Raw genomic sequence first — 71,543 nt, 5'->3', positions numbered from 1 at the left:
GCAGCACATCAAAGCGGAAATTCCTGTTTTCTTAGGCACCAGCCCCCAAGAAGCAACCTCAGTTACCCTCAGTCTCTCTAGTAGGTTCCTGATCCCATGCTGATAGCTCTCCCTTTGTTACAGAAGCCCTAGAGATAAACTCACTGCCAGCAGGGATCATTTAATCCTTTATTATTTTATCCTATTATAATTATAGCTAGAATCTATATAACACTTTATATAATCTCATTTTATCCTCCCAACAGCCTTGGGAGGCAAGTGCCATTATTATCCCCATTTTAGAGATGAGAAAACTGAGGCAGAGAGATTAAGCATGTTGCCCAGGGTTACTCAGCTAGTAAGTGTCTGAGGCTGGACAAACTCGGGCCTTCGTGACTCACAAGTTGAGCATTCTATCCACTAAGCTACCTATCTAACACTAACATTGATATTAATGCTATGTGCCTGGCACTTAATAGCCTCTTAACGAATACTTGCTGACTAATTGTCAGGATTACTCACGTCAAATAGTTGCAAAGAGCAAATGAAATGATGTATGGGAAGCACTTTGTGATTCTAACTTATGCTGGTCATTTCTAACATAGTTAGTGCTTGACACATGGTAGGTACTTTCTACATGTTTGTTGAGTAAAACCTCCAGAAAAAGGCAGAAGAATGAGGGCTGGTTCCAGAAGCAAACCCAGGCCTGTACAGGAGACAGCCAAAGGAGGTCACAAAGGAAGAGGGTCCCTTCTCTTTGAGTTCTGTTGGCTTCACACTTAGTTATGGGCTCCTTTTTTGCTTGTGGCCCAGGATTTAAACTTGAGACGCTCTGTACGGTTCATGGCCAAGGAACAGAATGTTGACGCGTGAAAATCTGACTGGCCTTGGGGAGCAAAGCCATGACCTTGGCCCCATTAGCTGGGTGTGCTAACCATTCAAAGGAACGGATTGGCCCAGATGGTCTCAGCCCGGGGATGGTGGCAGGAGAACAAATACTTGTGTGTTTGTGGGGAGTGGGGGGCTGAGGTGGGAGGAGCAATATGGCTTTGTACTCAAAGATCTGGATTTAGCCAGATCTCGATTATTTGATATCCAGTAATCCAGTGTTGGCTCATACAGACCCATTGCTTCTATCTCATAGGGGCATACATCTAGAGGTAGAAGACACCTCAGAGGCCATCTAGTTCTATCCTCTCATTTTTACAGATGAGGAGACTGAGGCCCAGGAATGTTATGTGATTTTCTCAGTTCACAGAAGTAATAAGCATCAGAGGCAAGATTTGAACCCTGGACCTCTGATTCCAGACCCAGAAGTCTTGTCACTCACTGTACCTTGCCCAACCAAGATTTTAAAAATATACCGTAGTCCATCAAACTATGAAGCCTCCCCATGAAGTGATGATAATATTACCTGTCTTCCCACCCTCCCAGAATTGTTATAGCTGATACATGGATATAATTCAGGGAAAGGTACTTTGAAAGTCTAAATTGGAGAAAAAGAAGGCTTTCGATAGCCATCCAGGGGCTTTTGCTCATTTTTTTGCTCTTTCTCTGGATGTACTTGAGGAAAGAAGAGACCGTGGGAGGACAGAAGTCTTCCTGCTTCACCATCAGGAAAGTTGAACAAGCATTGGGACTGAAGAGCAGGACCTGAACTCGACCCCAGGTGTTCTTTGCTCTGGGGTGCTTGACGGCCCCCCTTTCAAGAGCCCAGAATGGAAGGATGAGAAGGAAGCTCTAGAGATCTTGCAGTCTAGCCTTCCCATCTTGTCAATGAAGAAGCAGCTCCAGAGAAAGTGATGGGACCTGATCAATGGGACACAGCAAATTACAAAGAGCATACGTTGCTCCAATAGCCAGGTAGAGAAAGACTTGGGCTGAAAATAGTCTAGAACCTTATGGCTGGAGAGAGGTCTTAAAAAATAAAGGGCTCTTTAATTAAAGCTGCGTATTCACCCAACCAAGTTGGTCTATGTATATGGGGTGTAATGGGAAAGAACCCTTGCCTTGGAGTCAGATGACCTAGGTTTAGATCCTATCTCTGCTATTTGTGAATTTTATGACCTTGAGCTAATCAATCTATCAGCAGGCCTTCTCATATCAGCAATATCTCCACTCCTGCTGTCTCCTCCTCCAAGCCAACCATACTTGTTTCTTTTTTTTTCTTAATTTTTAAAAATTAAATAATTACTTTATTCATCCATGATGGTACCTCCAGAAGCACATAATAGTAATATGAACAAAAAGAAGAGTAGTAACAATAAAACAGCAGCAACATTTATATAGGACCCACCACCTTCCAAGCACTGTGCTAGTCACTTTGCAAATGTTATCTCATTTGATCCAAACAACAACCCTGGGAGGCAGGTCCCGATATTGTCCCGGTTTTACATTTGAGGAAACTGAGGTTGGAGAGGTTAAGTGATTTGCCCAAGGTCACACATATAGTAAATATCTTCATCTAGACTTGAACTCAAATCTTCCTGATTCCAATTGCAGCGTCCTGTCCGCTGGGCCACCCAGCTGCCTCATACAAGTGTGCCTTAGTTGGATGTGGATCCAAGCCTTGGGTCTTCTCCTTATGGCAGTGTGTGAACATGGAAAAACGATTTCCTTCCTCTGACTTCCGTGATATCTTTTCTCCTTTAAGGAAGCCGTTGTTGTTACAGATGTTTATTCATATCTAAAGTGAAAAAGTTGGGTTAGATGATCTCTGAAGTTCTTCCTATCCTTAAATCAATGATTCTTTGATCCACAGGGAGTCCCAGTTAAACGCTTGTCCAGAGAAAAGAGAGAACATGCTCACTTCTAACCAGGCTTAGCCCCCCAACTCCCTGGATTACTTTTCCGCATATTTAGATTTAATGAATTAAAAAAAAAAGAATACATATAGAAGAGAGAAGCAAAGACAGTCAATAGATGATGAACACAAAAGCGTGGCACGGTACTATATGCATAGCGTCAGGATGAGATAAAACTATTAATAAACGCTAAAGACGGGGGCAGCTAGGTGGTGCAGTGGATAGAGCACCGGCGCTGAAGTCAGGAGTACCTGAGTTCAAATCCGGCCTCAGACACATAACACTCACGAGCTGTGTGACTCTGGGCAAGTCACTTAACCCCAATTGCCTCACTTAAAAAAAATGCTAAAGACAAGGAAAGAGAGAAGGAACAAAGCAGCTATGTGCCAGGCCTTGTGCTAAATGCTTTACAAATTATTATCTCATTTGATTCTCACAACAACCCTGAACCTAAAGTAGGTGCAATCTATTGGCTTTGTCTTCCCTTTGTCTTCCATGACCAAACCATGCTCTTCTTCCATGCTGTGCTCTCCAACCCCTTGCCCTCTCAATTTTATTCCAATCCGTGTTCCCTGCACTAGCTACACTCTCCACCTTTTCCCAACTCATCCCCTTGGACCAGCTCAACACTATACTACTCTTTCCTCTTGAGTCCCTGGTCCCTTTTATCATTCTGCCAAGTGAGCCCTGCCAAGCCTCAGCCTTGAATCACTCCCACCATTTGCCATTGTTGCTCTTACTCATGTGCTGTTGGAGGGAGGTAGAGAAAATCGTGAATGACTGGCTCCATCATATGTTATATAACCTCAACTGGGCCCTCACCGCTGCTAAGCAATCCTTCTGCCCCTCCCTAAATGACTCACTACCCCACTCGTCACAGTGACTCTTCCAAGCCTTTTCATGACTCTTTCAAACCTTCCAGGGCTTTCTCTCCCCAACTCCCTCGGTAGAGACCCTTGCCTTGTATTTTACGGAAAACGCTGAGACCATTAGCTGAGAGCCCTCTCTTTTCCCTCATTCTCATCTCGTCACTCAGATGCCTTCAGCCACTACTTCCTCATTCGCCCTTGCCTCAGGATGAAGAAGTGGCTCTTCTCCTTGCCAAGGCAAACCTCTCTAAGGGCACAGGTGAACCCATTCCAGCCTCTCTCCCCAAAGTGAGTGTTCCCTTGCCCTCTTTCCCCCACAGGCCCTTTGGTCTAGTGATGCCGGCCCCCTTGATGTCCCTCAAATAAGAACCTCCGCCTCCTGACCACAGGCGTTTTCACTGGCTCTAACGTCCTGCAGGCCTGGCGCGTTCTCCCTCCTTGTCTCTGCCTCCTGGCTCCCCGGGCTTGCCTCAGGCTCCAGCTAAAATCCTACCTCCTTCAGAAAGCCTTTCCCAACGCTTACTAGAGCCAGTGCCTTCTCTCTGCTGATTACCTCCCATTTATCCTGTATGTACCTTATTTGTACATAGTAGTTTGCATGTTGTCTCTCCCATTAGGCTGTGAGCTCCTCGAGGGCAGGGACTGTCTCTTGCCTTTCTTTGTATCCTCAGAGCTTAGCACAGTGCCTGGCACATAGTAGGTGCTTAAGAAATGCTTATTGGCTGACTGAGTACAGATCTGACCCAGAGAGGGTTCCTTGTCCATATGCTAGTACTGCACTTCCGGAAAGAAGTTAAAGCTCCCCATGAAGGAATATATTGCCCTGTTCTGGCAGCCGTGAATTCAGTTCCATTTTAAGGGGAATTCATGATTGACGGGCCCCTTTGAGCGCTTTGGGTGTTTATTTTTGAATTTATGTGAATACCTTGCATATTTTGCATTTTCTGTGTGGTGAAATAAAGGCTGCCCCTTACCTCATATGAATTTGCTAACTTGCATGCTTTTATAGAAGCTGGGGGCCTTAGTTACCTACATTTATGGATATATAGGCAAATTTGGTGATTTCCCAGGGTAAACTCTGGACAGAACATAATGAACCAAAAAGAGAGAGAGATACTTTAAGGTTTACCCATAAAACTAGATGAAGTCACCAAGCACAGAACTTGGAGAGTACTGAATAATGGACTATATACATGCTTTTCACTCCTAATCCCAGGACAGAAGAGCCACATGGCCAAGTTGTGGGAGCTCTTGAACACTTGCCTTCTGGAGCAGAAGACCACACATGTGGCCTTCTAATTGCAGCAAGGAACCAGGCCATGACACAGAGGATCCCAATGCCTGGACTCATTGAGCTGACCAGCTCACCAAAATAAACCTTCTAGAGATATTCTTGCTGCAATGCCTGATTTTCATTAATGCTGAAGATGTTGCTTAGCCAAAAATAAATAAATAAAATAAAGAAGATGTGTGCCTGCTGGTAATGATATTATGGCAGGTATAATTCAGCGCCATTTGAATACTCCAATGGTCCATTGGATCGTTCTATCACTAATGAAGGTATTCTCTCCAACAAAGCAGACCATATCCTCTCTGTGTCTGCCATCCTAGGGGACCCTTGTCCATATCCTTCCATTAGTTTAACTTGGGAGTGGGCAGGGTATGAGAGAGTATGCTACTCGCTACGCTAGAGACCTCCTCGAATTCTCTTTATGTCACATGGATACCGATGGAGCATGCAAGCTGTCCACCTGCTGGCTTCTACCCACACTCCTTGACCGACCTGTGTTTTCTTGTTTTTCTTGCTGGCACATTTCTCTGACAATATACCTTATACCAATTCTCCCGAATCATTCCTCATTTAAAATGAGTTGCACTCTGCTCTCTTACTCACCATGCATTGCCCTTTGGGGGGAATCCTCAATCTCAATTTTATAATTTCAAGTTTATAAATTTATTTCAATTTTATAAATTCAATTTCATAAATACATTTATGTTTATAAGTATATTTATAGATTTTATAAATATGTTTCTACAGACTATATAGTCTATAACGTTTCATGCAACATCACAGAAAGAGTATTGGTACCAAAAGATGAGCCATTTTTTTTTTCAGGGAAGAGCCACAATGGAGAATTCTTCCACCTGGGCTGCTACATGGTAGCAGTGAGATTCTGGGCAAAGCACTTAGCCTCTGCCTCAGTTTCTTTAACTGTAAAAGGAGGATAACAATAGCACCTACCTCATCGGGTCACTGTGAGGACCCAATGAGATATTTGGAAAGCACTTAGCACAGGGCCTGGCACATAGCTGGTTTTCGTTCTCTGTGCTTAAAGGGGACCAAAATGACAACACTGTGTCGGGATCAAGGTACATTGTACGTGACTGTGGCTGATCGAACCAATATGACCTCCAAAGGCTCTAGCACGAGTTGGGCACAAATAGTCCATAGGAACATTTGGAATGGAGAAGCCTCTAAATGTTTTCATCTCACATAGTAGCATGGAGTAGGTGCTTAATAGCACACAGTTGTGCTTAATAAATGCGTGTTCCTTCTCCTTCTACCTGGGGAAATCAGTTGAGTAGGAGACAAACAGTGAGTTGAGTAGGGGAGCAATCGTAAAGATGCTCTTAGTTAGACCATGGCTACAGGCCAATTGGGAAATGATGTAGCCTATCCCTGAGAGAATCTGGCCCTTATCCCTAAGGGGTGGAAGGAGGAATTGGATTTTCAGAGGGGGTGCTATGGCAACAGGACCTTGATGAAAGTAGACTGGAGATGGTTTTGCTGTGTCCCAGGATAGGCTGGCAGAGGATTGGACATTGGTTGCCATGGGGAGACAGTGAACCTCTGGAATGTCAGAACCCAGGTTGAAAGCCATGTTCACCCCATCCTGGTTCTCTCTCTCTCTCTCTCTCTCTCTCTCTCTCTCTGTCTCTCTTTCTCTCTCTCAGAGTAACTGAAAGAGCTGTGTCATTTTTCAAAGACAATCCAGCCCCTGTTCCCCACATGAATACTGCACAATAAAGCCTTAGAATTTATGGGGTTACAGAAACAGGACCATTGACCCGATTGTGTTCTTCATGCTCAGAACACAGTGCTAAGTGTTATGAGAGCGAGCTCAGCCAGAACGTCACACACACTATGAGTAAATCCTCTCTCATTAGCTGAAGTCATCCAGGCTTTTTTCTCCTACCACCCTCTTCTCTGAACTAGAAGCTCAGGGGAATGAACTAGATGGAGCCTTGCAGACAAGAGAGGAGAAGTGACTGTGGCCCAGGCCTAGTGGGCTTTGTCCTCCCTAGCTAGCAGCACCAGGAGAAAGGGAACAGCTGGCTTCCTTCTCCCCACCAGATCTCTTCCTTCTCTGGGGCTGGAGTGCTTGAGTGTGGGACCAGGATTCTTTCCCCAGCAGAGGGGTCCTTGCTGATGGGAGGGCAGAATGGTGTGGGATCTGGCTGTGAGTGTGCCGGCTTGGTTACCTGTCTGCACAGTGTAGGCTGAGCTCACTGGCTTCTCAGATTACATCAGCCTCCAAGGCAGTAGAGATGGAGAAAGGGATGGGGGTGGGGCTTGGGAAGAAAGGTCTGGGCAAGCCGGGAGAAGGGACTGAAGGACGGAAGTGGCACTAAGAGGACAAGGGAAAGAAACCAAAGGAGAGTGATGGCTGGCCCACCCCCTCAAGCTTCCCCTCATGCTGCTGCTGGCCTTCTGTCCTACTAACAATACTGAGAGCCAGGATTAGATCCTTCCTTGTCATGGGGGGAGATGTGGGGAGGAAGGGGAAAGTAGGCCCTCCATGTCCTTTAGCCCAGGATAGGGCAGAAATTCCCTAGAATCCATCACCTCTCTCCCTCTGGGAAAGGGTTAGGAAAGACAGTCAGAGGCAGAGCAGTCACAGCTGAGGACAGAGAAGATTCTCAGGGCAGCCTTCCCTCCATGGAGAGCCCAGGGTCAGAAAAAATAAGCTAGAGTGGTCACAGACTGAGGGCTAAGGAGCTAGGGTGAATTCCCTAGCCCATATTCAGCTCTACAGGACCCTGGAAATCCAATGCAGTCTGCCATCTGCCCAAATCACGTCCTTGGTGCATGGTTTGACCTCGGTCTACTCTCTCATCATCTGCTGCTGTCCTAGACTCTTCCTCCATGACCTCCTGTTAGAATTCTCCACGGGCCAATTTTCTGCTCGAAGGGGAGGGAGAGAGGAAGTTTTGTTATCTGGGTTCAGCAGCCATCGTTGGAGATTAGGGCCTGTACTGTTTGGGGGAGACCTGCCCCATAGCCAAATAGGGTAGGGTGAGCAACTGTGTTGGAGGATAGGGGAGGGATAGGAAGGCAGGTGTGGAGATTCTGGTGTGCCCAATACAGGCTGACCTCATTGGCCTGGAGGGTTGCATCAGCTTTAGCTTGTGCTGCCAATCCTTCAGGCTAACCAAGAGATATTCCCAGAATCCATCCATCATCACCTCTTACCCTCCGGGAAAGGGGTGGGAAGGAGGTCACTACCTAGCCAGAGGTAAAGACACATATAGCATCTCAGATTTGGAAGAGATCTCTAAGGGCTGTCTAATCCAGCCTCTATCCAAGTGAAATTCCTCTCTCTAACACACCCAACAGTAGGTCATCCAGTCTTTGCTTGAAGTCCTACAAGGAAGGGGACCTCACTACTTTTGGAGGCAGCTCCGTCACTACAGAGCACATCTTCTCACAAATACACATAGTATCAGTAGGAAGAGTAGACACCTTTTGGGGCTGTGTTTGCAGGGCATACATCTAGGGAACATGTATGACTGAGGCACGCATGTGGAAAGGTGCATAAGTAATGAATGCTTTTAGCCAGAACACATATGTAAAGGGACAACTCATGGATCTAATTCTGGTGGGCTGCCACTGTCTTCTGGTCATGTTGGGCCTACTGGAAGTCCCTTTGGGTGGGTTTTTCCTTCGAAAGCTCTGCTGGCTCTTCTCACTGCTGCCACCTTCCTCGAGCCCACCTGTGGTCTTGAGCTGGAATGTTCTTTCTCTCATAATAAGAGGAGACCAGTTAGCCCAGCCCGGAGGTTAAACTTCAGCTCTTTTAGTGAGAAAGGCAGACTTTCTCAACTAGTACTCAGACGAAGGAAAAAAATGGCTTTCTTTTCACAAAGAGGAAGCTCTGTCTGCTCCCAGAATCTGATCTCTACAAATTTGCCTCTTTTTTGACACAGACTAATTAATTAAGCTAAATAAGACTGCCATAGTATGGCTCTTTCTGGATGTGTCTTAGGCAGGGTGTGTGTGTGTGTGTGTGTGTGTGTGTGTGTGTGTTCCTGTTTACCATAGCACAGATTCCATCCACTGAGCCAGGATGGGGGAGGGCTACCTTCCCCTTCCTCACCTTCAGGTCCTGCGGCCCAAGAAATGGGCTTAGAATTTTGGTCAGTTTCGTTTGTCCTTTCCTGTCCTGGGGGAAGGTGGTAGAGTCCCCAAACCCTGGGAGCTTGAGCCGGGGAGACCTTGGAGGCAGGATTCCAGGCTGGATGTTGCAGACTGCCCATCAAAGAAGCCCTGAGATGCTGCCGTGCCAGATATAAACCCAAATAGCTTTGGGCTTGAAATTTAGTGGGACCACGGCTATACAGGAATTGAAATAAGCTGTGAACAGAATTCTCTCCCCTCCCCAGAGAATGTTGGGGGTGGGATTATGCCCCATGTGCTGGGAAGGATGTTTGTATATTTGTTCCTGTTTTTATCTTTAAAATAAATATCGCTTTGTAAAAGCTAATATGACTTTTAAATGGTTAAATGGAACTGGAGCACAAGGGACCCCCAAAAGTGGGAAACTCCATCACTTAGGGCTCAAGCCAATGGCAGAGAAATTGTCCCCTCCTCCCCAAACCTCTTAAGAGTACTAGAGAACCCTAGGGAGGGTTGAAATGTAAAGGATCCAGCTTTCAGGTAGAAGAGGCCAGGGGTAGTTGATGTTACACTTCACATGCTCCGAAGCCTGGACTTAGGTCCTTGCTGAAGACTTGTTAACTGATTGACAGAGACTAAAGGCATTACCAAGACCCCCCAGGTCTGTCCTCCAAGCAGACCAAGGAAGACAAGAATTAAATGCTAGGCTTTCTTCTTCCCCTCAAACCTTTTGTTCCAAATTCCTTTCAATCACATGCAAATAAATGTTGTTGGCAACAACCCTTCAAAGCTCTGAGCAACTCTAAAGCAAAATCATAGGAATGGTATGAAATTCTTTTGAGAAATTAAGAAAGAGCCTGTCTACTTGGATCAAGGCTCCTTGCTATACTTGTTGGCCAATAATTTGTGCCCTTGAATGACTCTCTCTTAGGTCACATTTACTGTTCCAAGTGACACAGAGTGGTGAAGGGGCTATTCCCATCGGGAACATCTTGGCCTGGGTAGTGGTGGTGGGCAGTGTCGTAGGGCAAGTCCAAGTGAGGCATGGCTACAGGGAAGCCTCCAGGCCGTGGACATCCAGGAAATAGAGGGACAAGAAAACTAAAGCTGTGGGCTTGTCACAGAGTCAGAGTATAACAAATGCTTACTGATTGATTGACTAAATTTGCCTCTTTATAACTTCCACTCATTCCTCCCCCATCTTACAGAGGAGGAGACTGAAGCCAGAGAAGTTAGGTGCTTTGTCCTGAGCCAGTGCGACAGACTAGGGATTTTTCCACTTGTGCTGGAGTGAGGAAAGGGGGCACCTGCAAAAATGAATATGACTCTGTCCTAGAGGAATTTGCAACCTGTAGCTAGAGCTTTAAGGTTGCACAGTGCTATACTTAACAATAGCCCTATGCGGCAGACAGTGCAAATAATCTTGTCCACGAGGATCAGCCCTCATCCATAGAGAGCTGGCCTAGAAGGCAGGAAGACCTGATGCCTCTGACACATACTGGCTATGTGACCTTGGCCAAGTCACTTCCAGTGATCTCTAGGCAAAAGTGGCAGGTACCAACCTGCATGGGTGGAGGGAGTTTCCTCATCTGGGAATTCCCTCTATCAATTAAGTGGCAGGCTTAGTCCCTCTCTCTATTTTACAGGTAAAGAATCTAGTGAGGGGATAAAGGATATCTGGAATGACTGAATGAATAACTAATAGAAGGTTAAAATGGTGTCATAGATAGAGGTACTTGGAGGCTGAGTCAGAAACAGCCTGGTTCAGTTCTTGAGCTCTGTCACCAGGGGCAGTTCTCAATCTCTCAGGGCCCCCAGGTAACTCTTTGAGTATAAATAACAGCTTAGTCACTGGCCTGCATCAGTGGAGCAAATTAGTGAACTAATGATTTCAAATTGGTATAACAGGGGCACTCACTTCTGAATGGGCAAAGAAACTCTACCACGTCAGGGTCCTTACCTTCTTTACAATTTAGTCTTAGTGAGTTTGTCCAGAAGTTAAATGACTTGCCCAGTGTCATGCTGCCAGGACGTGTTAGAGGCAGAATTTGAAATCAGCTATGAAATAACAAGTTGGGACAAAATGGAAATATATTCAAATAAGACACAATTCTTGAGAGAGGTGCAGAGTGCTACAAAGTTTTAAAGAGAGAAAATCCTATCTGGCTGGAAGGACAAAGAAAGGGACTGCAGTGGGGAGGGGAAACGGGAAGAGAATAAGAAAAGGAGAGGAAGAGGACTTATTTCCCTAAAAGTCTTACTGTCCACTGGGGGCACTAGCCTTGATTCCTAAAAGTCCCTGGGTAGCCAGAAAGGAGATGAAGTTGTGTGCTTGGGCTGAATGACATTGAATTAACTTGGGGTATGAGGGCCAAGCCCTGCTTTAGGCCTTGGGACTCATTGGGCTTTCTCATAAGTTGGAACTTTAGGGAAATAAAGGTTCTTCTTCTTCCTTCTTATCCCCCTGCCTCCTAGGTAAGATCTCAAGGGAAATTCTCCATATCTACATCAGATAAGGTTTCTAACCTTCTGGCTAATGGTTGAAATTTTGGTCATAGCTTTGAATATAATTTTAAAGGAGACCCATGGCCCTAAGCAAGTTGTCCTCAGCCACTTACTCCTCAATCGGAAGGACGGGGACAACTTGAAAGAGGTCAGTGACCTAGAAAATGACCCAAACTGTGGAGGCCTGACTTTCAAGACAAGTTCTTCTACTTTATCATCTATTGCCTAAGGCCAGCCCTGGAGTATAATGATTAAAGTTTTAAAAATAAACCTCGGCTCCCATGTGAATCCTAGTTCTAGTATCTCAAGGCAAATTTGTACAGTGGGAGTTTAGTAGATTTGAGCTGGGAGGGACATAAGAAGCCAGCTAATCTACCCCTCTGGTTTTACACATGAGGAAACTGAGGCTCCAGGGAAGTAAAGTGACTACGTTAAAGTCGTGTTGTCTTTTTGGCTGCAGGTCAGACCACTCCTGGGCCAAACGTTCCCTGTAGGACCTTGAAATCTAAAAGAGATCTGTAGTATTCACCTGGGCCACCACCAAGCTGGGAAAGTGCTCTGTCTTCACTTCTGCCCCTCGGAAGCCAAATTCAAAGCTCAGCTTGATGCCACAGCCCGAGAGCTCCCAACCATTAGCTTGAATAACTGTACATTTACTTACTTAGAGAGAATGTTGGCTTTGTTTCATTTTTGGCCTTTGGACTAATTGTGCCCTCCAGTGCCCTGGAGCTGTTATAGGTAGCCTGTCTTAGTGGATAGAGACTGACCCCAGAGTCCAGAACCCATGTCTCACACATATACTGGTTGTGTGATCCTGGAGAAGTCACTTCACTTCTCACAACTCAACTCTAATAAATTGCAAAGAAGGTGCTGGCTTGCATTGGTAGAGTGTCCTCATCTGGGAATTCCTTCTACCATTGAAATCACAGGTCAGTCCCCATCTTCACTGTCAATCATGGTACCCGGAACATTGGGAAGCTCTTCATGAATGTTTGTGGTTTAATTGAGAAATGAATCTGCTTACTGAAATTCAAGGCCAAAACTAGGGTGGGACACCTGGGGCTTTGCCTCAGGTAGAGGAGTTTAGAGGGCTCCTTTTGGTGGCCAACCAGCCACTTATTCCCTTCTTCCCTGCCCAACTCTGCCTATAGCAGAGGTTATAATTTCCTTCACCTCGTGGGCAGCACTTTTAAGAGGGCAGGAAACTCTGGATGTATTTCCTTCCTCCCAGCCTGCACCTGGGTGAGCCTCTGGCCCTCCTTCCCTTTCCCAGGTGAAAATATTTCTAGTTATGGCTTTGCCAAAAGTTGTTTTCTCAGAGGTTTTAACTTTCCTGTATGACGCATGCACCTCTGACTTTCCTAGCTTTTGTATCCTTAGGTGCAGGATGAGAAGCAGTGGGAGGTGGGAAAGAAGAAGCTTAGACCAAGGAGGCTAGAGGTTGGCTTTGTGGTGTGGGGTGGGGCGGGAGGACATCACACTTTCCTTCCATTTCTAAGGGGAGCCCTGGTAAAAAGCCTGTTCTCTAACTTGGAGAAATCTAGGGCAAGGCTCCCAGGGCCTCCTTACGTCCCATCTCTGGAGGCATACGTGGGGGAGTGAGGCAAGAGAAGAGAAGGAAAAGACAGACTGGGCAGAAGAGAAAGGAAAGAGTGAGAATATAAAAAGGGTTAAAAAAGAGAGAAAGAGAGTGGAAAGGGAAGGAAAGAAAAGAGCGCCGGGAAGGGGAAGGGAAAGGGATGCTTGAGGATTAAAAAGCTAAAAATAAAAACAGATGTGAGGGCTTCTGGATTGTTGGGTTTTTGTTTTTCTTAAAACAAGACTCTCCCCTTAAAAAGGGAGAGGAGAGCTGGAGAAGAACAGGAAGGTCAAACTTCCCCATTTGCCAAGGCAATTCCTGCCCCAAGGCCAAAGAGCAGGACTAGAGTTGGGGCAGCTGGGGTGGAGAACAGGGTGCCAGACAGAAGCACCATTCCAGGTGCTGAATCCCAAGAAGGCCCATCTCTCTGGAGGAGTTCAGACAGCCGGCACAGAGCTGACAAGCAAAGATAAGTGGAATGTAGGCTCCTTGGGGTCAGGGACTTCAGGGATCAATACCTTTTGTTTTTCTTCCCATGTAATTTTACTGTCAAGGCAGAAGCTCTTTCCATATTGGCCGCTCAGTCTTAGAGAATTGCCTAGAGCAAGGTCCTGGCCATAACACTGCTCCTGAATGTCAAGGGAAAAAATGTGAAGAAAGGTGGCCTAGATCGTAAACTGTATTATAGAGTGATAATCATCAAAACAATCTGGTACTGGCTGAGAAATAGAATGATAGATCAGTGGAGTAGATCAGTGCACTACATGAAGTAGTGAATGACCATAGTGATCTAGTTTTGGGTGAAACCAAAGACTCAAGCTTTTGGGACAAAAACTCACCATTTGAGAAAAACTGCTGGAAAACTTAGAAAACAGTTTGGCAGAAACTAGATATTAAGGCTAAGCTCAAAATGGGTATGTGATTTAGACATAAAGGACGATACCATAGGCAAATTAGGCAAGCATTGAATAGTTCATCTGTCAGATCTACGGATAAGGGAAGAATTTATAACCAAATAATAGATAGGGAGCATTACAAAATGGAAAATGGAAAATTTTGATTATATTAAATTAAAAGGTTTTGCACAAATAATGCAGCCAATGCAATGCAGCCGAGATTAGAAGGAAAGCAGAAAGGAGGGAAATTTTTTTTTCTACAGCAAATATCTCTGACAAAGGTTTTGTTTTTCAAATATGTAGAAAACTGAGTCAAATTTTAAGAATACAAGTCATTTCCCAATTGTCAAAGGATATGAACAGGCAGTTTTCAGATGAAGAAATTAAAGCTATCTATAGTCACACGAAAAAATGCTCTAAATCACTATTGATTAGAGAATTGCAAATTAAAACAATTCTAAGGTATCACTTCACACCTATCCATTAGATTGGCTAATATGACAGAAAAGGAAAATGAAGAATGTTGGAGGGAATGTGGGAAAACTGGGACACTTATGTACTGTTGGTGGAATTGTGAATAATTTAATGCTATGCCCAAAAGGCTATGAATCTGTAAGCACCCTTTGATCCAGCAATACCACAACAGGGTCTATTTCCCAAAGAAATTTTTTTTTAAAAAAAGGACCTATTTATACAAAAATATTCGGAGCAGCTCTTTTTGTGTTGGCAAAGAACTGGAATTTAAGAGGATGTCCATCAATCGGGGAATGGCTGAACAAGGTATAGTATATGGTTGTGATGGAATACTATCATGCTAATAAGAGATGATGAGGAGACAGTTTCAGAAAACCTGGAAAGACTGACATGAACTGATGCAGAATGAAGTGAGCAGAACCAGGAGAGCTGTGTACACAGTAACAATCATGTTATATGATGATAAGTTGTGAATGACTTAGCTAATCTCAGCAACGCAATGATTTAAGACAATCCCAAAGGACTCATGATAAAAAAAATTCTGTCTGCCTGCAGAGAAAGAACTGATAGAGTCTGAATGCAGGCCAAAGCATACTATTTTTCACTTTTAAAATTTTTTTCCGTAGGTTTTTTTTTCAGTTTGTGTGTTCTTTCACAACATGACTAATACGGAAATATGTTTTGCGTGATTGCATATGTATAACCTATATCAAATTGTTTGTCATCTCAGGGAGGGAGGGAGAGAATTTGAAACTCAAAATTTAAAAAAATACGTATGTTAAAATTATTTTTACATGTAACTGGAAAAAATAAAACATCAAAAAATAATGTTTTTGTCCTCCACCCTCCCAAGCCATCCACTCATTCTCTTTGGGGGTTTGGTGAGGGTAGGTGATTCTGCTTGCCGGCACAACTCATTGGAAAGAGCATTGTCATTAGTGTCAGAGGACTTAGGTTCCTCTGTTAATATGTGTGTGACCTCGGGCAAGACACTGCTCCATGCCCTGCCATGCATGGACAGTGATCCCCTTCTCCCAGCTCCAGGGGCCAGCTTGTGGGCTGACTTCAACAAGGGCAGTCAGTGGTCCTGAGACAAGGGGCTGCTCTCTATGTGAAGCTCTCTGAACCTGGATGGGGATGAGAGCAGAGACCTCAGTGAGAGGCTGGAAGAAACAGGTGAATTCAGGAAGAACCCAGGAGTTCTGGGTCTTGGCCCAGACCTTCCTGGGGTCCAGCTCCTTTCCCAGGTTTGTTACTCAGATGCCCCAAGATAGAGCCCCACATAACCCTGATCTTCAGAAGTCAGCCTGATCAGTAAACTTGCTTTGTGACAGCTCCCTGGAGGGCATGGCCTGTAGTCAGGTGTCTCAGGCCAACAGGCAGGCACCTGGAGGTGGATGGAAATCTGGTTCCCGGCTCTCTAGAATCTAGCTTTTATATAGAATCCTTTGATTTGTTCTGTGAAGTTTGGATTCAGTCAAAGGGCCACACTTAAGGACCTAGTCCTAGAGGGCCACGTGTAGCCTCGAGGCTGAAGGTCCCCCCCCCCCCGACTGCTAGATAGTTCTTAGGTTGGTACACAGGGCAGCCCCCTTCCAGAATCCAGAGTCCCACCCTCTGGATAAGCAATGCATCAGAGTCAGAGTTTGCCTTCAGCCCCTCCCCCACCTCCCCCCCAACAATCCTGCCCTTCCCCCTTTCCTGTCACCCCAGTTATACCTTCTTCATGCTGCCCTCTGGCTGCCTGGCCCTGTGATATAGTAATTTGGATGGGGTCATTTAAAATGGCACAGTATAGAGGGCACTGGGCAACCAGGTAGAGAGCCAGGCCTGGAGTCAGGAAGACTCCTCTTCGTGAGTTCAAATCTGGCCTCAGACACTTACTAGCTGTGTGACCCTGGGCAAGTCACTTAACCCTGTTTGCCTCAGTTTCCTCATCTATAAAATGAGCTGGAGAAGGAAATGGCAAAGCATTCCAGTATCTTTGCCAAGAAAACCCCAAATGGTGTCACGAAGTTAGGCATGACCTGAAAAATGACTGAACAATAATAGAGGGCACTAGGTAGATTTGGAGTTAGGAAGACCTGGGTTCAAATCCTGCTTTAGGCTGCTTCATGCTGTAAGAAAGATTTTAGGGGGTTAGGCTTCCACAGCAGATTAAGAAATTCCAAGATCTTGGAACCAATCAGAAAGTAGAGCAAACAACTAGTTTCTTTTTTTTTAATTTTAATTTTTTAAGTTTTTTTCCATATGCTTTTGAGTTGAAAATTTTTCTCCCTTTTCTCCCCCCCACCCTCCCTAAGAAGGCGCACAATCTGACATAGGCTTTACATTTACATACCCATTAAACATATTTTCACATTAGTGAAGTTGTAAGTAAAAATTAAAACCAATAGGAGGAACCATCAGAAAGATGAAACAAAACTCAACAGAAGGTAAAAATAAATGATAGCGATTTGACTTCCATAGTTCTTTCTTTGGATGTGGACAGCATTTTCCATCCCGAGGCCTCTGGAGATGTCTTAGATCCTCGTAATGCTGAGAAGGGTTCAGTTTAACATTCTTAGTCATTGCATAATGTGGCTGTTATTGTGTACAAAGACCTCTTGGTTCTGCTCACTTCACTCTGCATCAGACCATATAAGTCTTCCCAGGTTTTTCTGAAGTCAGCCGTTCATCGTTTCTTGTAGCACAATAGTAAACAACTAGTTTCTTAAGAGCGAGTGCTGGAGGCTAAACCGGTTGCAGTCAACTGGTTCGAAGACCGGCTTCGACAGGGCAATGGCTCTTCTCCACTGCGCTTGCTTAATAAGCTTATTGAATATGAACAAACACACCCCAAGGGTGGAGATAGCCACCATTTTTGAACATGGGACCCGTGACATGCACGGAGTTAACAGAACATGGACGAACATGCTATGGGCTGTCCAGGAGGGGAGTAACTCAGTCTAATAGGAGCCCTGATGGGTGGAGTATGGATCTTACTAATGGCTTAAAAGTTGATTCTACCACTGAACCAGTGCCCAAGTGCTCCTAGAGTTCACTTCACTCACTGTAGCAGGTTTTTATTTCAGATTTTTCTAACTGCTGTGTGACCTTGGATGAGTCACTTAGTGTCTCTATGCCTCTGATTTCTCATCTGCAAAACGAGGAGGCTGGACTCAAACACATCTAAGGTCCTTCTAGCTGTAAATCTATAATCCTAGGTTCCGCCGTTGCTCAGGCTTTGGAATCAGGGGACTTGGGTTCGAGACCCACCCCTGATGGTTAATGCATGTGTAATTTTGGGCAAGACATTTAAATGCAATGTCCAGATCTAACCTGGTGTTCATCCTGAGCCCTTCAGCAGTGACTGGCTTCCCCAGGAGTGGGTTTAGCATCCCATGTGTCCTCCAATCCACCCTCCCTCCCCTTACACACACACACACACACACACACACACACACACACTCATGCCTGTGTGGGCGAATATTGAAGGGTTAGGGTTAGAAGGACCTATGGCCTCTGAGGTTCTCTCTAGATCTGTGATCCCATTAGCCAAAGGTTCTAATCCGTTTTGGGTCCTGTACCTCTATGGCAGGCTGGTAAAACCTATGGAGCCCTTCTTGGAATAATGTTTTAAAATGTGTAAAATACCCAGGATTACAGAAGGTCCTATTCCATTGCACTATTTTATAATATATACATGTCATCACCATCAAGAAACATTTATTAAGTACCTACTCTGTACCAGACCCTGTGCTAAGTACTGAGGCTAAGAAGAGAGGCAAAAGACAGTTCTTGCCCTCAAGGAGCTTACAATCTAACGGAGAAGACCAGCAAACACATATATGCAAACAAGCTGTATACAGGATGAGTAGGAAATAATTAAGAGAGAGAAAGCACTAGCATTAAAAGGGGTTGGGGAAGGCTTCCTATAGAAGGTAGAATTTTTAGACTTAAAGGAAGCCAAGGTGGTCAACAGTTGAAGCAGAGGAGAGAGAGAGCATTCCAGGCCTGGGGGAAAGACAGAGAGAATGCCAAGAGCTGAAACTGTGGAGGGTCTTGTTCTTGGAACAGCCTGGAAGCCAGTGTCTCTGGACTGAAGAGTACATGTGGGGGAGGTAAGGTATAACAAGACTGGAAAGTTAGGAGGGGGCTGGGTTAGGAAGGGCTCTGAATGCCAAATCAGTATTTTGTATTTGAGCCCGGAGTTGATAGGGAGCCATTGGAATTTATTGCATAAGGGGGTGACATGGACAGACCCGGGCTTTAGGAAAATCGTGTTAGTGTCAGAATGAAGGGTAGACCGGAGTGGGGAGAGCCACCAGCAGTCTAGGTATGAGGTGATGAGGGCCGGCACTAGGCGAGTGGTAGTATCATTATAATAGGAGATGATATGAGATGACATGACATGACATGACATGACATGACATGATATAATTTGAAATGATACCATTATAATATGAAATTATATGTAATATGATGAGATATAATACAATATAGTATGATAGGGTATGATATTATATGATGATATAGGATATAGCACAGCACATTATATTATCTATCGTATTATATTTTTAAAATTTTTTCCCATTCAAAGCCATGGACACCACCATGAAGAGCCTGAGTCCCACGAGCCTGTTTTAACCCATTTCCGGATACCCCAACAATGTCTGTGTGCTGGCAGATGGTGTTTGTAATAATAACAACTCACTCTATGAACTTGTAAAGTGTTTTCCATGCATCAACCCATTTGAGCCTCAGGGCTACACTGCCCTAGGTTCAGTGGTTCTTACTGCCATCTTACAAATGAGGAAACTGAGGTTCGGAGAGGTGAAATTGCTCCTCCCTCTAACACAGTGCTGAATAGCTTTGCTTTCTAGAAAGCAAGCCTCGGCTGGAATGGACAGTGTTTTGGGTAGTGGGGGAGCAGAGGAAGCCCCTAAACCAGGTCTTCCAGGTCAGCCTCCAGGCTTATCCTCTGAGGCTTTTCCTTCTAAAGCCGTTGTGTGCCAAAAGTGGCTGGCTCACCCCCTGCCCAGCATCCCACCCCCACCCCAGCTCCTGCTAGGCTCCCAGGCCCCTCCCTACTTCAGAAGGACAAGGGAGTCTCAGGCAATGATTCAGGGCCAGTCCGGGTAAGGTGAGTCCTTGCCATGTCCTTTGTAAATGAGTAAGCTCGTGCCCAGGCAGCCTCCATGGGTGCCTCCTGGGACTCTGCAGAATTGGTCCCTTTGTCTGCAAGCTGCACAGCTTTTGCTGAGTCACCGCCACATGGAAGCCATTCTGGGAGCCCGGCCAGAGCTGAAGGTCCGGCTTGGGCACCTCCCCCAAAGAGCCAGGCCCTCTGCAGAGAGGGAGCCCTGGGAACCAGAAGTACTCAGAGGCAGAGATTGTGATGGCACCAAGGAGGCCAGGCGGCCAGACAGCCCCTCCTTCCCAGCTTGCCAGCAGCACACCCTCCATGCCCACGTGATGATGACTCCTCTTTCCTCACAATGGCTCCATCCTGAGAACGTCCTCCCCTGTCCTGGCCCTTCTCCGCTGCAGAGACACCTACCTCTAGACTCATGCAGCCCAAGCCCCTTATTTACAGATGAATAAACTGAGGACTGAGGATGCAAATTGACACCCCCCCCATCTCCTGTAGACATGGGCATGGACAATTTACCCTCACCTTGCTAGGCCAGGTTGGTATTAATCACCCCAGAGACTGAGGGTGTAGAGGGTCAGACAGTACATCCCGCAGAGGGAAAAGAAGACTGAGTTTGCAGTCAGAAGACTTCCAAGTTCTGGCCCCATTGAGTCTACCTGGGTGACCTTGGGCGAGCCACTAAACCTCCCCTGGGCCTCAGTTTCCTCATCTGTAAAAGTAAAGTAGAATGTAAGCTCTATGTGGGCAGGAGCTGCTGTTTGTTTTGTCTTTCTCTCCAGAGCCTACATATGGCAGATGATTCATAAATAACTTTGGCTTTTTTTTTTAATTAAATTTTTATTGAGATTTTGTTTCTGACATCACCGTAGTTATCCCAAGCATCCTTCCCTCTCCCCCTCCCATAAAGCCGTCACATATGACAGAGAAGTATTTTTTTGAGGGTTGAAAGATCTGGTTAGTAAAATACTGGACTGGGAATCGAGGGACCTCCACTGGAACTCTCACTTAGCAGTAAGCAGTACTAAAGATCAATTAAGTTGTGTGGCCCTTCTCTGGGCTTCAGCGTCCTCCCCTGGGGAATGAAAGGCATCTACTCTGAATGAAGGGGTGAGACTGCTGCAAAGCAGGGAGGCTTTCCCAAGGCTGGCAGCATGGCGTTACGGGAAAAACAAACACAGAAACAGCATTTGTGACAAGCTTTGTAAAAGACAAAAACACTAGGGGAATTCTGAGGGTTTGTAATGACTGGTCTCGACTGTAGAAAATTCACAGTGACACCGACTTGCCTCCTCTTGGTGAAGAAGTGGGGCACGACTGGGGCAGAGTGGGGGATACCTAGGACTTCATTGTTTGCTCCCTCATTTCTTACAAGGAAGGATTTGGGCAGGTGTGAGGAGTGGTACATAGGCTGATTCATGGATTTAGAGTGGGAAGGCGCCTGAGAGGCCTTGTCAGCCACACCACTCATTTTACAACTGAGGTGCAAAGAGGCAAAATCACTTTTCCAAGATAGTGAATAGAAGAGTCTGTATTTGAACCCAGGCCTCAGACTCTAACCCAGTGCTGTTTCCACTGGGAAAGGATTGTGAGGTAAAATACAAAAGATATCAATATAAAGCCTTAAAAAAAAGAACACAAGAGAAAAGCATTTCGGTTTGTGGGTTCCTGGGGAGGTGGGAGGCCCCCTTGACATTGGGGGAGTGGCCGCCATTCTGATAGGCGACTTGCTGTGTCTTTGGTGAGCTGGCCTTTCTGTGACCCTGGTGTGAGGCACAGGAGAGGCTGGGTGTGAAAATGGTTTGTCCAAGGATAGCGGATGTGATGGTGACGGGAGACGCTGGGGAGGTCTGCTGCTCCTCTTCCTCACACCAGCTTCACTCTTCTTGTAGACCCACTTCCTCTCCTAAGGCTGTCCAAACTCCCCCCGCCATGGCACCCTTCTCTGAGCGCCCAGAATTCTAGAGCTCTGTCTTACAGGCCTCAGAATCAGAGGCTTCATCATCTTCACTCCCAGCTCACCTCACTCTCCAGATTGTCCTTGGCAGCCTTGTCCCCTGGCGATGTTCCCCTGCCCTGGGCCTGCTCTCCAACTGATGAGTCTCTGCTTGGAAGGGAGGACCATTTCTTGAGGAGGCCCAGTCACACTGCTCCCTAACCTCCCCCTCACTGCATCTTTCTAGCTCACCTTTATGTTTTGTCTTTCTCTGTTGGAGTGTAAGCTCCTTGTGGGCAGTGACTGTCTCCCTTGATTGTATATGTATCTCTCAGGTTAGCACAGTGCCTGGCACATAGAAAGCATTTAACAAATGTTCTATCTATCTATCTATCTACCTATCTTTCTCTCTATTTATCTTTTGCTATCTATCTATCTATCTATCTATCTATCTATCTATCTATCTATCTATCTATCCATCGATTTATGGCCTTCAGACAAAGATCTTGGATGTCACCTCATTTTATGAATGAGGAAACTGAGTCTCAGAGAAGTGATCGATTATATACTGTCTGATTTTATTCTCTAGTTTTTCTCCAGTATAAATTCCATCACCCCAGGCCTCTATAATGAGCTCCTAGAACAAAGCTTCTGAACTTTTTGTGTGCTCTGAGAGCCTGGGGCAGTCTGGGAAAGCCTATGGTTTCCTTCAAATACATAGGATTACAAAGGAAATAAATTATACGGAAATATAGTTATCAAACTTAAAATGTTTTTAATTATTTAAATTTATTTATTTATTTGAATATTTTAGTAATGGAGGTGGGGACAGATGCTTGCTAATTTTAAAAAAATTTTAAAATAATACGGTGTTCCTCCCTAGCCATCATCCTGGTGTGCTGTCTCCCTTTTTGAAATGTAAGCTCCTTGAGGAAAGGGAGAGTCTTTATTTTTTTCTAATGTGTATCCCTCTTACTTAATATTTGACACATTGTAAGCTCTTACTAAATGCTATTTAATTCATTCACTCAGGGCACTTAACTGGGTGGCAAATTTAAGAGCAAACTGAGTCCCTCTTCCATTCCCTTGCACCATTGAGAAAGAATCAGAGAGGTGCCTTGTCACCAGCCGGCAGGGCAAGACCCCCAGGAGATTTTTACTCCCTCCCTCAGGGCAGATATTCAGGGAGCAGAGCTTTACTTTGGGAAGGTATGAAGCTGGCTAAGCCAGATGAGGGTCAGCCATCTGGCTGGTTTTCTTGTGGACATAGGCCAAAGAGCCAGGTGGAGTCGAGCTTGTTTGGAATAGCTTGTAGATACTAGATATGCTAGGTAAATAACACTTATGTTAAAGAAAATTACTTACAAATTTTCTTTTATCTCAGTCAGTAGCAAGCATTTATTAAGTCCCTACCATGTGTCAGGCACTGTGCTAGGTGGTGCACAAGTGAAATAGCCCCTGCCCTCCCAAGAGCTTCCATTCTGCTGGGGGAGGTCAGGACTTGGCAGGGAAGAGGAGACAGGTGTAGTGGCAATCACCCGTATGTCTGTTCACAAGGAGGAGTGGATGCTGGGAGAAATGGTGCACCATGGCGGCCACAGTGGGGAAGAGCTGGGGAAGGAAAGAAAGTTCCCCAGGGGGGATAAAGAGTCGCAGATCCAGAGTGTGACTAGGAAAGCTCTCTCCCAGGGCATTCAGAAGTGAAGGGATTTAACCACTGGGTCCCGGGTCAGTCTGATCCTCCCTTCTGTTCTGTCCAGGCCCTCCCTTCCCTGCTAAACTCCACCCAAGACTTAGATCTAGGGCCAGAAGGGACCTCAGAGGCCATCTGGTTTAACTCCTTCATTTTACAGATGTGGAAACTGAGGACCAGGAAGATATGACTTGCCCAGGGTTACACAGGCCACAAGCAGTGGAGGTAGGATTTGAACCCAGGTCCTTTGACTCCAGAATGGTCTACCATTCCATATCTCCTCTCCGACTTTACTGGCTCGTTCTTTCCAGACCAACTTCCACCTGGCTACCTTTGTCACTTACTTTATCTTCTTTATTCCTGCATAGTGAGGGATTCCTTCATTCAAACAGTTATCGAAGGCCTACTATGGGCTATGTTGTGCTTTGGGGACACAAAGTAAAAAACCAAACAGTCCTTGCCTCCCCAAAGCTTACATTGTACCGGGTTATTCTAAGTGTGTGTGTGTATGTGTGAGGAGGTGTATATGTGCTCGTACATGGGAGCACGTGTATTGGGTATGTGGTGGTGGTGGGTAGGTGTGCCATGGTAAATTGGTTCTGTTGGTGTTATGTATTGGTGGTATGTGTGTGCTGATGGTTTGTGTGTGGGTGAGTGCATGTTGGTAGAATGTGCGTGTCTCTATCTGGGTGTGTCAGTGATGAAGTCAGCTCTCCAAACGTATTGACATCAATTCTGTCACTGGCTCTGACTTTACAGCTGGGAGCCTTTGGTCCATCTCACCAGGATGTCTGGGGTGACCTTTGCCCCCCCCCAGGCTCATCTACCCACTCTTGGGCCTTGGCACACCTTGCTGTCCTCTGGCTTTTCAGGGATAAACCTTCCTTTTGGACCAGCCATGCCAGAACCTTTGACTTCAGGACAGAGATCTGGATTCAAATTCCACCCAGACACTTACCATAGTCAAGTTGTTTAACTCTTCTGATCCTGTTTGCCCATCTATAAAACAGATCTAACAACCCCTCCCCAGGGTGTGGCAAGGGTTTAATGAGAGGATGTAGGGAAAGGACTTGGGAAACCTTAATGGGCCATATAACTGTCAGCTTTTATTACTTCAGTACCGAGGAGCGCAGAATCAGAGCTCCCTGGGTAGAGAAGTGAATATTTGTTCAATGGTACTGACTCCCTAGAGCCATTGAGCAAGGCCCCTGTGCACACACACTGCCAGGCTCCTGAGCAGGGCTGCAGGGACTCTGGTCGCTTCTCCCCATAAATGAAAGCTTGTAGTTGTATATGGGACGATGTGGCTGAGATTCACACCGGAAGGGCCAAAGTGGTCCGGTTGTAATCCATAGAGCTGGAGGGGTTACTCACAAGGATAATGATAAGAGCTCACATGGATCTAGGGCTTTAAAACTTACAAAATGCTTTGCACGTTGTCTTGTGAGAGAGGTTAGGGAGGTGGGTGCTGCTATTAACCCTGAACTGTTATTTGTCAGATTAGGTAACTGAGGCTGTGACCTCCCAGAACCCATGTTGTCCTGACTGCCTAGCCTATGAGACCATGGTAGCTTTGCAGAATTAGAGTCTGCGATCGTAGGCTACTGGGTGAAGTCCTTATTGTCCTAAAGGAAGGAGGAGTGGGGATCTGTTCTGGGTTCAGAGCCCAGCTGGGCTCTTTACTGTCTGGGTGACCTTGGGCAAGTTACTTCATTCCCTTCTCTAGTCTCAGTTTCCTCAGGTATGAGATGAGAAACTTGGCCTCGTTGGCTTCTAAGGCCCCCATGACCAGGGGCAGGCTAGCTCTGAAGCCGGGGGCTCTGGTCTGTCTTATCTTTCTTTGCTTCCAGGAGGTGACCTTCTCTAAGCCCGCTGCCAGCCTCCTCTCTTCCCAGCACCCACCTTTTCATAGCTCTTGCCCTCCCGACCTAGAGCATATTGTTGCCTGGCATCTAGCCACCGGATGGGAATATTGTAGACATGGTCATGGAAGAACACAGCCAGGGTGAAGGGCTTCAGTCCTTGGGGGTCTGAGCTGGGCCGAACAGTGTAGGTGCCATCCTGCAGGGAAGACCACAAGACCGGCTTGCAGGCTCCAGACTAACCCTTGCCCTCCTCTCCCCACCTCTCAACCAGCCTGGCCATCCCAGGGCCCTTTTGTGGGGGGGGGGGCTGAAGTCCAAGGGCAGTCCCCAACCTCCAAGGCAGAGGAATTCTGAGGAAAGTTAAGGGGGGGAGATAAGAGGTTAGGGTTGTCCAGACATCACCTTTTGGAGGTGAAGAAGGGCATTCTCAACAGTATGTCGGTCACAGTGTGCGGAATACCAGGGCTGACTCAGCATGCTGGCCTCCTGTGTACACAAAAATACACACCCAACACACATACACACACCCAATACACACACACACACACACACACACACACACAGAGCACAGTGGATCACACTGAAGCCAGGTGGCTGGTGGGAAGGGGTGGCTCTAAAGCAGTGGGAGGGGTGAAATAGAAACTGTTGCTTAGGACACCATAACTTTCAGAAAGGGCCAGAAAGAATCCAAAGTCAAAAAGCATTTTGACTATGGTAAGTGTCTGGGTGGAATTTGAATCCAGACCTCTGTCCTGAGGTCAAAGGTTCTGGCATGACTGGTCCAAAAGGAAGGTTTATCCCTGAAAGGTCAGAGGACAGCAAGGTGTGCCAAGGCCCAGGAGTGGGTAGATGAGCCTGGGGAGGGGGACAAAGGTCACCCCAGACATCCTGGTGAGATGGACCAAAGACTCCCAGCTGTAAAGTCAGAGCCAGCGACAGAATCGATGTCAATTCGTTTGGAGAGCTGACTTCATCACTGACACACCCAGACAGAGACACGCACATTCTGCCTACTCCGTACCAGCGAGCTCCCTCTGCTCCCCTTCTCTGTATCTCAAAGCCCTTTGACATCATCCCCACTTCTCTCCTTTAGTCTCCATGAGGAGAGAGGTGGCCCTTCTCTTTTCCTCACCAAAGCCAGCCCCTCTCTCTGTCCCCTTGATTCACCCCCTCTTCTCTCCCACGGTACTTCCCCCACCCCCCATTATCATCCTCACTCTCGGTAACCTTCTGTCTCTCCCTGTCTACTGGTTCCATCCCTTCTTCCCGCAGGCTCATGTCTCACCGATCCTTAGAAACTCTGCCTGGAGTCTCTCTCCCCTTAAACTCTCATCTCACTGAATTCTCCCCCCTTTTTAGCTGTGTACTTTCCATTTTTCCTTTCACTCACTTCCCAGCTCTCTTCAGTTTGGCTTCGGACCCCATTTTCCCACTGAAACTGCCCTCTCCAAAGTCACCAATGATCTCTCTATCACCATATCTGACGGCCTCTCCATTCTGCTTCTCACTAACATTCAACACGGTACTCAGCCCCCTCTCTTCCTGGATACCCTCTTATCTCTCGGTGCCCATGACACTCCTGGACTTGGTTCTCCTGCCTGTCTGACCCTTTCTTCTGCATTCTTGCCCTAAAGTCTGTCTTGGCTCTTTTTCCCTTCTCTCCACTCTCTCTCTGGGTGACTCCTTCAGCTCCTGCAGGTTTAATTATTACCTCCATGTAAATGATTCCCAGGTCTATAATCTATCCCTAGTTTCTCTCCTGAGCTCCAATCTTGCCTCGCCAGCGCCTGTTGGATATCGTGTACCGGACAGCTCATACGCATCTCAAATTCAGCACGTATGGAACAGAACAAAACCTTCCTTTCTTCCAACATCTCTATTTCCATTATGGGTGTCCCCAGCCTCCCAGTCCCCTAGGTTCACAATGTTGGTGCCACCCCGACCCTCCCTTGCCCCACACATACAGTCGGTCACCAAGTCTTGGTGTTTCTGACACGGCCACCACTCTATATTTGCCCCTGTCACCCAGACTATTGCTGTAGCCTCCCTGTCTCTCAGGCCTCTGCCAACTCCAAATACATGCGATTATTCTATAGTGCAGGTCTGACCTGGCTTCCCCATTCAATAAACCTCAGTGGTTCCCACTTACTTCTAGGTCCAAATGGAAGTGCCTCTGTAGACATTTAAAGTCCTTTACAAGCTATTTTTCCCAGCCTGGTTGTACATCTTCCCTCTCAAGCACGGTAAACTCCAGCCAACATGACCATCTTCCCATATCCCCAGTGGAAGCCTCCCATCTCTTCTGCATTTGCTTTCTACAAAGCCTGAAATCCATCCCACCCTCACCTCAGCCCCGATGAACCCCTAGTTTCCTTCAAAACTCAAATATCACCTTTTCTGATCCCCCCTTCACCCATCTGGGGGAGCCTTACCCCTACCCCAAATTATATTTCCCTTGCATGTATTTTGCATATGACTCAATGTATGCATATTTTCTCCTCCATTAGAATATAAACTTCCTGAGTGCAGAGACTTTCCTTGTTTTTCTTTTTACCCCTGGGTCATAGTAGGCACTTATTAAACATCTACCAATTAATTAATTGACAGGTATGATTTCATCCTTTGTCTTTGCGTCTATGAATATTTAACAAATGCCTGTCGATTGATTGCTAAACCCTGGTGATACAGAGAGAAAACCCAATAGTCCCAGATCTCTGTTGGTGCCAGAGGGGAAAGCAGGAGGCCCCCAAAACAGGAAAGGGCGGGGCTCTCCCATGGGGCTCCCCTCCTTATTCACTCACCTCATCGGCAGGGGTATTCCCCTTGAGTGGATTCCTCCCAGCTGAAGGAAGGGGATTACAGGGAGGGGCTGGGGCAACAGAAAATGAAAAAATGAGAAGGCTGGGCCCTTAGAGGCCATCTAAGGTCAGCTCCTTCTAGGTCTGGGTGAGGAAACTGAGGCACAGGTTGGGAAGTGTCTTGCCCAGGGTCACATGGCTACTAAGGATCAGAGATGGGACTGGAATTCAGGTCTTCCCGACTTTAAGGCCAGCACTCTCTCTACTAGATGGGTTTTGTTGGGGTTTTTCTGTGCAGGGGCAGGGGCAGGGGCAGGGGCAGGAGAGACTCCCGGTCTGATATGGAAAGGGATTATGTGCTCAGGGATTCCCAGAGCAGAGCCTAGCCAGGGAACAGCAGGGAGCATGAAGCCCTTTGTGAATCAGACCTGGAGGGGTGAGGGGCTTCTGATCCTGACTTTCAGTACGACCTGGCTGGGCTGGGGTGGGAGGGGGATGCGCCTGGGGTCCTGGATGAAATTGTCATTCTCACCATTGCAAGCCATGTCTGCTGTCCCCTGGAATACAGGAAGTAATGTTCAGGTCAGTTTCTGCCTGTCAGACCCTCCCTCCCTCTTGAAATAGGCAAAGTCCCAGACTCCAGCCTCCCTTCATGGGTACCCTGCAAGCTGCCCCACACATTCCATTTGTTTCCTCTGTTGACATATGGGTTCGAATTTTAAAAGCACACATATATGCACATATATATGAATACCTGGGCCGCAATAACAGTGCCTTTTTTGTGTATTATTGATGCCTTTTGTCTTTACAGCAATGTCATTTACAGAAATGCCCCACCCTGAGTCTTCCTTTGCGACAAAGAAAATAGTCCAGTAAAAGCAACACCAAGCTTAGAATTCCACACCTGTGTCTCCTCCTCTCCCCCCACCTCTCACTCCCCTCCCCATTCTCCAACCCTCGGGCTCATTCACTTTTTGTCAAACTCACACTCCGAGCTTCCTGGGGGACCGAAGTGGGCTTGTAGGCAGATCTATGAAAGCAAATTGGGGAATTAGGGTTAAGGGCCCCTGCATTAGAAGAAAGATCCCAGGGGATCTAGAACCCTTGGCTTTGGCATCTCTCTGCCACCCCCAACGCCTTCTCCCCTGGGAAGAAAAGGGCTGTTTCCAAGCCATCCTTATCCTCCTCCTACCAGAACCTGGAGGCTAATGCTGGGACTTTGGCTACTGACAGGTGAGTTTTCACCTCATCTGGAAGGACACCAGGGTTCTAGGTCAAGTTCTTGGCTCTATCCAAGCTAAGCCACTGAGGGTCTGCATTCCCCTGTACCTCTCCCTCCAACATTTCTAGCTTTCCCTTATTGTTGTCTTCCACCATTAGAATGTCAGCACCCTGAGGGCAGGGTCTGTCTTGCTTGCTTGTATTGGTATCTCTAGTGCCTAGCACATCGCCTGGCGGATAGAAAGTAAACACTTAAACACTTTCCCACTCATTCATTCATTCATTCATTCATTCATTCATTCATTCATTTTTTCACGGTAGCAAGGACCAAGGACATGAGCGATCATTCTGTCCTCTGGCCCCAGCCTTGGGTCATCTGAGATGGGAGTAAGCAGACAACTCACCTGGGGGTCACTGTTGGTCTTGGGATCATGGTTGGAGGTGGTGGGGCCTGGGAACCCAAGTCCTGGTCTAAAGGTGAAGGAAGAGCAAAGAAAGAGGTCTGGACTTGGCTCACATTAGATGGAGAAACCATTGGGGGATGGGGAGGGGCTAAGAACAGCACCCTGGGCCTGGCTTGACCTTCCCATCCATCCTAGTTGGGCCTGAGCAGTATGTGGAGGACAGGGTTATAGACCTGTAGCTGGAAGGAACTTTAATGTTCCTCTAGTCCAACATTTTCAAGTGAGAAAAGTGAAGCCCAGAGAAGAGAGTGAATGAAACAGCATTTACTAAGGGTTTTCCAGCTGCTAAGTGCTGGGGATACAAATGGCTAAGTGAGGCAGTCCCTGCTCCAAGGCAACAATACATAGAAGATAATGATGGCCAAGGAAATGACTTGTCCAGGATCATGCAAGTGTTAAGTAGCCAGGGTAGCATTCAAACCCAGCTCCTCCAACTCCCAAGCCAGCAAGCTTTCCTTTCACTGGTCTACATTTAGAGCTGGAAGGGGCCTCTCTCCTACCAAGCCTGACAAGATGTGGCCCTGTTCTCTAGGCCTTCTACCTGGTATGGCTTTCCATATTGGCAGAGAGAAAGGACAGCCCCTTCTCCCAAAGAAAAAGAGAGAGAGAGAAAGAGAGGGAGAGTGTGTGTGTGTGTGTGTGCATGCGTGTGTTTGTGCATGTGTGTGTGTGTGTGTGTGTGTGTGTGTGTGTGTAGGGAATGAAAGGGGATGGGCCACCAACAAGTCAGCAAGTCTGCAGGGAACTGGAACAAAGCGGGGAAGCCACCCCAAGAGACTTCCCGAAGGTCTGGAATGGGTTCTGGGAAGAGAGAGGCAGAGAGGTAGGGCTCACCTCGACTGGGTTCCAGGTAGATGGCTTCCTCGGAGTCATCTCCTCCAGCTAGATCCTAAAAAAGAGAAGTGTGAAAACAGAGGAGATGGGAGAGGAGAGGAAAAGGCCAAAGGCCCAGTTGTCCTAATCCCCACAGAAGAAGCACTGTGGTGACCAGGCCTAAGCAGCACAGCATTCTCCTATCTCAGGATATCTGTGACTTTACCTCTCTCCTCTCCACAGACACCCATTTGTGTCCTAAGATCATACATTTAGAGCTGGAATCAACTTTAGAGGTCATGGAGGCCAAACCCCTTATTTTACAGAAGAAGAAACTGAGAGGTGAGGTCACTGGCCCAGGGACACAGAACTAGGAAGTGTCTAAGGCCAGATTTGAACCCAGGTCTTCCTCAGTCCAAGTTCAGGGTTCTAACCATTGTGTCATGCTGTCTCTCTTAAGATATTTATGAGACAAAGCTTAGGGAGGGGAGGTAGCCATTTCACTAAGTCTCCTCCCTCCATTCTCCCTCAGGAAGGTCGGAGGGCTAAAGGCTGTACTGGGGATCTCTCCCAGGGAGGTTTCTGGAACATACTCCAGTGACCTCTAATGGGTTTCATGTGCCTGGGGCCCAATGGGCGTTGTCCCCTCCAGGGACTCATGGACTGCAGGATATCTGGGAGCCAGCTCTGGGGACGGTCACTCCCCAGGTCACCCCAGAGGATGAGTCCTTTTCCCCTGGGGACAGAAATCCAAATAACTCCTATATTCATGATGAAGCCCCTCCTTGTCCTACCTGGGCCCACCCTAGTGGGTAGGTGAACCTCTGCTAAGTCACCTTTTGCAGGGTGAACCTACGCTTTCTGTCCAGGGAGAGACTCAGGGCTGGGCTATGAGCCAGGATCACTTAGGTTTGAATCCTACTACAGGCTCCTGGTCAATTCCCTTTCCTTCTCTGGGTCTCCATTTTCTTCTCTGTAAAATGAGCCAGAGAAGGAAATGGCAAACCGCTCCAATATCTTGGCTGAGAAAACCCCAAATGGGGTCACAAAGAGTCAGACCCGACTGAAAAGGCTGATCAACAGCTACCCAAGCTATTGTTATTACAGGGAATGGCAGGAACCCGCCCTCATACACCATCTAGAGGCGTGCCAGGCCTTCTGGGTCTCTCCCTTTCAAATTCCCTTCTTAAAGTCCCAAAGTGTGGGAAGAGAAAAGGCCAAGATTACTCACTGTGCTCCCAGATGCCGTCGGATCTGTAAGGAAAAAAACAGATTCAGGTGCTACAGAAGAGAGGAGACATTGAATGAAGGAAGCAAGCTGGGTGTTTATCCCATTGGCCTGTGGGCTCCTTGAGGGCAGAGCCTCTAATCTCTTGGTAACCCCAGTGCAAGCCCCTCCACTTGGACCGTGGTGAGCACTTCAGACAAATGCTTGGTGTCTTGTTGGAGTTCTGGCTCACCCATAGACTCTGAACAGACACCCCCAAAGCAGATTTTAGATACTGTTCGGAGCAAATGCCCTTCATTGTAAAATAGGTTTCATTTCCCCCTTCTGGAGTGACAGCTTTGAAGGATAACACTGATTTATTTGAATTATGAGTTTGAATACATCTGTTAAAAACAGAACCAGTCCCTGGTAGAATCTCAGAGCTCTATGAGATGCTAGGGAGAAAAGGCAGGAAATTGCTGTGGAGGGGTCCCGACTCCCTTTGCATGGACCTAGGAAAGAGAGACTCCCTCTCTATGGTAAGGTGTTCCCTGTTCCTACTACAAACATCTTGTCTCAGTGACTTGTCTTGAGTCCTGAAGGCCTGGAGCTCAAGGCTCTGTTCTCCTGGGACAGGAACTGACTGCCTCGTTATGAAAGATTTTATCTGGGTGTACTCTTGGCTCTCATCACTGCGGCCATTTTCCCCCTAGCCCACGGGTCTCAGGGAAAGAGCTCTGGTTGGGAATCAACAGACCTGCATTTGAATCCCAGGTCTACCATGAATTGAGCTATAAGATGGTAGGCGCATCTAGATGGCACAGTGGGTAACAGTGAGGAACTTGGAGTCAGGAACACCTGAGTTCAAGTCCTCCCTCAGATACTTACTGGGCAAGTCACCTGCCCTTCTTCAGCATCAGTTTCTTCATTTGTAAAGTGGAGATGAGAAGAGTACCTACCACTAATAACGTCGTTGTAAATATCAAATGCAAGGATGGGTGGAGTGCTTGGCAAACCTTAAAGTGCTTTATGAATATACATACATATATATATATATATATAATATATATATATATATATAATATATATATATATATATATATATATATATATATATATATGTATGTATGTATATAGACTTTAGTTTCCTCATCTTTCAAATGGGAATAATACCAGGTACTCTACAAGCCACACAGGGTTGTAGCTGGGCAAATTGAAGGGACTGCTCTCTGTGAGGGGAGAGAGGGAGAGATATAAAGGGAATTCTAGGCAATGTAAAAATGAAGATATCAATAAAAATGTGTTTTTACAAACTGTCTAACAGAGTTGCCCAGGCCACTGAGAGATTAGGGACTTGCCCAGGTCACCCAGACAGGATGTGTCAGAAACAGGAACTGACCCTAGGTCTTCATGATTCTAAGGAACTAAGGGAGGCAGGGAGGGAAGGAGGAAAGAAGGAAGGGAGGGAGGTAGGAAGAAAGGGAGGGAGGGAGAAAGGAAGAAAGGAAGGGAGGGAGGGAAGAAGGAAGGAAGGGAGGTAGGGAGGAAGAAAGGGAGGGAGGGAGGGAAAAAGGAAGAAAGGGAGGGAGGGAGAAAGGAAGAAAGGGAGGGAGAAAGGAAGAAAGGGAGGGAGGGAGGGAAAAAGGAAGAAAGGGAGGGAGGGAGAAAGGAAGAAAGGAAGGGAGGGAAGAAGGAAGGAAGAGAGGAGGGAAGGAGGAAGGGAGGAAGGAAGCCTTCATTACATGCTTCCTCTGTGCCAGGCGCTGTGCTAAGCTCCCTGTTACTCAGCTATTTACTCTGGTTGTCATTCTCATATTCGATGCGGTTCTGATAGAAACAGTCCTCGGGCAGGATCTTTTATCATTTGGAGGACTTGCACAGGTGGATAAGATGATTGCTCTTTGCAATTGATTAAAATATTATTAGTATTTTAATCTCATTACCTTTTCCACCAAAGTGGTCTCCTCCACCCACAGCCTCCTGTAGGCTCAGGGCAGCCAGCAGCTGTGGGAAGAGAGCCTGAGTAAGAGAAGCAGGTAGGAACGGGGGAAGAGGAGCCAGAGGTGATGTCACTTATGGGGAAAAGGCAGAGACGACAGAGGAGGAGTTGGAGCTTGGCATCTGTGTGACAGACACAGCCGAGTCCTGGGAGACAAAAGCCAAAGTCTGCTTTTAGAACCAAAGGACCTGCATTCAAATCCTGCCCCTGACACCTATCACCTGTGTGACCCTGGACAAGTCACATGGCCTCCCTAGAGCTTGGTTTCCTCTACTGTAAAAATGAGGGAGTTGAAGGGATCTGGGATCCCTTCTAACTAGCTCCAGGATCCCCAGAAGTTCCTGGGAAAGGATCCCAAGGTCCTAGAGGCAAAGCTGGGAGGAACTTCAGAGCCCACTTTACCCAACCCCCAACCTTTTCTCTTTACAGATGAAGAAACTGAGGCCTAGGAGTGACTTGACCAAGGTCACATAGGTTGTAAATGATAGAGGTGGAATTTGAACCCAGGTCCTCTTACTCTGAATCCAGAATGGGAATTATTGAATTTATTTCTATTCCAAGGTACCCGCCTGGCTCTTCTATCCTCCTTCTGCCCTTTGCAGACCCTCCCAGGGGAATCTGCAGCTCTATGAGGGGAATAGTCCTATTGTATTGTTTCACTTTCCCTTTTGGTGTGTGTGTGTGTGTGTGTGTCTTCCTCTTCTAATCCAATATTCTGTAAAGAAGATTGCTTTAAAAAGCCATTATCCCATTCCATGGGCAAGAATATTGGTGGAGTCGAGGTGGGATGGCCTGGATGGGCTCTGGGTGACCTTTATTACAGAGGATGCTTCAGATGCCTGACTTCTTCATCATGCCAGGAGGATTGAAGCGGGGCCAGGACCCAGCCCAGGACCCAGCCCAGGGAGGGAGTGTGTGTGTGTGTGTGTGTGTGTGTGTGTGTGTGTGTGGCTCAGGGAAGGAACGATGGAGCAGAAGAAGTCAGGGATAGGGTGGGGGTGCCCAATGGTCAGAATGGATATCAAAACGAGGGGGTGATGGGACGAAGGAACACTGTCATGAGGGCTGGGGGACGAGGTAGTTAAAGAATCGGAGTGGAGGGAGGAAGGAAGCAGGGGAGATCTTTCTAGCAAGGACAACCACAGAAGGCTGCCATGTTGTTTTCTAGAGCTCTGGTTCTCTACTCCTCTTCCCACCTCCACCTTGGAGGCAGAGTCCTTCAAATGTAAATGTAGGGAAAACAGGCGGATGAGCCATTTCCTGGAGGTGAGGGGTTGGGGATGGGCATTCCAGGGGGAGGGGCAGAATCTAGGCTGCTCACCGCGGTGGGCTGGAGCATAGGCTTGAGAGGTCCAGGGGTGATGGATCGATCTGGAAAAGAGGACCGTGCCCCATGTGCTGGCCGGTAGCCACTCAGACCCCAAGCCCCCCCCCCGTTTGCCATTTCCTCTCTCTGCCCCCCTCCCCATGCTGTCGGATGCTTCCCTAGCTCTTCATGCCCCTCAAGCCCCTCCTGCTTTCCCTTCCTGCCTGATCCTGCTTCCTGAGAGCTGCATCACCATGACAACAGAAGGAGGCCAGCTCCCCCGCCCCCTGACTCCAGTCCCTCTGGGCAGCCAGATGCCAGGTCCTGTGAGCCTCTTCTTAGGCAGCTGAGAGAGCTCTGCTGCTGCTGCTGTCTCTCCAGAGCCCCCTCTGGCTCCCCTCTCCCCAAAACACACCAAGTTCATGGTTCCCCTGGATGACCTCAGTGATGGACGGGATAGAGGCAAGGTCGGGGAGGGGTCTGTGCCAGGGCCCTTGGTTATTGTCTAACAGTTTCCATGGTGATGCAGGGCTCCCCCTCGCCCTTGCCAACAACTCCCACCCCACCCCATTTCCTTGTTTCCAGCCTGGGGCTGACTCCCTGCTCTCCTCCCCCTCCCCACCCCCAGCAGCCTGAGGCTCCCTGGAGTGAGAGACAGTGAATGGCTCCTTCAGCTTAGTAGGAAGAGGGACCAAAGCCCCATCGGGATGCAGGAGCCCAGGGAGGGAGGGAAAGGAGGGATGGAGGCAGATAAAATCCCGAGGATCTGTTTCTGAGGCCTCCCCGCCACTGGCACGATGCTGTGTTAACCTTGCCCGTCCACCCCCCACCCCCACCCCATCAGTTCTCACCCACATAGAGCTGCTTCTTCTCCAGGGGGAGAGGACAGGCAGGGGCCATCTTGAGGGGCAGGGACTCACAAGGAGGAAGCTCATATTCTGCATCTCCATCATCTTCCTCCTCAGCATCCTTCAGGGGAGAGAGGGACCAATGAGAGACGGGGAGGACATGAGGCTGGAGGAGAGGGTGGGAGTCTAAGTGGGAGGAAGTAGAAAGAAGATGGGGGAGCAGACAAAGATGGCAGGGGCTGGGTAGAGGGAGCAAGAAGATGGGGGATGGCTGGAGCTGAGATCAGGACATGGCATGGGGGTGTGGCAAAGTACAGGATCTGAGCAACCTTACCCACTGGGGGTGGCAAAGTACAGGAATCAGAGCAACCTTACCCATTGGCTCAAAAGCCCAGGAGAACCAGAGGAAAACAAGATGAGAGCTTCCTCTTTCCAAGATGGGGAAACTGCAGGAAAAATCAGCTTCTTTCTATTACCTTCTCCCCCAACCCTGCCTAACTACAATCCCCTCAGCTCTGTAGGCCTGGGTCCTTTGCCTTGGAACATCATGACATACTGTGTGTTTCCTCCATCAATTATTCAATCTAGTGGCATTTATAAAATGTTTGCTATGTGTTAAACACCGAGCAAAGCATGGAACCGCAAAGAAAAGGCAAAAACAGACTGCTGTCTCTACAGGGGCTTTCAATGTCTTAACCCAAAGGCATGACTAATGAATGATGGGAAGTTTTTAAGATATCCCGGCAATGCCAGAGAGAAAGAGACTGGAGTGGGGCTGCTTTCTAGCACCCTTTGAGAGGTCTGCCTACTCTCTAAGACAGGACTTCCCAGTGCTGGTGTTGGGCAGCCCAGGACCTAGGGAGCCCAAATGAGGAGGAAAGGCCTTCTAGTTTAGGGGGGCCTTATCTCCCCATGCAGGCATAGGTTCATAGATTCAGAGGTGGAAGTGACTTTAGATCCTATCAAGCCTTCCTCATAACACATCTGAGGACCCTGAAACACAGAGAGAGGTTAAGTCATTTGCTCCTATGAGTCTGAGGCAGGATTTGAACTCAGATCTTCCAGCCCAGAAATTTAGCCACTTCTCACCTGGATGTTTCTCTCCTCTCCGGTGCTTACCCAGTGATCTGGGGGGTGGCAACGGAGGCAGAGACCTGCAAGCAGATGCTAATTAGTTCCTCCCAAGGAGGCCCCAAGTTACCAGGCTGAGGGAGGGCTCAGACTGAAAAGCTCAAGCCTCCAGGGACAGAGATGGGCCACTGCAAAGTCACAAACAGGTTCCCTATAGGATGGTGGATTCACATGGAAAGTAAGAGGGGAATAAGGGTAGAGAAAAAGTGGGGGATGGAAACTAATAGCATTAGTTCTGCTTTGGCCCTTGCCAGGGGGCTTATGGGAAGGGATGGGCTGGGGAGAAGAAGAGGGGAGAAGGAAGGAATAAGACAGGACATTACTCACTGGGTCTTGTTTCCACTGGGTTTGTCCTGCAAAGAACACAGGGAGGAGGGTGGCAGAGGGCATGGGTGCCCTGGCTCCCCTCCACCCTTCCCAGGAGTCTGAAGGCCTGGCCTCAGGCTTGGAGCTGTCCCAGGGAAGAAACATCTTACCATGTAGGGGAGCTGAGGATCGAGTGACTCCCCAGGGCTCCAGCCCTGGTCTTTTCAGAGGAGGCAGGACCAGGGGAACAGGCACCCTATTGTTCCCGAGATTTGCATCTCTCCAAGCCACAGGTGAAGGAATCCTAGCACCAGGAAGGCCAGTGGACCTCAGCTCCCCACCCTGCTCCCTGCCCCCAGCACCCCTCCCTCCCTCTTCCTCTCTCAGAAAGGTGTGGCTAGCACCCCAGAACTGTATTTGGTCTGGCTCCTGATCCAGCCTGACCTCGGGGGTCCTGCTGCTCACCCCACAAATCCAACCCACAGTCCTGTCCAGCGCTGGGGGCACCTCATCTGGACTATTTCAATATTCCCTCCCGGCCTCCAGTCTCTTCCTGCTCCAACTCGTTCTCCATTTGGCTGCCACAGGGACATCCCTAAAGCACAGATCGGACCATATCACCCTCTCTCCTCCCTCCCCAGCTCCATAAACACCAGTGACTCCCCATTCCCTCCAGCATCATTTAAAGCCATTTATGATCCAGATCCTTCTTCCTTCTCCAGTCTTCTTCCATCCTGGCCTGTGTGCTTTTGTACACAAATCTCCATCTCTCACCTCTTCTTTACATCAGATCCTTAGTTTCCTTGCCTTCAAGACCTCAAATCTCACCTTCTGCAGGCGGTATTTCTGAGTCCTACCAGCAGCTGGCTAAACTGACCATCCATCTAGCTGTGTATACAGCTCATAGATGCCTAGTTCTTTACATGTTTAGAATGAGCTATTTGAGAGCAGGAATTGATTGGGCCTTTCTCTGTGTCCTCACTCAGTGCCTGGAAGATACTAGGCAATTAATAAATGCTTGCTCATTGATTGACTGACAGAAAGTAGCCCTGCTGCATTCCAGCTCTCATTTCTTCTTCCTGACGAGGAAAGTTGGAACCAACTTGGAAAGAGGAGATAAGATGTATTAAGGTTGGGAGCAAATTATTAAGTTACCCCTCAAGGATCAAAAGATGGTCTGGAAAAGGTGGTAAAGGCTCTGCTCTGGCACAAGGGGATTTCCCCTGACATTTTTATTTAAACATTTTTCATTTGTTAAGTCATTTCTCAGTCATGTACAACTCCCTGTGACCCCATTTGGGGTTTTCTTGGATGCGGAGGTGGTTTGCCATTTCCTTTTCTAGTTCATTTAACAGATGAGGAAACTGAGACAAACAAGGTTAAGTGACTTGTCTGAGGTTGGATTTTGAACTCAGGAAGATGAGGCTTCCTAACTCCAGGCCCAGCACCCTATCCACTGAGCTGCCAGGCTGCTCCTTTTTTTATTTAAAATTATTTCATTTTAACATAAAAAGAGTTTCAGTTAAAAGATGGTTTTAAAAGAAGGGTTTTCTGAAGCAAAATGGATAATTTTGATTACATTAAATTGAAAAGTTTTTGCACAAACAAAGCCAATGCAACTAATATTAGAAGGAAGGTAGAAAATTGGGAAAGAATTTTTACAACCAGTCTCTCTGATAAAGGCCTCATTTCTAAAATATATGGAGAACTAAGGCAAATTTATAAGAACACAAGCCATTCCCTAATTGATAAATGGTCAAAGGATATGAACAGACAGTTCTCAGATGAAAAGATTAAAGCCATCTATAGTCATATGAAAAAATGCTCTAAATCAATATTGATTAGAGAAATGCAAATCAAAACAACTCTGAGGTACCACATCACACCTATCAGATTGGCCAACATGACAAAACAGGAAAATGATAAATGTTGGAGAGGATGTGGGAAAATTGGAATGCTAATACATTGTTGGTGGAGTTGTGAAATGATCCAACCATTTTGGAGAACAATTTGGAACTATGCCCAAAGGGCTACAAAAATGTGCATACCCTTTGACCCAGCAATAGCACTTCTAGGGCTGTATCCCAAAGAGATCAAACAAATGGGAAAAGAACCCACATGTACAAAATCATTCATAGCAGCTCTTTTTGTGGTGGCAAAGAATTGGAAATTGAGAGGATGCCCATCAATTGGGGAATGGCTGAGCAAGTTGTGGTATATGAATGTAATGGAATACTATTGTGCTATAAGAAATGATGAATAGGCTGACTTCAGAAAAACCTGGAAAGACTTATATGATCTGATGCTGAGTGAAGTGAGCAGAACCAAGAGGACTTTGTACACAATAACAGCCACATTATGCAATGACTAAGATTGTTAAACTGAACCCTTCTCAGCATTATGAGGATCTAAGACATCTACAGAGGCCTCGGGATGGAAAATGCTATCCACATCCAAAGAAAGAACTATGGAAGTCGAATCGCTATCACTTATTTTTACCTTCTGTTGAATTTTGTTTCATCTTTCTGATGGTTCCTCCTATTGGTTTTAATTTTTACTTACAACTTTACTAATGTGAAAATATGTTTAATGGGTATGTAAATGTAAAGCCTATATCAGATTGTGTGCCATCTTGGGGAGGGTGGGGGGAGATGAAGGGGGAGAAAAATTTTCAACTCAAAAGCATATGGAAGTGATTGTTGATGAATCAAAATAAATTAATAAAATTTTAAAAAAATAAAAATAAAAAAGGGTTTTCTGGCTGCTCAGGCTGGGAACATTTCCCAAAATGTGTCTGATAAATGTCATTGCTTTCAGAAAATCTTAATTAAAGGCATACTTTCTGAAAGTAAGATACATGATGTGCAAGGTTTATTTATCAATAAACATTTATTAAGAGATTATCATATGCCAGGCTCTACGCTAAGTTCTGGAGACACAAATGTGCACCATATGTGAAACTGTCCCTGCCCTCAAGGAGCTTCTATTCTATTCCTTATTTTATATGTTTATTTGCTTGTCTTTGTTCACTAATTAGAATGTATGGCATAATAGGAAGATCCAGAAGACCTGGGAGGGAGTGTGGGACACAATGGATAGAGTGCCAGACTCTATTTGGGAAGGCTTGGATTCAAACCTTGCCTCTGACAATTACCAGCTGGGTAGCTATGGCCAAGTCATAACTTCTCTGAACCTTTGACCCTCTTTAAGGCTTGTCTATCAAGTTGGAGATAGACCAAGTCCTTGGATTATAGATTTGGAGCTGGAAGGGTCATTATAGGGCATGGAGTGCAATCCTCCACATTTTGTAAGAATCGAGGCCCAGAGTGGTTAAGTGATTTACCCAGGGGCACACAGGTGGGAAGAGCCTCAGATAGAACCAAGAGTTTTTTAGCCAACTCTAGCACACTGATCATTTCACTGTACCAGATCTGCCCACACCAAGAAAGTCCTAGAAATGTTGACTTGTTTATTGATAATCATCAATGGGTGTGTGTGTGTGTATAACGTCTCTCCCAGATATCTCTACCTATGTGGACTTCTGGAACTCATCATGTCCAAAAGACAATTTATTTAGATTTACCCCCAAATCCACCTCTCTTTCAAACCATTCCTGGCACCATTTCCCACCTCCAGACTTTTGTACAAGCTGTTACCCATTAGTGGAATGTACTCCCATTTCATCTCTGCCTCAAAGAATCCCTAGTTTCCTTCAAGGCACATCTTCAGTTCCACCTCCTACGTGAGACCTTTCCCAATCTTCCCCTCCCCTTAGTTACAAGCACTGATCCTTCTTAAAATTATTTTCTAGGTACAGATTGTACTCTTCCTTTACCAGTTAGACTGGAAGGCATTAGGGGCCAGGAAATGTCTTTTTTTCCTTTTTATTCCCCTTTTCCATCAGTGACTTGCACGTAGTAGGCACTTTATAAAGATGCTCATTGAATTAATCTCTACATGTTCGGCCTCATGGCTGGCAAAGGCCTTGACTGGGTCAACATGCATCTTCCATCTGGCCTCTACCATGGCAAATTCAGGCCCTCTTTAATTTGATCAGGTTCCCTAGGGGCAATCAGGCTCAGGGAAAATGATTCCCGATAACCAGTCACAAGAGACTAATTTGTTAGTCAGTTTATTTCTTTATAATGGGAGGGCTCTCTGGCCAGATAAGCAATATTAGCCTTGAGAAAGCCCAGGTTCCCCTTTCCTGGTGGGTGAGTTCTCAGATCAGAGATCAGGAGCCCGCCTGGTGAGTGGAGGGCTGAGTCAAGAGAGCTGGGATGCAGGATTCCTAAGGGGGAATAGGAAGAGTCTGTCCAGCTCTGGCTGGCTGACAAATGGCTCCTGTTTTTTCTAGCCCTTAAATAGTGTAGACCCTTCCCCTTCTATTTTTGTGCTACCTTGACCTTCAATGTACCCCTCTCCTCCCTCCTTTTTTTAAAAGATTTTATCCATTTTAGATGGTTTTCTTCTTGATTCAGGTACAAATCCCCTTAGTAACCCAGCCCCCTCTTACCTTTCCAGTCTTCTTACACCTTAGCCCCTGCCATGTACTCTTTGATGCAGGGACATTGACCTCTGGGCTGTTCCAAGAACGAGACCTCTGTGTCTCAGCTCCTCATAGCTGTCCCCCTTACCTGGAATGCTTTTCTTCCTCCCCTCCCTCTACTGACCTCCAGGTTTCCTTTGAGTTCCAAGCCAAATCCCACCTTGTCTGGAAGCCTTCCCTAATCCCTCTTCATTCCAGTGCCCTCCCTCTGTTAATTATTTCCTATTGATCCTGTACAGAGCTTGCTTTGCATATATTTGCTTGTTGTGTCCCCAAATTATATAATAATTGTATTATGTCATATCATATATCACATCATATCATATTATATTAATCTCCTTGTTGGCAGGGGTTGTCATTTGCCCCTTTTCTGTTTCCCCAAAGCTTAGCACAGTGCCTGACACATAGCGGACACTTAATAAATATTGATTGATTGATTGATCCAGGGATATTCTAGTCTTCCTGATTCAGCTTGAGGGACTCCAGTTTTATCAACAGTCAACCATCTTACTGGGGGAGGAGTCCTTTGTAGCCCACTGGTTTCATCCATTTCTTTTTTGACTCCGATTGGAAGTTCTTTGAGGACAGGGCCTGGCTTAGTTTTTTTTGTTTTGTTTTTACCTTTGTATCCTAAGGATGAATGGACATGTTTTTAAATTTCTTTGTTGTTCTTAGTTGTGTCCTACTCTTCATGACCCCGTTTGGGGTTTTCTTGGCAAAGATACTGGAGTGGTTTGCCATTTCCTTCTCCGGCTCATTTTACAGAGGAGGAAACTGAGGCAAACAGGGTGAGGTGACTTGCCCAAGGTCACATAGCTAGTGGCAGAGGCTGATTTGAGCTAATGAAGGTGAGTCTTCCAGATTCCAAGCCCAGTGCTCCATCCACTGCACCGCCTAGATGCTCCAGAATGAATATTTACTGATCTTAATGTGACCGTCTTAGATTCTAGACTGTGTTCTCCGTATGGGAGCTCCCTAAGCAGTGGCTAGTTGGTGCATTGGCTGGAGTGCTGGACATGGACGCTTAGTTAAGTCACTCACCCCTTTTCAGGCTCAGTTTCCTCATCTGTAAAATGGGCACCTACCTTCCAGGGTTATTGAGAAGATCAAGCAATATAATATTTGTAAAGCACTTAGGGTACCTGGCACATAGTAGGCGCTTAATAAATGCTTATTCCCTCCTGCCAAGCACTAAACACCAAGTAATGGAACAAGAGGAGTAAGAAGAGTGCTTTACACAACCTTAGGAAAGGGATTCTGGGCTCTGACAGGCGGGGGCCTTTCTCCTTATCCTGCCCAGAGCCAAGGAACCAAACTTGTCCCCACCCCCACCCATAGGCACCCTGCCTGCGTTATTCCCCCCCCCCACTGGAGAAAGTAAGCTCCTTGAGGACAGGAGCTTGCCTGAGTGCCCAGGCTGAGAACAGCACCCTGCACCTGCCAGCCACCTGGATGCTTTTTCATCCTTCACATACAGCTCAGGGATTCCAGCACTTCTTAGGAGGCATTACACGAACGGAAGATTAATAATAATAATACATCTCACTTATCTACTATCGCCTTGTTTGCCCAGCCCTGGAGCAGCATTGGGATAGATAGCACCCTTCCCAGTGTTCAAGGTTTTCAAAAGATCAGTTGAGTTCAACAAATATTTATTTTTAAAAATTATTATAAAATTAGCAAAACTATAAGATAAGAAATAAAATTCCACAAATACAAGAGTGAAACAAATTAAATAAAGAAAAAGAAACTGGTAAAAGGAAGGGAAGATCAGAGCAGCAGAGGAGAGACTGGACCAGCTCTGAAAAATCCAATCAGTTGGTGAGATGGAGAAGACAATTCTCTCCCAATGGGCTTCCTTGGCCTTCCTTGGCCTCCCACTGATGGGGCTGGATACCTTTCTCCTTTCCACCACTGGGGGTGTGAGTAGTGTTCAGGAGGGCACTCCTGTCACCCTCGGGATTTGGGAAGGAAAGCAGGAGGAATTTGGGGAGATGGTTGGAAGTAGAGCGCTTTATGTGATCACAGAACATTGGAGGGGTTCTTGGGTTCTGGTAGGGTAGAGGGTGGGAGAGTCATTGGGAAAGGAGTATGGGTGGCGGGGCTCAAGTCATCGATTTCATATTTCGGGTATTATTCCATGTCATCTCATAACTTAAAATTCCTTAGCACTTTTCCTTGCTGTTTTAGGGGTGGGTGGAGAACAAGCAAGACTGTGCTGGCAAACATTTAACAACTGGCTCTCTGAAAAAAAAGCACGATACACTTTTAAGTTTAATTTTCATTATTTGACATTCACCATCAGTTTCTTTTTCTTTTCTTTTCTTTTTTTTTGTTGAGATTTTTTGTTTTGTTTTTTGCTAGGCAATGGGGTTAAGTGACTTGCCCAGGGTCACACAGCTAGGAAGTGTCAAGTGTCTGAGGTCAAATTTGAACTCAGGTCCTCCTGACTAAAGGGCCTGTGCTCTATCCACTGTGCCACCTAGCTGCCCCTCCATCAATTTCTTAATTTCTGAACAATCAATGGAAAATACATTAATCCCTGACTTGGAGTATTTATAGATTTACCAAAGTGTAAAATGCTCCCATTCAAGATTAAACAATGAGCTCTAGCCAGCTGGGGTCACCTTAGGATTTGTGGGCTGAACATCCTCTGGTGATCTGAGGAGATGCTACAGCCTTGTATTACAGGTGCACCAAAGAACAGGCACGGGGGAGGGCCAGGAGAGTGCCACCTGGTGGACATCTCAGACACTGCACTCCTTCATTGGCTAGTTAATATGGTGACTGTGCTTTTCTGTAGGCTTGAGGAAGACAGTAAGGAAGACATGGCCTCATCTGCAGCCCACTGATGCAGGGCCCAAGTGTCGTATGATGTGCAGACAAAACATGGCATGGATGCAAGGTAATCCGAGGAAGGTGAGAGGGAAACAATCTAGACGAAGGATTTCCATGGAGGAAGTTTGTCTCTGGTTGAACCTGAAGGCAGACAATGGTTCTGAGACGCAGAGCTGTAGGGAGAGTACAAGGGCATATCGATCTCACTGCCCACTCCTCCTCTGAATCCTCACGGGACTTACCACTGCTTGCTACCCTGAGTCAATGTTCACTCTTTCATTTCATCCATCTCTGTCTCAGGGTCTTTATTCTTCCCCTCCTTGCCATTTGCCTATGCAAAACCCTTGACACAGAGAGAGCTACTGGGCAGGCAGAGAAGCCTAAGTGATGGAAAAATTGTGCCTTCTTTGTGTTTGATCTGGGCACCTCCCAGGTCCCCAGTGTCCTAGGGAAAGGTCAGTAACAGGGAGGAGCACAAAGTATGCCTGTGTCTGTGACGACATGACCCATTCCTTGCTGTTGGGGGAAAATGATCTGCCTTGTGACTAGAGGAACGTGATAATTTAAAATTTGTAAGCTTAGGGCTAAGCCCCATCCATTTTCCTGAGAAGGCATGAGCCAGCCTGCCAATGACTCATTGTCTGGAGACCCTGGGGATGTGGGTGGAGCCCTCGACTAGGTCCCCAGGGCAAAGTAGGAAATATTCACCAACAATCCTATTTTTCAAGCTTTCCAGGTCAAGTGGCCTGAGAACCAAAGCTTGCCAGAAGTTTGCAGGCTTAATGGGAGGTTCAAGACAGGGCACCCATTAGATACCAGAAATGAAAGGAAATCTATCTGGGCCAAAACTCTTCCTGATTATCTTCCCATATCCTGAAGGTGACAGCAGAAAGTCCTGAATCACTTGTCAAAGTATATTTTTAAAATTTCCTTTTTTAGTTTCTCTAGAAATATTAAGAAATAGTATTTCTGAAGCTTTAAAACCCTTTCCAGACTTTTCCCTTTGGAAAGTGGAAAGAATGACAGTCAGAGTCACCCCTTGAAACAGAGTAAGGACGATAACAAATTTAACTCTGGTCTAGGTGAGATGATTGCTTCCCCACCTGAGGACACCTCTTTTGAACTTCAAAGCTAAGATATTGGTCACTGGAAGGAACTCTCATTCATTCATTCATTCATTCATTTATTTGTTTGTTTATTCATTCATTCATTCATTCATTTATTTATTTTTAGTTTCAACATTCACTTCTATAAGATTTTGAGTTCTAAATTTTCCTCCCTCCCTCCCTGCCCCCCTCCCCAAGATGGCATGCAATCTGATATAGGCTATCCATGTACAATCATATTAAACATGTTTCCACATTAATCATATTGGGAAAGAAGAACCAGAACAAAAGGGAAAAACCATGAGAAAGAAAAAAATTTTTTAAAAAAGAGAAAATAGCATGCTTCAATCTGCATTTAGACTCCATAGTTCTTTCTCTGGATGTGTATAGCATTTTCCATCATGAGTCTTTTGAAATTGTCTTGATCATTGCGTTGTTGAGAAGAGCTAAGTCTATCAAAGTTAGTCATCACCTAATGTTGCTGTTACCGTGTACAAGGTTCTCCTGGTTCTGCTCACTTCACTCAGCATCAGTTCATGCAGTTCTTTCCAGGCTCTTCTGAAGTCTGCCTGATCATCATTTTTTATGGAACAATAACATTCCATTACATTCGTGCACCACAGCTTGTTCAGCCGTTCCCCAATTGATGGGCAGTTGGAAGGCACTCTTGAGGAGAAGATCCAGGGAGGAACCATTGAGTGGAACCATTCTAGAACGGAACTCAAAATGGTATTTTAACATTTTATGATCCTTTCCTTGTTTAAGATTCCTAGAAGTGCTACCTGAAATTTTGCTGGAGGTAGAGAGTCATACTGGAAGGTGGGGACCTTGTCAACTTGAATTTTACTCTCTCTAAGTTAGAAATGGCATGGAGATTAGTGATAAGTTCAATAAAATTGTTTCTGGCATGCTTGAGCCTAAAATTGCCAAGTACATTATTAGTATTAAAATTTTTTTTCTTTACCACTTGTACCCATGGATCATGGAAAGGATTACAGGAAGAGGTACCCAGCCCCCATCTCTTGGGAAGTGAGAAAGCAAGGGAAGCCCATTGGGACAGAATTGTCTTCTCCTCCATCTCACCAACTCATGGGATTTCTAAGAGCTGATCCAGTCTCTCCTCACCACACACTCAGGGGAGCACAATCTTAGGCCTTTCTCCTCTGATCCCTATCACTGGCAGACCGAGTCTCAGGCCACAGCAGCCTGGCACTGCCAATCTCCAAGTCTCAGCCCATTTGCCATGGAGCTCACATGGCAGGCAGGACAAAGAAAGGAAAATGAACTCCCCTCCTGTACATTCCACCCGCACCCTGCCATGTGACTCCTTGCCCATTGGGAGAACAGGCTTGGGGCTGGATAACTTTCCTGTGCCAAGTTCTTACAGCTATGAAATGATGCTGCAGAAACAGCTGCTACATTTCTTAGTCTGGGTCTCTGTTTCTTCCCAATAGAACGTACAATGTGAGCTCCTGGAGGACAAGGGGCTGTCACTATTTTCTGCCTTTGTGTCCCAGGCTCTAGCACACAGTAGGTGTTTAAGAAATGCCTGACAAATTGATTTGAAGGCTTTATCTTCTCCCCTGCCCCAACCCTACCCACAGGAGAATGTAAGCCCCTTGAAGGCAGGGATTGGTTCTCCTTGGCTTTCGTACATTTGAGTTCTTGCTTAGTGCCCTGTACCTTTCAGAAAGCAGGCAGCTGATGAATGTTTAATTGAATTGAATTGTCTAGAATTGTGTACTGACCAACTGGCAAGATTAAGGTCAGACTCAACCTCATTTCTGTTTCTGCGCCTCACTTTCTCCGTCAGTGACACCAAAGGCCTGGTACTTTCAACAGAACCCAGGCAACTCTTCCTTGTGTAGAACACCAACTTTGGGCTCATTCTTTTAATTTAGGGTCGGGTCCCCAAAGCTCATTTACTTCTCCCCTCAGGGCTCTAGTGGGGTAACCTTTAGAAGTTGCAGGGTTGTTTACCGCTGTTGCTGATGAGACCTTATCTCCCCAATATAAATTTTGACCAGCTGATCTGTCCTCCACATCAGTTCACCAATTAATATCAATTAGCTTTTACAAAGAGATACTTATGGAAAAGATACAGCAAGGACTAAAACATACAAATCTCTGAACAGAGAGCCCCCTCTCCTTCATCACCTTCATCACCTTCATCCCCGGGGAGAGCGGACTCAATGTTACAATGACTAACATTCTCCTTAACAAGGACACTTCCGGGTGGGGCACTACTGAAGAACAAGGCAAGGTGCCACCTTGCTTGCAGGACAGTGTATCTCACCTGCTGCGCCAACCCTCAAGCAGGTCATGCCTCCTGGCTGGCTTGCCACTGGCCTCAGCTGCCGTGACCATAGCAAGATTCTTATGGATTCTAGTTGCTGGACCTCTGGTAGCTCTTCCAACCTTTTGAAGATCACAAGGTCATAACCTGTCATGTAATAAACATTTATAAGCAAATAGGTATTTATATTTATGTTATAACAACAGTTCAGTCATTTTCAGTCCTGTCCAACTCCTCATGACTCCTTTCGGGTTTTCTTGGCAGAGATCCTAGAGCAGTTTGCCATCTCCTTCTCCAGCTTATTTTATAGATGAGGAACAGAGGCAAACAGGATGAAGTGACTTACCCAGGGTCACTCAGCTAGTAAGCGATTGAAGCCATATTTGAACTCAGATTTGACTCCAGGCCTGGCACCTAGCTGTCTCAAGGATTTATATAGTGCCAGGTACTCTGCTAAGCACTTCACAAGTATTATTTTATCCTTACAACAACCCCACGAGCCAGGTTTGGCTAAGTGATTTGCCTATGGTCACATAGCTAGTAAGTGTCCAAGGCTGGGTTGGACCTTAGGTCTCCTTGACTTCATGGTGGGTGATCTATCCACAGTGCCACTTAGCTGCCTCTAGGCACTGTGCTAAGCAGCAAAAGAAAGTCTCTACCCTCAAGGGGGCTCACAGTCTAATGGGGGAGACAATGTGCAAACAAGATACAGGTATGCTGGATAAATCAGAGATAATCAGTGGAGAGAAGGTGGGTCCACTCTTATTTCTGATATTCGTTCAGCTGGGGTCAAAAAAGAATAAGCATAAAAGAGAATGAAAAGCAGCAGAATCATGCATTCATGGCCATGTGGCAGGTGAAAGAAAGAGAGAGAGAGAGAGAGAGAGACAGAGAGAGACAGAGAGAAAGAGAGCCTGAGGTCCCTTTTCCCAACTGGAGGCCCCTATTCCTTCCTCCTCACTAGAAAGCCACCAGGACGGGGGTGGGGGTGGGGGGCGGGGTAGGAAGAGGAGAGAGAGAAAGAGAGCTCACTTTTCTGTTCAAGCAGCACGTGTTCTAAAGCAGGGAAAAGGTCTCTCTATTCCACACTCTCAGAAGTGGCTTGTCAAGAATGACACCAGGCAGAGCGTATTGTGCATGCTCTAAGGACTGGGCTCTCATTGGCCAGTCTTCCCATTCTGCTTGTTTATGCTTTCAACACACATTAATTATTTACCTTGCAATAGCACTAGCACGCACAAAGTAAGGTAGGTCGCATAGCCTGCCCTTGAGGGTCTTACAGATGTATTGGAAGAGAGAAGATAAATGGAAAATGAAACATTTAAATACAGTCAATCCTCAACTTTGGGGGGAACGTCCCTCGGAAAATGGCATGAGAGTAAAAAATGCAAATGTTGATACGTTGAATCTGTGAGAAATAGGGGCTAGGTTCCTGCAGCACCCCCAAACTGTAATCTTTTGCTAGTTGTTGCGGGAAATAGACTTTCTTGCGAACAATTCTTTACAACAAAACATTATTTCTCATAATACATACTTTTCCCTACACAATAACCATGAAATAACCTATAAAATGCAGTACACGAAATAAAATTGGTAACACACAAAACATATTTTCTTGCTAATCATTCCCTAGAATTCTGTGATCTTGTGTGCTAATATCTCAATTTTAGAAAACCACATTGATTTCAGACAATAGTTATTTATAATGTATGACATCTATGGTACCATAAATATTGTACAACAAATAAAATTCTTAAAACAAAAACATTTTTAATCTGAATTTTACCTTCCATGTGTCAGATGGTGGTATGGGGGCATTGTACTATATACTATACTGCTGTGAACCTCCACCTTGGCTGCCCTCTGAAAACCAAAGGAGAGACTGCTGGGACTTCAGTCACTGCTGTCAGAAGTGGAGCCTGGCAAGGTCTTGACATCACCTCTGACAACTCTGTCCTTCATGACTGGCGGAAGGTGTTGAAGACAGAGAGGGACCCACCAGCTTGAAATAATCCCTCAGGGCGTCTGCTTCCTGAGTTGTTTGAGATCCTTAAGGGTCTCAGAGTGCAGGAGCATAGCAGAGATGAGTCGATGTGAGCCTTGAGGCTGCCATCGATGTCTCTAGCCAGCCAATTATGCCAAGCCGCCCGTCAGTCTTGGAAGCCATGAGTGGTGCAATCTTTCAAGTTTGCTCGTTGTCAGTGTCTTTTCTGTCCTAAAGACCTTCCTGAGCCATGGTGGCTAACTCCTCATTCATCAGCTCCTGGGGTTGCTCCTGCAGAATGTCAGAGACATCTCGAGACATCTCACTCTTCCATATCCTCAAATGCTTTTGCCTCTGATGGTGTGTGCTAGATGCATGATTGCCTCAACATTCCACCTCACTGTTTCTTCAATACCTTTGACGCCTTCAAAATCCAGGATTCAAGCAAGCCACACTTTTTTCCAGCAGTGTTCAAGATGGCCTGTTAAACACCTCCATAGGCTGCAATAATGCAGTCGGTGACTGGAAGCACAGTGACAGGTTTCCAGAAATCCATCATGGTGGTTTCCAGCTTTGCTTCCAAGGAGTTGCAAGTATAGCGGTAGATTTTCCACTTGAAGGTTTTTATGATTCTTTGATCCATAGGCTGGATCAAAGGTGTGGTGTTGGGTGACATAAAAACAATGTCTATGTTTTCATGGGCATTTTCAGCTGCTCGCAAATATGAAGTGGTGCTTCATCGAATATTAGAAGAACCTTGAATGCAAAGCTTTGGAATGAAGTGACTGTTGAACCCGTCCCAAAAGATCTCTTCAGTCATCTATGCTTTTCTGTTCCAGCTGCTATGTGCCAACGTTCTAGCATTTTTTTCCCTTTCAAAACCCTGGGATCTGGGCTCAGTAGATCATCGGTGGCTTATGCTTGAGGTCTCCAGGGGCACACAACAGTAGGGCCAAATGATTTTTTAAAACCCGGAACCCAGGCTGTTAGATGGCGGCTTTTGTTACATATGTTCCCTTTCCTACCTGTTTTCATAAGCAGACCAATCTCACAGGCAATAAACATTTGTTCTGGTAGGTAACCTTTTTTTCTCAATCGTCGTATTCAACGTGTTCTGAAACTCGGCAGCAGCCACAGCATCAACAGAACCAGCTTCACTACAAAGTTTCACATTTTTTAAACCATACCATAACTTCAAATAGTAACCCAGCCTTGGCTAGCTGCAAAAGGCTTCACATTTTCTGGGCCCTTTGTTACACGTCTACAAATTTGTTGGGGCTTCAAGCGCGTGGTTAGTCGATTGGTTTTGATCCTTTCACCATCTCATTTACCCACAAACTTAGCTGCTTTTCCATTTTTTCAATTCCCTCATTGCACTTTTGAGAGAGGTTACTTAAGCACTTTCTAGAGCCAATTCAAGAGCACTTTTTTTTTTTGGTGAGGCAAAACTGGGGCTAAGTAACTTGCCCAGAGTCACACAGCCAATAAGTGTTATGTGTCTGAGGCTGGATTTGAACTCAGGTCCTCCTGACTCCGAAGCTGGTGCTCTATCCGTTGTGCCACCTAGCTGCCCCTCAAGACCACTCTCATGAATACTTTCCTCCTTTTTGTGGATATAAAGAACCATCCATATTCTACCACCAAACTCACAGTTGATGACGTCTACAGACATTCTGGCACCTTTATTTTCTCATGAGCCCCATCACTGCCTTGCCATGCTTTGGGGACAACATCACCACACAAAACTTGAGTTTTACTGTAAACAATGGACATATACAACACCTGCATGGGAAGCTCTTTATGAAGCGCCTATTAGGACACCGACCACTTCCCAAACTTGTGGCGCGTGGCACTGCTCATTTTTCTTCTCTAATGTGCATAGCCAGGAATGCGTACAGTTGCCAATGAGAAAGTGAAAATGAACTTACTAATAAAACCATGTAAACGCTTGAAGTTGCAAAATTTAAATGCTCAAATGTTGAGGATTGACTATAATAGTATGAAAAAAACCTGATTGTCCATTAATGTGATTGCAGCTGAAGAATACAGGTAACATGCCCCTGACTTCTGAAGGAGACTGAAATGATAATAGACAATCAGTCAATCATTTGATCAATAAACACATACTACGTGCTAGACACTGTGCTAAGAATTGGAGATACTAATAGTTATTAATAATAGCTAACATTCATATGGCACCTACTGTGTGCCAGTCGTGGTACTGTAAGAACTAGAAATAGAAGCTGTTTGTGTGGGAAGAGACCTGGACTTGGAGTCAGCAGGATGTGGGGTAGAGGTTCAGCTTTGATGCTTGCTAGCTATGGGATTTAAGATAAGTCACTTCCCTCACTGGGTTTCAGCTTCCTCATCTGTAAAGTGGAAATGGTAATATTTGTGCTATCAAAGATCCCAGGCAGGCTATGAAGGAAGGTCTGTGTAAACTTGACTTGGCACAGAAATGTCACTTGGGATTATAGTGGTTGGAAAGACTTCAGGGTCAAGGAGGAGTCCAGAGGACCAATGATCACGTGTGCTGCCACCTCTTGACAGAGAGGGAATGGACAAAGGGTGCAAAATGAGACTTAAATTTACAGCCAATGTGGGAATTTGTTTTGCTTGACTATACGTATTTGGTAGAAGATTTTCTTTATTTTTTTCTCTTTTTCAGCAGAGGAATAAGACAGAGGGAGAAAAAAAGGTTTTTCATTGGGAAAAAAAATCTAATTTAGGGTTAGATTTAATCCTAAAATTTATTTAGAGTTCCAAAAAGAAAGGTTTCGTGAAGGGAGTGGGATTTAAACTGGTCTTTGAAGAATTTTTTATGGGAGTCAGGGTGGATGTCAGTTTTGCAAAGAAATGAAGGCTGGAGTGAACATAGTAGGGCTACAGAACGAGGCTCAGAGATGAGGGGAGATGGTGAGGAAACTAGCCTGACCAGGGGAGGATACTGATATAACAATAAGCAAGCTGAAGAGGTCAGATGAGGAGGGCCTTGAGCTCAGGGCATAAGAGGATGAGCTGAAGGACCTGAGGGTGTTTAGCCTGGAGAAGAGCAAAGATTGAGAGGCAGTGGAAAGAGGAAGAGGCAATGGGCTGTACCTGGTAGAGGGATCAGACTTGTTCTACCCAGCCCTGGAGGGCAGAACTTGGAGAAACTGGGGGGGGGGAGGCGGGGCAGAGGGAAGTTGAATAGAGGCAAATTTAAGCTTAAGTACAGGAAAAATTAAAATAAAAACCTCCTGTCCCTTAGAGCAGTCCAAAGCAGACCAGACTGCGTCAAGAAATGGTGAGTTCCCCTCGTTAGAAATCTTCAAGCAAATCCAGATGACCTCTTCTCTATTGTGTTGAACTAGAGAGAAGTATGGGCAGCTAAGTGGCTCAGTGGATAGAGCAGGGCCTAGAGTTCAAATCTGGCTTCAGACACTAACTAGGTGTGTGACCCTGGACAAGTCACTTAACACTGTTTACCTCAGTTTTCTCATCTGTTAAACAAGCTAGAGAAGGAAATGGCAAACCACTTCAGTGCCAAGAAAACTCCAGATGGGGTCACCGAGTAAGATACAAAGTTTGGGTTGGACAAGATGGTCATTGAGTTTCCCTCCAACTCTGAAATTCTGTGATTTTTATTCTGAAAGAATCAGGAGCTATGGAGGATTTTTGAACAGAGGAATAACATGATGAAAATGGAGCCTGAGGAAGATTAATTTGGCAGTAATATGCAAGGAGAAACGGGAGGCAGGGAGACAAGTTAAGAGCTTATTACAATAATCTTGGAGAAGATGAATGCCTGAATAATACATGGAAAAGATGGACATAAAAGACATTAAGAAGAAAGATTCTGCAGAGCCCTAGATTTAGAGGTGGAAGAAATCTCAGGCATCATCGAATCCAAGCTCCTGGTGCATGAGAGATGAAGGAACTGGGAACTTAAAACCATAAGATCCTAAATCTCAATCTGGAAGGGATTTTAGAGAACATTGGTTCAACCCCTTCATTTTACAGTCAAGGAAACTTAGAACCAGGAGGTAAAATGACTTGTCTAAGGTCTCCTAGGTAAGAGTGGCAGAGCCCAGATTCAAACCTGGGTCCTCCAGGCACAGACCAGACATCATTTTGGCTCTGCCATTTTAGGATGGAATGGCCATTGGGAATCGTGAGATCATGGCTCTAGAACTTGACAAGAATTTGGAGGCCATCTAGTTCATTTCCCTCATTATAGATTAGGAAATGTAGGTTAGGAGAAGGAGAGAGATCAGTCATGCTGGTTGTTAAGGGTGGAGCCAGAATAAAATGAGAAAGGAGTCATTTTTGCTCAAGGCTATAGGGTTATATAACTGGAATAATTGCTGTGATACCTACGTAGATGAGGGAGGAAGTCAGGAAGCAGAGGCCATTTAAGGGTGAAGGTGAGTTAGGAATCATACATCTAGAATTGGGCGGGTCCTTAGAGGTCATTGAAACCAAACCCAACAAAGGATCATGCAGTCAGAGATTTTGTGCTGTAGAGTACCTTGCAGTTCAACCCTCTCATTTAACAGAGGAGGAAACTGAGGCCAGAGGCCACTTGTCCAGAGTTACATAGCCAATAATTATCCAAAGCAGGACTCAAGCCCAGTTACTCCTGACTCAGTCAATGAGCATTTCTCAAGTGCTTGAGAAGGCCAGACACTGTGCTAAGCTCTGAGGACACAAAGCCAAACAAAAACACAGACAGTGTCCTTGAGGTATTTGCCTTCTAATGGGAAAAAAAAAACCACCCAAGACAGAGTTGAAAAGTGGTGGGGGAGGGGAAGGTACCCACATGGGGGTGTTAATGACACAGTCCAGAGGGTCAGAGCAGAGCTGGGAGAAGAATGAAGGAAAGCTGATCTGGGGCCCTTCCTCAAAATGGAGGTCCCAGGAGGAACTCACCAATGGGAGAAGGGGGCCTCAGGGGTGAAGGGATGTTCTAAGGTGGGAAGGCCATAGGCACTAAGGGACCAGCCAAGGCTGGAATGAGAAGCAGAGCCAGAAAAGGAATGAAGAATGGCTGGCCTGAACTCTTCTTCAAAGACTCTGAATCTAGAACCCTATAAACCAATGGTTCTTAATCTGGGGTCTTCGAACTTGTTCAAATGTTTTGATAACTCTATTTCATTATGATGCATTTCCTTTGTAATAGTATACGTTTTATTCTGTGCATTTAAAAATATTTTCTGAGGAGTCTGTAGGCTTTATCAGATTGATAGAGGCATCCATGACACACAAAAAAGGTTCCAAACTCATGCTATATCTGCCTCTTCAGTTTTAGGTGTGTTGTTTTTGTGATGACCACACAACATCTGAGTGGAAATGTCCAATAGGCAACTGGACATCGCTGGAGTTCCAGGGAAAGGTTGAGGTGAGGGCTATCAATTCATAAGTCTTCTGAAACAAAGATGGCAGCTGATACTGTGGGAGAACGGGGTGGATGGGCGAGAGTGTAGAGAAATCCAAGGCCTGAGCTTTAAGGAATGTCCTGTCCAGTAATAGAAGGAGGGAAAGGAGACATCAAAGGATGGACACCTGAAAACAGGAGAGGCCTTGGGACAGAACCAGGATGGCATCCTTTTCCAGTATTTGAAGGGCTCCACTCTGCGTGGAAGAGGGGTTGGGTTTGTTCCACTTGGCCCCAGAGGGTAGAACCAGAATGAATGGGTGGAATGGCAGAGAGGATGATGTGAAAACAGCACTGGATCTGGCTGCGAGAGAAAGCTAGGTTTGTACTCAGCCTCTCTTTCTAACTGTCTGGGAGCCCCTGGGCACGTCATATCATCATCATCATCATCATCATCATCATCATCATCATCATTATCATTATCAAATTTATCTAGTGCTTTATGGTTTACAAAGAACCTTACAAATATGATTTCATTTGATACTCACAGCTGGCCTGGGAGATAGCAGCTATTATGATCGTCATTTTACAGATGAGGAAACTGAGGCAGACAAGAGTTAAATGACTTGCCAAGTTAAATCACACAGCTAGTGAGTGTGGAAAGCTGGATTTGACCTTGACTCTTCCTGACTTCATGTCCTGTGCTCTACTCATGAGTCACCCAGCTGTCACAACCTACATGAGTCCAAGATCCTCACATGTAAAATGGGAGCACGTACTGGGAAGGGTGAAATACATGTACTTGATGGGATGGTTATGAAGATGCAAGGAGATAATGTATTTTAAGCACTTTGCAAATATTAAAGTTATAGAAATGATTATAAGGAAATCCTTCTTCTGGGAGCTGTTCCAAAGTGGAATGGGTGGAAGAGGGAGTAGGTTCCATTGAGCTATCCCTGGAAGTCTGTAAAGCAGAGGTCAGATGACCACTGTGCGTGTGTGTGTTAGGAGTGGGAGGGAATGTCAGGAGGAGTCATGATTTCTCTGATGTCCCTTCCAACTCAGATTCTGTCAATTCGAGTGTCACAGAAGCCACCGGAGGAGGGTGTCAAGGTCAGATGCCTCATGGAGGCATGACAGAGGTCATGGAGAGGAGGCTCTGGAGAAAACCATCTGGCTTGGCAAGAGGAGGGGTTGACTAGGGGCACTGAGGTTAAAACAAACACCAAGGACGGCCTTGAAGGGACCGTCCAAAGGGCTCATATGACCTGAAGCTGGAAGGGGCCTCAGAGGTCATCTGGTCTGGTCCCCTCATTCTACAGAGGAGGAGACTGAGGTTCAGGGAGCAATAGCCATTCCCCTCTCTTCCCCTGCCCCCCCATTGGTGTACTATCTTATGGAAAATGCAGGTATATGAGCCTCATGCCAACATTTTCTCTCTCACCTGCTGGATTCCTGAAAGTGGGAGCCTGCCTCTCTTTTCAGTTGGATTCGATTCAATTCCACAAGCATTCATTAAGCACCCAGAGACAGCTAGGTGGCTCAGTGGATCAAGTGCTGAGCCTGGAATCAGGAAGACCTGAGTTCAAATCTGGCTTCTAACACTCACTAGCCGGGTGACCCTGGGTAAGTCACTTAACCCTGTTTACCTCAGTTTCCTTATGTGTAAAATGAGTCAGTGAAGGAAGTGGCAAATTATTCCAGTATCTTTCCCAAGAAAACCCCACAGCCCATATGGTCCATGTTGTCATGAAGAGTCAGACTCGACTGAACAATAACAAAGTAGGCACCAAATTCTGTGTGTATTTGTGCGAGCGGTGTGGGCCCGTTGGGAATGCAAAGACAAGAATGAAAGAGGAGCCTTCGAGGCTCCCACGCTCAAGGATGTACACACCAGAGAAGGCTTCCCGATGGAGGAGGTTAGGGATGACCAGTCCTGGGCTCCTTCCTGACCTCTTTTCTTTCTTCATCATATTGATGACATTTTTGTTTATTTGATGATTGAACTTTCTTCTCAAGATGCCATGGGCTTCAACATAGTTCTTCCACTCTAACTACTGGGCTGGTCAAGCCATGCTTTCTCCCTCCCCCACTTCTTCAATTGCTCTGGATTGTGGCTGGGCCCCCGAGGAGCTAGGGGAGATGATTTGTCTTCTCTTCCATTGGGGAGCCCTTGGATTCCCCTTCCTTGCCTTATCACCATGACATTCCTAATTTATAAATGGAGAAACTCAAGCCAGAGCGGCCAAAGGGGAGGCAGTGGGCTATCATGGCTATACTCTCTCATTTTGGGCTGAGAGGACCTGGGGGCAAATCTTAGTTTTACTGCTTACTGTAACTTATGTTACTTTGGGCAAGTCACTTCATCTTTGACTCTGTTTCTTTTTCTATAGAATGAGGTGGTTGGATAAGATGATCTCTAAGGTCTAAATCAGAGGGTCTTGGTTAGTCAATGTTTGGGAGTCTATAAATGAAATGAAAAAATATTCAGAAATGAATAGGAGGAATATAAGCCATCAACAAACACTTATTAAACACCTACTACATACAAAACAAAAAAAAATCAGTCTTTGGTCTTGAAGAGCTTAAGTTTTATTGGGAATCAATAAAAACACAGAAAGACTTGTTCAGCTCCTTTTTTTCGTTTGTTCTTTGTCTATTGGGACATTCATTTGGTTGACGTTCATAATAAATGTAAGAGAGGACTGGCCAAAGAGAACCCAGTCCTTTTGAGTACACACAATAGCTTTGCCTGATACAATTTTACATGTATTCTAGAACTCATTCCTTGTTGGGGAGAAAAAGGGCTCTCCAATTGGCTGCTGAGCTAGAAATGATTGTGTATAAAAAGATTACCAGTTTTAGACCGATATCTCATAACATATGCCAAGTTAAGGTCAAAATGGGCACATGCTGTACACATAAAGGGTGATACCATAAGCAGATTAAGAGAGTATGCAATAGTTTATCTGTCAGATTTATGGATAAGGGAAGAATTTAGGACCAAAGAAAATACAAAGAGCATTACAAAATATGAAATAGATAAGTTTGATTACATAAAATTTAAAAGTTTTTGCACAAACAAAACCAATGCAGCCAATATTATAAGGAAAATAGAAAACCAGGGGGAAAATTTGCAGCAAGTATCTCTGATAGAGTCTTCATTTCTCAGATATATAGAGAACTGAATCAAATGTATGAAAATATGAGTTATTCTCCAATGGATAAATGGTCAAAGCATATGAACAGGCAGTTTTCAGACAAAGAAATCAAAGCTATCTATAGTCATGTTAAAAAATTCTCTAAATGATTATTGATTTAGAGAAATGCAAATTAAAACGATTCTGAGATACCACCTCACACCTATCAGATTGGCTAAGATGATAAAAAGGAAAAACATTGGATGTTGGAGTGGCTGTGGGAAAACTGGGACACTAATACACTCTTGGTGGAGTTGTGAATTGATCCAACCGTTCTGGAGAATAATTTGGAACTATGCCCAAAGGGCTATAAAACTGTGCACACCCTTTGATCCAGCAATACCACTTCTAGGTCTATGTCCCAAAGACATTCATAAAAAGGGGAAAGGACCTATTTGTACAAAGATATTTATAGCAGCTCTTTTTGTGGTGGCTAAGAATTGGAAACCAAAGGGATGCCCATCGACTGAGGAATGACTAAATAAGTTGTGGTAGATGATTGTAATGGAATATTATTGTGCTGTAAGAAATGACAAGCAGGATGATTTCAGAAAAACCTGGAAAGACTTACGTGAGCTGATGTATAGTGAAGTGAATAGAATTAGGAGAATGTTGTACACAGACATAGCAATATTGTTCGATGAAGAATTGTGAATGACTTAACTATTCTCAGCAATGCAATGATCCAGGACAATCCCAAAGGACTAATGATGAAGCATACTATCTGCCTCCAGAGAAAGAACTGATATTGTTTGAATACAGACTGAATGAAGCATGCTATTTTCACTTTCTTTCATTTTTTCCCCTTTTATTCATCTTCTCATACAAAATGACTAATATGGAAATGTTTTACGTAATTGCACATATATAACCTACATCTGATCGCTTATCATCTCAGGGAGGAAGGAGAGGAGGGAATAAGGGAGGAATAGAATTTGGAACTCAAAACTTTAAATAAAAGTGTGTTAAAAATTGAAAAAGAAAAAAAGATTGCTCGGGGGGGTGCAACTTGTTCTCTCTTTCCTGCGGGTGATCACGGAGAGGAATGTCACACGTGTCCAGGTGGAAAGGGAGTTGGTAGCAATGGCGGCCGTGACCTCCTGCTATGGTTATCTATCTTCCCACATTGGCCAACATGTGGCAGTGAATATGGCCACTCTGTTTCTTTGCCCCATTGCAATTTCTGCTCTTAGGTGAAGGAGTATCGGAGATAGAGCAGACTAGGCCACAACCTTGTAAGCCTCAGAAGGTCAGGAAAACCATCAGGGGTCCAGGAACTTCAGTCCATGCCAGCTGAGCCTGGTGAGACAGCAACAAGGCCCTGAGGACTAATCTGCTTGGCACAGCCCATAAGTGGATTGACTTCCAGATCGTGACTCCTGCTGTAGTGAGGGATTATGACTCAGTCCATCACCATCAGCTATGATGCATTTGGCAGTGAACTTGATGAGGTGAATGCTTTGTATTAACCTCTTTGTAGCAGCCCAGTGCCGATAATGCCAAGGTCACAGGGTTTGTCCCAGAAGGCGCCCCTAGGCAGCTAGGTGTTGCATTCTGGGCCTGGAGTATCTTTCAAAACCAGCCTCAGATACTTACTAGCTGTGTGAGCCTGAGTAAATCATGTAAGCCTGTTTGCCTCAGTTTCCTCATCTATAAAATGAGCTGGAGAAGGAAATGGCAAACCACTCCAGTATCTTTGCCAAGAAAACCCCAAATGGGGTCACAAAGAGTCGGACATGACCCAAAACAACTGGACAACAAAGCAATCCTGTGTCCCAGGGACTGAGGTGGCAAAGGGGAGAATGCATCTTTGGTCCTTGCTGTATCTTCTTGTAAACATCCTTCTTGTAAAACCCAGTTGGGGTTAAGTTGGTTAAATCATTCTGGGGCAAAACAAATGCTTTCAGTGCTATTGAATGACATTGATTAGATGATATTGAAGAGAGAAATTAGCAATTGATATTGGGGGAATATACCAGATTGGAGGCAATAGCTTTAGAAAGTTACCCCGACCCTAAGGGAGAAATGTAGATAGCTCTAGGGAACCAGATTCATCAGTTCAAATGAGGGGAGATAAGGATGCTGAACATTAATTTAGGCTACACTTTAAAAAAAATTAAAACAAAAGCAAAAGATTTAGATGAGTGATTCAGAGGGAACAGAGCAGAACCAGATGAACCATAGACAGAAGCCTCTTATATAAATGGGATTGAGACCCAGCTGGGAGGCAGCCGACTCTGGTTAACTGTAATGGCCAGTCTCCATCCTAGAAAATCAAAGATGGATCCCACTTGGAGGGAGGTGGAGGCCCATGAATGTAGGATATGGTGGCATCAGTGGGTTTTGCTAAACTGTTTTTCTTTGTTGCTCTGGTCAGTGGGTGGGAGGAGGGTATATCCAGTAATGACTGTGTCATACCAAAAAAAGGCATCAAGAAAACATCCTAACGCCAAAATTACTCTGTAAAAGTCCTATGGGCTCTATGACAGGCATCAGGACCACGCTTTGGGTTTCCCGTTGGTTGAGGAGTTAGGGAGACACCTGGTGGTAGAGAGGAGTCGTGCAGCGGCTTTTTCTTAGCATGCATAAAGGGAGGAATCAGGGGATTAGCCGGACGGACCTGGGAGGCCCGGACCAGAACTTGGCAGAACGGCTGCTTGCTTCGTAGGTCTGTCTGTGCGGCTGACGCCAGGGGACTTCTGGTTTCAATTGGCTCACATTCTCTTGCCTAATTATTGTTGTAGGTCCTTTGGGAGACACAAATCCAGGTGCGGAGGGCAGATGAAATTAGAGAAAGAGAAAGCAGAGCCAGGTCTAGTTTCATTCAGCAACCAGTAATCAGGCACTTATTATGTGCCAGGCAGTGTGTGTGCATGTGTGTAGATAGATAGCTGTTCAGTTGTTTTTCAGTAGTGTCTGACCTTCTGTGACTGTATTTGGCAGAGATACTGGAGTGGTTTGCCGTTTCCTTCTCCAGCTCATTTTACAGATGAGGAAACTGAGGCAAACAGGATTAAATGACTTGCCCAGGGTCACACTGCTAGTGTCTGAGGCCAGATTTGAACTCGGAAAGATGAGTCTTCCCGACTCCAGGCCAGGAACTCTATTCACTGCGTCATCTAGCTGCCTAAGATACTTTTATCATTCCTATTTTACAGAAGACGAAACTGAGGCAAACAGAGTTAAGTGGCTCACCCAGGGTCACACAGCAAGTAAGTGTCTGAGGCCAGATTTGAACTTAAGATGAGTCTTCCTGACTCCAGATCCTACCCTCTATCCTCTGTGCCACCTAGCTGTCTCTTTCTCTCTCCCCGCTCTGCTACCTAGCTGCCTATATATATATATATATATAATATAATTATATATATATATATATATAATATATATATGTTATATATATGTATATATGTTATATATATTTTATATATGTATAGATATGTTATATATAATATATATGTATATATATGTACACATAGCTACATATACACACATAGGCAGCACAGTGTATATGCACATCTGTACACATATAGACATGCATATATACATAAACACACACACATATAATAATCGCTGCCCTTGGGGAGTTTAGGTTCTATTGGGAGGAACTAATTTCTATACAGATAAGCAAATACACAGTTTATACAAAACGAGGTAGTGTGGTAATAGATAGTAAGTAGACAGAAAGCCATAAAGAACCCACAAGTGCTAAATAGATTGAGAGCTGGCCTCAGAGCCAGGGAGCCCTGGGTTTTGAGTCCAGCCTCTGACACACACTGGCCATCTGATCCTGGGCAAACCCCTTAATTTCTCGGTGCCCTCAGTCACTCTCCAAGACAAGAGGAAGAGAAAGTGCCCACCAGTACTGGTGGGGAAGTACCTGATTAGCAGCTCCCTTTAGTGATGAAATCACAGGTCAGGATTTAAAGAAGAAAAGAAAATAGAAAAGAAAAACCAAAGCCCCAGCTGCACCAGCAACTAGGGAACTGAACCCAGTCCACAGGCAGGAAGGAGCCCAAGCCTCAGCGTAGAGGAAAACAGAAAGGATGTTGACGAACAGAATGAATACTGAATGTTATGAAATGATTGTGACCAGGCTTACCCCACAGAAGAGCCTGAAAATGTGCCTTCTTTGCTAGAGTGGGGGCCCATGGCTATGGGACGCTGTACTTAGGGGTTAGTTTGGCTCAGTCCTTTTTCTGTTTTTCTCTTTGTTATGAAGCATGGCTCTCAAGGAAAGGCAAGGCGAAGGCTATCTCAAAAAATGATGGTGATATGAAAATATAGTAAAATTTAAAATAAATAGATATTTGTTGAACTGAACTGACTCATGAGATAAAAGGAGAGGAAAACTTAGGGAACAGATCTCTGATGTTATTGGCAAAAGGCACTCTCCTGCCTCCGATTTAGGCTGGTACCTTCTTACATTTGCCCAGGCTAGAGCTCTGATCAGTTAAGCGACTTACCCAGAGTCACACAGCTGGCTTCAGTCAGAGGTAGATCTTCCTGACTCTGAGGCCAGCTCTTTAAGCCACAACATGATGTTGTCTCTAAGAAGGGAGAAGGGGCAGCTAGGTGCTGTAGTGGATAAAGCACCAGCCCTGGAGTCAGGAGGACCTGAGTTCAAATCCAGCCGCAGACACATGATACTCACTAGCTGTGTGACCCTAGGTAAGTTACTTAACCCCAATTGCCTCAACAAAAAAAAAAAAAGGAACTATAAGAAGGGAGGAGATACCTAAGTAGCCTGCCTTGGCCATTGACAGGGGAAGCCACAAGTGAAACCCTCATCTTCAACACAAGGATTGAAGAGAGGGAAGAAGTCTTGAAAGGTTTGAGGTTCCACCAAATGACTCCCCCTTGATTCTTTCTTCAAATGGGACCTTGGCTTCCTCCCCCGGGGAATGCTGGCCTGTGCCAATGGTTTGATCCAATCCCAGAGGCGTTAGGAAGTGCTGCCCACAGGCCAGGTGCTGTTTGGTGCCAATCTGCTGTAAATACATCACATACACGAATACGTGGCCTACATACATGTCTTCCGTGAAAAACAGCCTCTGCTCTCAAGTAGCAGCTGTGGATAGAGTGCTGGACTTACAGACTTCCTGCCTCAGTCATTCACTAGCTGTGAGACCCTAGATAAGTCACTGAACTGTTTTCAGCCTCACTTTCCTCATCAGTTAAATTGGTTAGATTTATAGAGTGGTTAAAAAAGGGCAGTTAAGGATCAAATGCAGTAGCATATGCTAGCGCCTTGTAAACCTTCAGACTTACATACAGCCTAGCTAGTGTAATAATAGTACTGTGTCAGGGGCTCTTCGTATCCCAAATAGAAATAAAAGAACGGCGACGTAGCAGGTACTCTGCCCCTCTTGGGGAACCAGTGACCCCTTTTTGATGCCAAAAGAACCAATAATACCAGGAGAGAGGGACAGATGCCTCAGGGGAGCTCCTAGTCCAGACTGGGCCCACTGTCCCAGACAGGAAGCTCAAGGAGCCGCTGTACCCCAAGGCGTGTAACCTAATTATGAACAAGAGGGAAATGTTTCTATGTTAAGGACCTTCACCTGAGGAGATCAGGCCAGCAGCTCCAGCAGGGCCCAAACAGCTAGAGGACTGGCAGGCTACAAAAGCCGGCCTCAGCCACCGTGGACGCCCCTGGTTAAGCAGTGTGATCAGTGTAAGGCTGGGTGGCCTTGGGAGACAGAGTCGAAGAACGAGGGTATGAAGGTCTTTGTCCAGCTCAGTGTTAGGTTAGAGAGAGCCCAGATGCTATTGATAGGAGCTACAGAAACTGGAGGGGTGGTTAGGAAGTATTTACTCCACCAAAGGGGGTGTGGGGGGGGGAGAGGTAGGGGGAGAGGGATGGAGAGAAAGAGGAGGGTGGAGAAAGGGAAGTAGGGAGAGACAGAGAGAGACAGAGAGACAGAGAAAGAGAGAGAGAGGAGAGAGAGGAGGGTGGGAGAAAGGGAAGGAGGGAAAGAAAGAAAGACATAGAGAATGAAAGAGAGGTGGGGGAGGGATGGAGTGAAAGAGGAGGGTGGGAGAAAGGGAAGGAGGGAGAAACAGAGACAGAGACAGAGACAGAGAGAGAGAGAGAGAATTAACAAAAGTCCTTTCATTCAATACTTGGAAAAATAAGCTCCCGGACTACCCATACCACCTCCTTTGAGCAATGGTTCATTACTCCCTAAGATTTCTAGATTTGGAATTACAAGGGACCTTGTGGGACACTGAGTTGAACCTCATCATTTCATAGATGAGGTCATATGCATTATTACTAATACTAGTGATAATAATAATGATGATAACGATGATGGTCTTTAAGGTCTGCAAAGCATTTTATACATCCTTACAGCAAACCTGGGGGGTTGGAGCCATTATTAGCCCCATTACACAGATGAGGGAACTTGAGGCTGAGAGGTTAAGTGACTTGTCTAAGACCACTGACAGCTAGTCAGTCAGTCAGTAAACATTGATTAAGTGATCTTAAGTGCCAGACACTGCGCTAAATGTTGGGGGATCAAAGAATGGCGGGATTTAAACTTGGTTCTCCTTGACTTCAAAATCCAATGCACTGTATCCACTGTGCCACACTGCGAGAGAGGCAGAATTTTGACCCAGTCGTCTGCATTCAAATCCACTTTCTTTCCCTCTATCCCACACCTGAACTGGAAGGGTGAAAGGCCAGCCGCCCGAAGAAGCCCTGTACTGATCCTAAAGCAATGTGGAGCCCTCCAGTTTGGACACGCCGTCCGAAGCTGTAATCAGAGATGTTTCCAGATAGAAACATTCCAGCTTCCAGGAAGCAGGTGATGGTTTTGACCTAACAGCAACAAAAAGAACCCAACTCAGCTTTCTAAACATTGTAAAATTGTCTGAACCTTCCCAATGTGGGGACTGGGCTGGGACTGGTGGGGGTGGGGAGATGTCCAGCGGCCCCTCCCTAAAGAAGATGGAAGGACTCGGTGAATTATATCAAGCTCAGCCTAGAAAAACCTTGAAATGGGGCTGGAGATGGAAAGTCCACCATGTGGCTGGCCAGTGTCATGCCATTGCTCCTGATAGGGCTGTAACCTGAGGCCCCACCTGGGAGCCAGAACTGAGCTGAAAAGAGGCCTCAGGGAGAGAGGCAGCCCTAGGACCCAGGACAGCACCTTCCCGGGGCTGCCTCAGGATAGACAGGCAGACGAGACTCGGTGGATCCAGGGGGCTGTGGGTAAGTCACTTGCTCTGAAAAGAGATGATAGATGTCAGGATCTCTCTCCCCAAACTGGGACATATAGCTGTGTTTAGGGAGAGCAAAAACATATCGGGGCCCCTGTTGTTTTTCCTCCCTTTATGTTCAGCCCCTGCCTTCACCTTGTGAAATATCCATTTAGAGCTGGGAAATCATAATGGAATCAGGGCTAAGGGAAATTCTCATTTAATAGATTAGGAAATTGAGGTCGAGAAGGAAAGTGACTTCCTGAGTGGCAAATGAGTCATGCAATGATGGATTGATCTGTCTGTCTAATTATATATCTGTCTGTCTATCCATCTGTCTGTCTGTCTATACATTATTTAATTTGTAGTCAGGATATGCCATCATGTGTGTTTTACAAGCCATTTAACCGTGCTTCCGTTTCCTCATCTGTAAAATGAGGTGGTTGGCCTTAATGTCCTCTGAGGTCTCTCCAGATCTAAATCATCTATCCTACAATCTCTCAAGTGCCAATGGGCCTTCTTCTGCAGAGAGAGACAAGTAGACTGAACTCGGAACCAGAGAGATGTTCCAAATCTCCCTCCAGGCCTCAGCTGCTGGAGACCTCTGAAACGAGACTTTGCCTTGAGCTGAAATTAGGGACCTGGTTCAGGTACCCACTATTCTCATTGTCCAGCCCCAATGGGAACCTGTTTGGGGTTCAACCTCTTTCCCAAGCCCTGAGATGCCTCTGCAGGCCTCCAGGGCCCCTCCCTCAGGCTGCCTGACTGCCTGGAGACCGTTTCTACAATAAGAGCTCTAAGGTTTGTAAATAATTTTATTTCATTTAATTCTTATAAAGGAGGTGGGGAATGGTAGGTGCTATTATTACGCCTATTTTAGGTGAAGTGACTTGTCCAGGGTCAGTCAGTCAACAAGCGTTTTGGTAAAAAGTGCCAGACACAGTGTTAAAAGCTGGGGCAAATAACTCGTCTCTTCTCCAAAGCAGCTCCCAGTCTAATGGGGGAGACAGCACGCAAACAACTTTGTGAGAAGAAGGTATACCTCTGCAGGATGTATACCTAGTGATGGCAGTAATCAGCTGGAGGGCAGGAGCGTTAAGGACTGGGAAGGGCTTCCTATAGATGGGACTTTGGCTGGGACTTGAAGGAAGCCAGGAGGTGGGGATGAGGATCACCCAAGCATTCCAGGCCCAGGAACAGCGGGCGATGATGCCCGGGGTCTAGCTCGAGGAACAGCCCGGAGGCCAGTGTTACTGGATGTAAGGGTGGAGGAGTGGGCTTGAGGTGTAAGAAGTTATGAAGGGCTTATTTGATCCTGGAGCAGAAGGGAGGTACTGGAGTTGTTTAACACAGGGATGACAGGGTCAGATCTGCGCTTTGGGGAGGTCGGTTTTACCGCTGAAGGGAGGAGGGACTGGAGTGGGGAGAGATTTGGGGAAGGCAGACCCCTCCTCCGCAGGTTCTTGCAATAGTCCAGATGGGAGGTCTGCACCAGGCGGTGTCAGGGTCTGAAGAGAGAAGGGGGCGTACTCAGGAGACTGTGCAAAGGTGAAATTGATGAGGAGAGGTGTTGCTGCGGTGAAATCGACAGGCCTCTGCTACAGCTAGGATGCCGGGGTGAGAAGGGGACAGGAACACAGGACGACTCAGGTCGTGACCCTGGGGGACTGGAAGGAGGGTGGGGCCCCAGGTAGGATGCTCAGCTCTTCCTGATTTTAGCTGTCTTCGACACCTAGCTTTAGTGCTGGGACCTGAAATTTAGCCCAAATGAGGAAACTGAGGCCCGGAAGTTAAGAGATTGGCCCAATGTCACACAGCTAGTAAGCGGCGGAGTCAGAATTGGAACCCAGGTCTCCTGACTCCAAGAACGGCCCTCTTCCCCCTCCCCCACACTGCCTTTCTATTCCTTGGGAAGATGGATCCCAGAGGGATGGGGCCGAGGATAACAGGAGCAGATGGCCTCAGGGTCAGAGCCACCGTCAGGATGGGAGGGAAGGGCGGAGGGCTGGAGCGAAAGCTGAACCCTGCGGGTGGTCTCTCCCGGAGGAGCTGATTGACAGCTGCCACCAAGCAAGGGGCGTGGCTTTTGCTGTCTCCATTCTGATTGGTCATTTCTCGAGATGGGGGTGGGGCGCAAATGGGGCGCAGGGCGGGTGGGGTGTTCTCTTCTAAATCCTGATTGGTCATCACCCTCTTCCCTTCGGGGTCGGACAGAACGGTTCATAAGTGGCTTAACCTATTAGATTAAGGAGAAAGGCTTCCATCCGAGGTCACCCCCAGCGTGGGATCCACCCTGAAGACGGACCCGTCCAAGCCCCGGATCCTCCTCCCGCTCCATCTGCCTCACGAGCCCGCCGAACTCTGGGATTTGTAGTACAGCCTCCCCAGTATAGAGGGGACTTCCGGGAAACTACCATTCCCGAGATGCTCCGCGGAGAGGGCGGGTGCGGCGTTGGGAGGAGGTTAATCCTGGACGTCCTGGGAGCTTGCTGTGTATGGCGGGGTTGGCTGGGGTAGTGGGGGCTTCAGTCCCTGACTGTCAGATAGAAGTCACTTCCACGCCCCCAGCCTAGAATGACCGGCCTCCTCCCACCACCCCCATTACGCAATCCCATCCTGTGGCGCTGCCTCCTCCAAGGAAGCCTTCCCGGCCAAGGGGGCTTTCAGCTGAACCGTCTCAGCTCTTTAATCACATTCCAGCATACAGTGGGTTTGCCCTCCTAGACTGTAAACCCCTAGCAGTGGTCCTATTCCATTTACGTTCTTCTCAAGCCCCTGGGGCAGAGCATAGATAGCTGTACCTGGAGCCTGGAGGACCTGAGTTCAAGTCTAGCCTCAGACACGTACTAGCCGTGTGACCCTGGGCAAGTCCCTTAACCTCTGCCTGCCTCCGTTTTCATCTATAAAAGGGGGATCTTAGCGGCACCTACCTTTATGAAGGGTTGTGGTGAGGTTAAAACGTGAGAGTATTAGTGTCACGATGATTATTTTGGGTTCCATGGAGTAGTGTCGTAGGAGAAGTTATCATTCTGCTATTATTCTCTAATGTCTGTAGAACTATTGCAAAGGTGTATACAACAACTGATTTTTATATCTGAATACTACTACGGCTGCTTCTGCTATTAATACTACTACTACTTACACTATACTATTAAGATCACTATTACTACTACTGCTTCTACTATTACTATTAATACTACTACTTATACTATTACTATTAATTAATACCACTACTATTACTATTATTATTACTACTACAGACTGATTTAATTGGCATGGAAACTTCCTAACCAATCAACATTTGTTAACCACTTACTACACGCCAGGCACCATGCTAAGCACCGAAGATACAAAAAGAGGTAAGAGAGTGCCTACCCTTAAAGAGCTTCCAGTCTAACGGGGGGAGACAACAAGCAAAGAAATAAATACAAAGTGTGCAAAATACAGGATAAATAGGAGATGATTAAGAGAGGGAAATCACTGGATCCCTGGTGAGGACAGTCCCTCTTCCAAAGCAGGTTGGCACAGTCTCTAACTTGTAGCCTTAGCAAGTCGCCTGGACTCTTCAGAGCTGGATAACTCTCCCAGAGTATGTGTCTGAGGTGGGAGAGTAGCAGCTCATGTTTTATACAGTGCTTTTTATTTTACAAAGCACTTTCTCCTCCCTTGTGAGGTAGATGGAGTTCCTGTTATCTCCAAGAGTGCGTATTATCTCATTTTCTCTATTTTTTTTTGTCTCCATCTATTTCATTCTCTCTGTCTACCCTAGTCTCCCCTCACTGTAGTATAGTGGGCAGGGTGCTGGACCAGTAGCCAGAAAGACCCAGGTTTTAATCTTGCCTCTGACACTCTTACTATCTGTGTATCTCTGTGTGGCCGTGGGCAGGTCTCTTAGAGCCTCAGTTTCCTTAGCAGTAAAATAGGGATTAAAAATGCCTGTAGTACCTACCTAAGTCCTTGTTAGGTTCCTGTGGGATGACATATGCAAACAGCTTTGTAAAGTTCAAAATGCTTTAGAAATGTTGGCTGGATGATGATGACGCATAGAGTGAGACACTGCAGCCCTGCAAGACTGAGCCTGCTTTCTGAGGTACGGCTTAGTTAAGTTATCGAGAAGCTTTTCACTAGGAGGTTGGTCAATCAGTGATGAATTCTTTGCCCACAACACCCATGAAACAAACAAACAAGAAATACAAGATGGCTTTTGTCCTTTGAAGCCCCTTTCCACTTTTCCCCTGAGGATGGCAGAGAAAGGGGACAAAGGGGGCTAAGAATTCACACCATTTTTAGACTGTCTGTAAATTTCAACTTAGATGTTGCTTGTCCAAATGTGAAATCCTTATTCAGTGACCCATGTGTAGACATATTACAGTAGGAAATGAATTCTATCCATCTCCACATTCTCCCTGTAAATAAAACCAGAAGAAAGGAGGAGGGTTGCAACCAAGGGCAAAGATAGGGAGCATGGGTGAGTGAAGGGACCGGTAGAGTTGGTTTTATCTTGTGCCTATGGGCCATGAGAAATAGAAACTCTCTTTATTCATTTGTTTATTCAGTACTTTTATTTTTATTTTATTCATTATTTTAAAAGAAATATTTTTAAATGGTCAAAGGATAGGAACAAGCAGATCTCAAAGGAAAAAAGACCCAAAATGAAAAATGCACCAAATCACTAATATTTAGGGACATAAAGATTAAAAAAAAACCCTGAGATTCCACCTCACACTCTTCAAATCATCAAAGATAACAAGAACAGAAAATGACAATTGTTGGAAGGGCTTTGGGAAAATAGGCACACTTCTGCCATCTATTGGTGGAGCTGTGAACTGGTCTAGCCATCCTGGAAAGCAATTTGGAATTACGACCTCAAATTCATTAGTGTGTGTATGTTTGTGTGTGTGTGTGTGTGTGTGTGTGTGTGTGTGTTGGGGATGGGGCGTCATCTCCAGCTGTCCTGATCTATGTCTTGCCACCGGGCTCAGATGACCCTGGAGAGAGTGAGGCTGATGGCTTTGCATAGCCCTGTCTCGCTAAAATCCAATTCACTTGCAAGTTAAGACATCACCCTCCTGATGTCATTGGTCCTCTTCAAGAACGAAGGACAAACAACAATATGTATGTGTAGTTCAAATTCGGCCTCAGACACTTAATGCTTACTAGCTGTGTGACACTGGATAAGTCACTTAACCCCGATTGTCTCACCAAAAAAAAAAGCCCCCCCTAAAAAAAAACAATTCTCCCTCTCCCCAAAAAACCATATACAACAATATGTATATGTGTGGATACACACAGACACACACACACACACTCACTTTGACCCACCAATATACCACAACTAGGCATATACCCTAAAGAGATAAAAGAAAGAGAAAAAGGACCTATATATTCAAAAATATTTATAGCAATTCATTTTGTTATAGTAAAGAACCAGAAACTAAGAGGGTGCCCATTAATTAGGGGATGTCTTGCACTAATTGTGGTATATAAATGTAATGGAATATTATTGCTTTGTAAGAAATGTCAAAAGAGGGTTTCAGAGAAACCTGAGAAAACTTGTATGAACTGATGCAGAGTGAAATGAGCAGAACCAGGAGAATATTTATACAATAACAACAGCATTGTAAAGAATGACAACTTTGAAAGATTTAAGGATTCTGATCAACATAATAACTGATTTTAATTCCAGAGGACCCATGACAAAGCAGGCTACCCACCACAACAGAGAAGTGATGGACCCAAGATGCAGAATAAGATAAATATTGTTGACAGAGCTAATGTGGGGATTTACT

The 71,543-nt window shown here is 45.9% G+C and overlaps 1 protein-coding gene across 1 annotated transcript; it reads right to left on the bottom strand.

Annotated features, from left to right (window-relative positions):
* Nucleotides 1–22,324: 22,324 nt before the first annotated feature.
* Nucleotides 22,325–67,941, bottom strand: SH2D6 (SH2 domain containing 6). The gene is made up of 16 exons (XM_078149112.1): nt 67,732–67,941; nt 37,247–37,272; nt 36,878–36,915; nt 36,164–36,234; nt 35,792–35,909; nt 34,956–35,005; nt 33,579–33,639; nt 31,660–31,682; nt 30,450–30,504; nt 29,556–29,622; nt 28,918–28,960; nt 28,463–28,487; nt 27,934–28,001; nt 25,535–25,618; nt 25,170–25,328; nt 22,325–23,185 (listed from the first exon to the last, which is right to left on the bottom strand). The coding sequence occupies exons 1-16, from the start codon at nt 67,939–67,941 to the stop codon at nt 23,069–23,071; spliced, it is 1,215 nt and encodes a 404-aa protein (XP_078005238.1). The 3' UTR covers nt 22,325–23,068.
* Between the last annotated feature and the right edge of the window lie 3,602 nt (nt 67,942–71,543).

This window comes from Phascolarctos cinereus, unplaced genomic scaffold (assembly GCF_003287225.1).
Source record: "Phascolarctos cinereus isolate Bilbo 61053 unplaced genomic scaffold, phaCin_HiC Scaffold_2;HRSCAF=192, whole genome shotgun sequence".
In the NCBI taxonomy this organism is placed as follows: Eukaryota; Metazoa; Chordata; class Mammalia; order Diprotodontia; family Phascolarctidae; genus Phascolarctos; species Phascolarctos cinereus.
The sequence above is the reverse complement of the archived record's forward strand: the minus strand, read 5'-3'. Positions and strand labels throughout refer to the sequence as shown.

Excerpts from the sequence above, each read along its gene's own strand:
- SH2D6 (XM_078149112.1), bottom strand. The coding sequence starts at position 67,941 with ATGACCAATCAGGATTTAGAAGAGAACACCCCACCCGCCCTGCGCCCC. Across the intron at positions 36,235-36,877 it reads GAGAGGAGAGAAACATCCAG|TTTCCCCATCTTGGAAAGAG; the intron begins GTGAGAAGTGGC and ends TTTTTCCTGCAG. Across the intron at positions 23,186-25,169 it reads AGGGCAAGAGCTATGAAAAG|CTCTTCCCCACTGTGGCCGC; the intron begins GTGGGTGCTGGG and ends TTCCTTCCCCAG.